The 70592-nt window shown below is 41.8% G+C and overlaps 3 protein-coding genes across 6 annotated transcripts; all 3 read left to right on the top strand.

Annotated features, from left to right (window-relative positions):
- The first annotated feature begins 347 nt into the window (after nucleotides 1-347).
- On the top strand, nucleotides 348-37165 carry LOC130863322 (zinc finger protein 431-like). 4 transcript variants are annotated; one of them, XM_057753243.1, is made up of 5 exons: nucleotides 348-476; nucleotides 13181-13307; nucleotides 13503-13563; nucleotides 14306-15531; nucleotides 37076-37103. In XM_057753243.1, exons 1-5 carry the CDS (start codon nucleotides 450-452, stop codon nucleotides 37090-37092), a joined length of 1458 nt encoding a protein of 485 aa, XP_057609226.1. In that variant the 5' UTR covers nucleotides 348-449; the 3' UTR covers nucleotides 37093-37103. The 4 variants fall into 4 exon arrangements, with proteins under 4 accessions (XP_057609226.1, XP_057609227.1, XP_057609225.1 ...); XM_057753244.1 differs by lacking the exon at nucleotides 14306-15531 and having other exon boundaries at nucleotides 37076-37165; XM_057753242.1 differs by lacking the exon at nucleotides 37076-37103 and having other exon boundaries at nucleotides 14306-16329.
- Nucleotides 37082-39717, top strand: LOC130863325 (zinc finger protein 431-like). The gene is made up of 3 exons (XM_057753248.1): nucleotides 37082-37202; nucleotides 37398-37458; nucleotides 38201-39717. The coding sequence occupies exons 1-3, from the start codon at nucleotides 37169-37171 to the stop codon at nucleotides 39492-39494; spliced, it is 1389 nt and encodes a 462-aa protein (XP_057609231.1). The 5' UTR covers nucleotides 37082-37168; the 3' UTR covers nucleotides 39495-39717.
- Nucleotides 39718-55476: 15759 nt separating this feature from the next.
- LOC130863323 (zinc finger protein 431-like) lies at nucleotides 55477-65163 on the top strand. Its single transcript, XM_057753246.1, has 4 exons — nucleotides 55477-55598; nucleotides 62017-62143; nucleotides 62338-62398; nucleotides 63167-65163. Exons 1-4 carry the CDS (start codon nucleotides 55596-55598, stop codon nucleotides 64461-64463), a joined length of 1488 nt encoding a protein of 495 aa, XP_057609229.1. The 5' UTR covers nucleotides 55477-55595; the 3' UTR covers nucleotides 64464-65163.
- The last annotated feature ends 5429 nt before the right edge of the window (nucleotides 65164-70592 follow it).

Raw genomic sequence — 70592 nt, forward strand, 5'->3', positions numbered from 1 at the left:
CCACACTGAGGGAAGGGCTGTGTAAGCTGGTCGGTGAGGAAGAAGGGGAAGTGCCTACGAATGCGGGAAGATAGCGGGGCCAGCAATTGTAGCCAGGGACAAGTGCCACTGAAATATACAGCTCTGTGAATCTGGAAAAGGGCTGGGTCTGGGGTGGAAGGCGGGGTCAAAGACCGTTGCGTGTGTTTGTAAGCACAAAGTAACGCTGAGAGGGTTGCTCTTGTCACTCAGGTCTCGCTAGCCAATCAGAGCCTCCAGACCTAACTGCCAGTCAGAACTGTACACTCTCAGGCCTCACTAGCCAATCAGGGCTTCCAGTCCTAACTGCTGGTCAGAACCGGTACGAGGTTTTCCGGTAGCCCCGTTGTTGCTTGGATTGCAAAGGAGCTGGCGCCAGTGTTTTCGCGTGCAGTGTAGCACGCGCTGATGCCCGGAGCTGTGAGAGGACCATGGGCGAGCAGGAAACCCCCGACATGGTGAGCATGGGATTGCTGTCCCCAAACGGGGAAGAACAGAATGGGGAGGTTCAGGAGCAAGTTAGTCTGGTCCTCCCCAGGGCTGTGTGGAAATCGGCATCCCGATTGCCGGCCCTGTGTCTTCCCACATGGTCCGTGCAACTCCCAGGACCCAGACACGGGCCTCTTAATAACTTTGCTCTGTGAGCTACATCTCTTCAGAGCTTTGGGAGCAGGGAATTGCATATAGGAACTTTTTGTCGTCCACAACGCCGTGATTTTGATGCATCTGTGGAAGGCAGATTGCCAAACTGGGAGAGGTTTCTCCAGTATCTTCTAGAAGGACGGCACTTTTCATTTCTTTACATGTAACGTCCATTTGTGATTAATTTTGTGGAGGTTGTAAAAGGTATCTCTCGTGCTGGGGAGCACGCCACTCCTTAGCTGTGATGTAGACGAGTTGAGTTGGTTATATAAAGGAGTTACCAATGTTTAGGAGCCAGTAAGTAAGAAAAAGTAGAATTTAGCTGAGCGAGGGCTGCCTCTAAAACACCGCAAAGATAAGTGTATGCTAACCAGACCTGGGAGAAATCAGAAATCTAGGGTATTTATTTTTTCCACCTAGATTGTTCAGGCATTTGGCTCCAAACACTTACAAAGGAGACACCTGTGACTGAAAATCTGCCCATCCCTATATCAAAGAACAGGCGTCTAACAAGCTGCTCAAGGAGGTGCTACAGGGTCTCAACCTAACTGATGACCTGGTGTGCCTTAAAGTTCCAGTTCTCTCTTTGAGAAAAGCATAGTTCTGAGAGATGGGAAGTATGACACCAGGTGACAACTATTTTGAAAAGCAAAACACTGCTGTGTTAAGAACTGGTCTGGTTGAACAAGGAGAAACATTCTTCCTACAAGGAATAACAGCCTGACTTCTAGGCCTTGGAAACTTTGCCTAAGGCCTATATATATTGAGAAAAAAAACAAAACAAAACAGTTTCTTTTTATTTTTTTTATTTTTTTATTTTTTTTGATTTTTCGAGACAGGGTTTCTCCATAGCTTTTTTTTTTTGGGGGGGGGGTTCTGTCCTGGAACTAGCTCTTGTAGACCAGGCTGGCCTCGAACTCCTGCCTCTGTCTCCCGAGTGCTGGGATTAAAAGTGTGCGCCACCACTGCCCGGCTTAAAAAAACAGAGTTTCTTTTCTAAAACTACAAATTTAGAGCTGGTACTGGTCTGGGGCCAGGGCTTTTGTGGAGGGTTCCTTTAATCCTGAGAGCCAAGGTCTTCCCAGTAAGTGGAGCTGTGGTTGTCAGCCCCAAGGCCACTGTAGGTTTAGTCAGTAATGTTCTTGAGATCCTCTATGTTTCCCTCATTCACCAATGTTTGACTGTCCTCCTCCTGAGTCTGTCTCATTTTCTGCTTTCTGCTGACTTCATGGGAATTTCCCGTCGCCGTCCATTTCCGCCCTAGCTGTCGTACACTAGACGCTGTTCTTAAGGAGCTCACTTGGCAGGAGACACAGCTTGTGCCAAACCTTCCTGCCAGCCCAGCTTTTATCCTTTCCACCTTTCTCCTTCCCTGGCACTTTACCTCAGGACCCTGTCACTGAAGAATGACCTGCTGCATCAGGTCACTGGTGTCCTTCAGAAATATTTCTGATAATGACTTCCTGTGTAAACCTCCCGTCTGCCAGGTGACTGGACCTGCAGTCTCCTGTCCCTATTTAAATTGTTCAGAGTGTAACCTGACACCTGACCCTAAAAGAAACTTAGGGATGACAGTAGATGTGGAATGCAGACTCTGTGTGTGCTGCATTAGACAGAGATAGATGCAGGCTCTCATTACAGAGATTTTTCTCTATTAATCTCTTAATTGTGTGGAGTGATTTCTCCCTGAGAAGACATAGTAATTCTAAGGCCTCTACATTTCCAGCGTTTTACACACGTGTGTCTGTGACAAGCACTGTTCCGCCTCTCAGGTCGCCTTGATTTCAGACTGCTGCACTCCAGGGCAATGATCTTATTGTCCTCTGTATTACACATCTAAAATTCTTAATTTAAATGCATGCACCACCTGAGAGATTTAATATTATCCATTGAGTCATGTAGTCAGCTGTCTGTTGTAAGTACAGGAAAAGGGTTTGCATGTGGAGCATGGCTTCTGCCTTCAGACAGAATAGGAGAGCAGTTCATTGTGTGCACCGCAGGGAAACAGGGCAGGCAGCAGCTGCTGGAGTCTCCACTATGAAAAAGGCCCTGAGTGCGGCAGGAGGAGTTACTCTGTGATTTCCCAGCATGTGCCAGTTCACGTCATGTGAGAAAAGACTGGCCACATTGGTGTTGTTCAGTTTGGGAAAGCTCCCTCGTGCAGTGAATATTGAATTTGCAATTAGGGAGCTCTCCTGTGCAGATGTGTTCAGTCCTGCATCACACATTTACGGCAGCCCAGAGGTTTGAGAAACAGGCCATTGAGTGTAACTCTGTGTGTCAGGTTACAGATCTCAGCAGCCACCATGTGCATATATATAGTCAAGAAAAATCAGCCCCTTAGTAATGGCCTGTCAGTATACCTCAGTTTTTAATGTTAAAATACACTATTTTATCCTTTAAATCAGTGAATTGACCATTTATTGTTAAGTGTATTATTGCTTTTATCTCTATTTGTTTCCATTCTCCAACGTTTTTTTCCCCCCTTGGCTTTTGGTTTTTTGAGTCAGGGTTTCTATGTGTAACAGCTCTGGCTGACCTAGATCTAGCTCTGTAGACCAGGCTAGCCTAGAACGCACAGAGATCTGTTTGCCTCTGCATCCTGAATGCTGGGATTCAAGAACACCCAGTTGTGTGGCCCAGCTAATGAGAGACTCTGACAAGGCTTAGCATTAGGAACATTAGCTTGCAGGTTTTCTCTGGGGTTCTCCTGTGCTTTGACTGTCGGGAGCTGTAAGGAGACCACATGTCATGCTGTGTGAGTGTGGGGTGCTCAGCACAGGTCTGCTGTTCTGTCGTTTCTGCTAGGGCTTGGATGGAACCTGAGTCAGCTTGTGGGTGTGTTGGTTCTTGAAGAGACCTTGGCAGTGAACCTGCTCTCTGAGCCTCCCTGTGTGGGATTTGCTGAGGAGGGGGAGACTCTGCAGTCTAGGCATGGGAGGGTCTGATGCTTGTGATATCACTGTCCAGTGTGCACACACAGACAGTGCTTGTGATGTGTGGTGAGAAAATGAATTGCAAAAGGTAAAAGCCTGCTTTCTAGAAATTCTGAATAATGAATTTCACTTTCAGGTTTGTCCTATACATGATACAAGTAGTTTAGGAATTGGTAAAGAGATGATGTGGATCAATCTTCAGCCGTACATGATTAGAATGCTCTTAACTTTCTGCTACCACCAGCCAGCATGGTGTGATTCAGTGAAACTCTGTTTCAGCAGACAAAGGGATTTCTGATCTGCAGAGATCTCTCAGGTGTCTATGGTGTTGTGTAGGTCAATGGAGCAGATTGCTCATCTTGTGCCGTAATCCATCTGGCAGGAGGCAGATTTTAAATTTTTCTTCTTTGTTGCTTTGAGATTGGGCATCAGAGGGACGGGGTTTACCTGAAACCACAACAAGCCATAAGGGGCTGCAGAGCCACAGCAGGGGATCATCTCCATTTGCAGAGAGCTTTAGAGCACAGGGCGTCTGTCTTTAGAACAAATACCAATGACTGGAGGTCAGAAACAGTGTAAGGGTCACCTTGAGTTAATGTGTAGAAGTTCTGAAGTCTGTGTTTATTTAATTTCTATACACATGGACTCACAGTGAGCTAGGTAAGATTGGTCAAGACCACACTTCCTGGCTGAGTTTCCTTTGGTCTCTGGATTAAAAATTGACTATATTTTCCTTCCTTTGTTCTTGGCTCTTTCTCTCCATCTGCTTTATTCTTTCATAAATATTAAAAACATTCTTTTTTTAAAAAAATATTCTTGATAGGTGTAGCTTTGTTGTAAGTATAGAAGTCATATTGTGTCAGTCTGTGTACTGGTGTTTCATAATCCCATTGAGCACTCTGAGTCTTTTGTAATTAGCTTTCCTGTTGTAAATTGTTGGGCGTTGTTGTTGGGTTGTCTTCTCATGAAGGTGCAAACTTATATTGATGGATCATGCTCTCAATTATCATTTGTTTCTTTTTTTATTTATTTTTTATGTTCTTCTTGTTGTTTTTAATCTGTGAAAGGCTTTTGGTTAATTGAATAAAAACTGTTATGTGTCTTTGAAGGTGACTCAGCACATATTCTCCTTGGGGATGACCTGACTTCAGATACCAACAATCACATTGGGAAGCTCATACTATCTGCCATTCAAGATCCCATTGATCTGACACCACCTCTTTTTGCAGGTCGCCAGTGTATATGTAGAAGATGGTCTATCTCATACACAAACATACACAGAAAGTAGTAGTAAACTTGTTTTCAAAAGCACTTGTGACTTCTAGAGCAATGAGAATAAAACGAGATGCTTTAAGTGCATACTAATTTTTTTTAAAAATCTGTTATCTTAAATTTTGTTTTCAAAAGTTTTCATTTCCTTACTCTGATGCAGGCTACAGGCAATCGTCTATCCTAGAACACAACATGGTGTCTAAGTGATCCTAACAGACATGCTTTTCTTTATCACAGGAGCATGAGACCCTTTTAATAGTCTGTTGCGGGGAGCTGCGGGCTGCGTTCCTGCCACCCAGCTCCCAGCCGCCTGGCTAGCTTATGCCCCGAAATAACAACACACAAACTTTATTCTTTTAAACACTGCTTGGCCCATTATATCTAGCCTCTTCTTGGCTAATTCTCGCACCTGGACTAGCCCATTTCTAATAATGTGTGTAGCACCCCAAGATGCGTTTACTGGGAAGATTCTAGCCTATGTCCATCCTGGGTCGGAGCTTCATTGCATCTGCCCTAGAGAGGAGAGCTATCGAGTCCGAGCTCACTTCCTCTTCCTCCCAGCATTCTGTTTTGTTTACTCCACCCACCTATGTTCTAACCTATGAGGGCCAAGCAGTTTATTTTTTAACCAATGACCTTCCTCCATCAGTAGTCAAAATTATTTTCTAGAAAGTTAAAGTATAGCCGGGCGGTGGTGGTGCACGCCTTTAATCCCAGCACTCGGGAGGCAGAGGCAGGCGGATCTCTGTGAGTTCGAGACCAGCCTGGTCTACAAGAGCTAGTTCCAGGACAGGCTCCAAAACCACAGAGAAACCCTGTCTCGAAAAACCAAAAAAAAAAAAAAAAAGAAAGAAAGTTAAAGTATGAGAAGGGTTCAAGCAAATCTCCAGTTTTGGTGGAACAACCTCCTTGCCCAACCAATTTTCTATGATTGGTAAAGGAGAGAACTGAGTGCACAGGATGAGTGGTGACAGTGATTAGTTAGGGTTTGACTTTGATTGGAATCTTACAGTTCTTGTTTAAGGAACCATAATATATATTTGTAGGTTTGTGTTGTTTTGTCTGTGGTGCCATATATATTGTTGATTTTAAATAGTAATATAATAATATATTGTTTTTTTCTGTAAAGTGATATACCTTTACCAATTTTATATTCATAATATTTCTTGTTTTGAGTTTTTGTTGATTTGAGGTCTTTCTGTGTATAGCCAGTTATCTCCTCTTGAACTTAGAGGCATGCATCTTCCTATTTCCTGGCATCTCAGGTTTTTCCAATTGTTGCTATCTTCATGTTTGAGTTTTTGCTGCATAAGTGATTGCTATTATTATTAACACATGGATTTTTGAGTCTTTAAAACCTCATATACTATTGTCTCTTTGTCCTAATTAGCCTCAGCTGTCAAGAGAACATCAATTGAGGTTGTGCCCAGTCAGAATATCTGATTACAGTGTCTGAGAGAGAGTGTGTTGATTCCGATTGATGCGAGAAGGCTCTTCCACTGAGTTGTCAGTATCTCTAAACAAGTGGTCCTGGGCTGGATTAGAGGGAAAGCTGAGCATGAGACGGTGACTAAGCAAGAGAGAAAGCCAGGAAACCATGTTTCCTCATGTGTTGCCTTCAGTTATTAGCTTGAGTTTCTATCCTGATCTCCCACAAGGAGGGGTTGTGACCTAGGGGTATCAACCACATAAACCTGTTCATTATCTGTGTTGCTTTTGGTTAGAGAATTTAATGATGGCAACGGAGAAGAAAGCTTGAACAAAATGTAGCTAGGGGCCAATTGTGCGATACATTGGCCCAAATCTTTCTATTTCTCTCTACATTCTGAGAAAGTGAGTAAGGCAGTATTCAAAAGTAATGGGCTGATTTTTAGGTAAAATATTACTTCTGTTAGATAGTTATTACTGATGAGTCATTCAGGTCTACAATGAAAAACACATCGGCTTAGAAAGAAATGAAAAGTCTGCATTTTGTTTTGTTTTTTTTTGTTTTGTTTTTTGGTTTTTTTTGTTTGTTTGTTTTGTTTTTGGTTTTTCGAGACAGGGTTTCATCTGTAGCTTTGGAGCCTGTCCTGGAACTAGCTCTTGTAGACCAGGCTGGCCTCGAACTCACAGAGATACGCCTGCCTCTGCCTCCCGAGTGCTGGGATTAAAGGCGTGCGCCACCACCGCCCGGCAAAAGTCTGCATTTTGAAAGACAAACATGGTATGTATTCACTCATTCGTGGGTATTAGACACAAAGCAAAAGATAGCCAGCCTACAGTCTTCAACATGAGGACAGGAAGCAAGGAGAACCGTAAGGGAAACATTCATAGATCCTGCCAGGAAGGAAAGTAGACGAGATCTCCTTTGTGAATTGGCACAGTGGGGGAGGGAGGAAGGTAGTAAAGGAGTTAGGAAGGAGGAAAGGGGAGTATGCACGATTGGGAAGTTTGAGTTGAGTGAAGGATAGAGAGGAAGAGCAAGGAGAGAGATACCTTGAAAGAGGGATCCATTCTAGGGTGAATGAGAAGTCAGGCATGAGGGACACTCCCAAGAGACCACCATTGCTCTACTTTCCAGTCACCTCCCTGTGCTCTCCACCTCTGTCCCTTTCTTACTCACCTGACCCCTTGGGTTCCCATGCGCACCTGCTTCTAATGCATCCACACGATCTGTTTCCTCTTCCTAGGGAAGCCATACATCTCCCCTACAGTCCTTTTTGTTTCATAGCCTCTCTGATTCTGTGGGTTGTACTGTTATCAGCGTGATTGAACCTTGTGGCATGAGATCTAACAGGCCTTAATAATAGTCGATTTCGGCTTAGGAATGCCCCGTTCATAACCCCTTTTGGGGTGACCTTGTTTGCTGCAATTGAAACATTGACATTTTAGGGGTTTGTTTTGTTTTGTTTTGTTTTTGCTGTAGATCTGAATGAGTCATCAGTAATACCTTCCAACAGATTCACTATTGCATTTAAGAAATTAGTCCATTATTTTTTTAAGTATGATCTTTTAATTTCTAGGGGATAGGCAGAATGAGAAAGATTTTGGACCAAAATACCACACAAAGGACCTCTAGCTCAAACTCTTATGGCGTCTATCTGGTTCTGACTGAGATCCTATGATTTCTATCTCCACTTTCTGCCATTACTCTCAGTTTCCCTACTTCCTGATCCTGAAAGAACAATCAATTAAGTTCTGCGTGCAACTTTCTATGGTTTTTGCCACCTAAACTCTTGATATCTGCTACATTTTTCCAAAAGGCAACGTTTGTGGGCTCTACCTAGCAACAAGTTCACTTTTGGTGTCTTTTTTTAACTTGCTTCTCTGATGCTGTGATTAAATCTATTAACAAAAGGATTCTAGGGGGGAAAACTGGATTATTTAGGCATATAAATTCAAGCTGGTCACTAAAAGGAGATTCCATGGCCAAAGACTGTTTCCTGGATTTCCTCTTGCCTTCTCACTGTCTCATGCTCAGATAGCTACCTTTTCCATTCCAGGCCCGTAGCACAATTAATAGAATCTCGGAGATAGATATTAGGGTTCAACCTGAAGGTCAGAAAAGCAAAAGAGTCAGCCACTGGCTTTACTTCAGCCCCAGTCTGAAAAGTCGATCCCGCCTCCAGGAGTCTCAGAATGGCACTGTCTGAGAGCTGTCTCCTCCCATTTATATTCCTCTCTAGGGCTTCTGATAGAGTTCTTTATTATCCTGAGTGAGACAACTAAAACACACATAGACAAAAATGGTGTGTACTCACTCATATGTGAATACTAGCAGTTAAGTAAAGTGCTGTAGTGAAAATCTTCCTTGTATTCTAACAAAATAAAGCTTGCCTGAAATTCAAAGAGCCAAGCTACCTTCAAGTTAACCATAGAGGTCTGGAGGTCTGTACATACAGAGAGCATATTATATGGCCGAGCAGTTATAGGTAAGCTTTGGCTGTGACTGGCTCCTTTGTCTCTCTGATCTTTTAGCATTTATCCCTACATCTCATTCCCAGGCTTTTATTCTGAACACCTGTTAGAACTTGTGCTACACTGGCACACAACTTTAAGGCATGATTCATGAAAATGTTGATTGTGGGTTGCAGCCAGGGGCACAGGATGGAGCTGCACATGGTGCTCTTTCCAGGGTCACTGTGCAGCCAGATAGGTTCTTCTCTCTTTTATGCCTAAGCCTCTAAGTGAGATTGGGGAAATTTTTTTGTTGCAACTTCTGTGCAACAAACTCCATTGGTACCTGGAATTCAAACAGCACAAGACTCAACCACACTTACGACTGGCTGGGTCTGCCTTCGGGGAGTTAATTGGCTTCTTCCACACAACCCCATGTATATTTTTTCAGAAAGCTGCTCCCTCTGCCCTGTGAGTTCAGGGTTTCCCCTAGACTCCCTCTCCTCAGGTTGCCACTCTTAGCTCATGGCTGCACGGTAGCAGCTGCAGCTCTCCTCGGCCAAGCTATGCACCTGTGTTCTTCCATCCGAGATGCTGCACAGCTGGATGCTCCACTGTCAATGGTGGCAGATTTTGTAAGAAAACTGGGAATTCTTAAAGAGAGGTATTAGTTGAGAGAGAGAGAGAGAGAGAGAGAGAGAGAGAGAGAGAGAGAGAGAGAGAGAGACTGACTCCATATTCAAAAATAGGAACACTATTACAATGGAGGAAGTTAGGTCTCTTTATAATATGCTAGATGATTTAAAAATAACAATAAAACGAGAGAATAACTAATTTAGATTGGATTTGTATATTGTCAATTATAAACTGATCGGTTTTATTATTTCTGTTTTATCACTAAAAAAGTTGGATATTAGTACTAAGATACAAGTTTTATAAAAACTTACTAAAACAGATCCTAGAAATATTTGGATTCACATAGAACCTGTGCTCTTCGGTCAGACTTATTATGCAGCCTTGTGCTCCACTGTCAGCGTAGAGCTAGAAGTATGGAAATCTCCCGAAACCAACTTCTTTCAGAGAGATGTTATGCTGATGTACAAAGGCCATCTCTATATAATGATCAGTCCTAGGAGGAAGTACAATCACCTAACAACAGAGACATCTGCCTGGAGAGGCACACAAAATTCCTCTGCTCATATGGGCATCCAGCTTCACCCTACATTTTTATAGTATCTACAGCCCTCGACATCTCTCATAGAGAGATGACTGCATATGGGGGGAGAGCCATTCAGAGAGAAGTTGCAGGGATAGGGCCGTCCAAGCCCTTTGAAACTGAAGCCCTGTGAATTTTAGTCAGAGGGAGCAGATTTGATGTTTTTCCTACTGTGCTTCATTTGGTCTTGCCCTGGGCCTGTCCTCTTTTATTGTATCTCCATTTCTCTCAGAATATGAATGGTGTGCTGTGCTGTTGTATGTAGGAAAGATGTAACTTGTTTCTTTCCTGAATTTATAAGGTGTTACTGTCAAGGATTGTCTGTGTGTCTGGAGAGACTTTGGACATTGGAGCAGTGTAAGGGTTGTTGCAGATTATGAGGATCGTTGAAGTGACTAAATGAACTTTCATCATGGATGGCCATTAGTCTAGAGTAACCTGGGTTGTATGTAGTTGATTGAATATAAAATCTCTATGAACTTGCCTCTTAACACTGCTTTCATTGTGTCCCATAAATTTGGATATGTTGTGTGATCATTTTCATTGAATTTTAGGAAGTCTTTAATTTCCCCCTTTATTTCTTCCTTGACCTATTGATGATTCAGGTGAGCATTGTTTAATTTTTATGTGTTTGTGTGTTTTCTGGAATTAGTATTGCTGTTGACTTCTAGCTTTAAACCATGGTGATCTGATAAGGTACATTGGGTTATTCCAATTTTTTTTTTTTGTATTTGTTGAGGTTTGTTTTGTTTTGTTACCGAGTATATGGTCAATTTTTGAGAAGGTTCCATGAGGTGCTGAGAAGAAGGTATATTTTTTTCTGTTTGGATGGAATATTCTATGGATGTCTGTTAGGTCCATTTGAGTCATAACATCTGTTAATTCTCTTATTTTTTGTTCATTTTTTTTCTATTTGACCTGTCTAGTGTAGAGAGGGGAGTATTGAAGTCTCCTACTATTAATGTTTGGGGTTTAGGGCATGATTTAACCTTTAAAAATGTTTCTTTCACATATGAGGGTGCCTTTGTATTTGGCATAGATGTTCAGTTTTGAAATTTCCTCTTGATGGATTTTTTCCTGTGACTAATATGAAATGACCTTCTTTGTCTCTTTTGACTGATTTTAGCTTGAAGTCTATTTTATTAGATATTAGGATAGCTATACCCACTGGTTTCTTAGGTCCAGTTGATTGGTATATTTTTTTCCCAACCCTTTACTCTGAGATGATGTCTGTCTTTGAGGTTGAGATGCATTTCTTGTATGCAGAAGAAGGATGAATTCTGTTTTCGTATCCAATCTGTTAGCCTGTGCCTTTTTGTAGGTTAGTTGAGTCCATTTACATTAAGGGATATTAATGACCAATGATTGCTATCTCCTGTTTATTTAGTTTTCATTGTTGGTGATGTTAATTTGTGCATTTTTTTTCTTCTTCAGAATTTGCTGTTATGAGGTCATCAATTGTCTGTGTTTTTGTTGGTGTAGCCATCTTCCTTGGGTTGGAGTTTTCTTTCTAGTATTTTGTGTATGGCTGCATTTATGGCTAGGTATTAGTGAGATCTAAATTTGTCACGGAATATCTTGTTTTGCCAATGTTCTGAGACTGGGTAGGCTCCCAGGGCTGGATTTGTTCCTGACTTCTGCTCCCCCAAAGGAGTCTCACTCAGTTCTACTCCTGTGAAATTTGTTACCTAAGGTGGAGTTCCTTGCCTCAGGACAACTTTGGCCTAGATTACTGGCTTTGACCTGTATCTTTAAATCGTGTTCTGGATTCCCTCTAGCAGAAGTCCCTGGGTTGGAGTTGGACCTGGAAAGGTTTCTGGTTTCTGTCTGCTGCCTAGGAAGTCCCAGGCTCTGGTGCGCTCTAACCCGCAGAGGACCTGCTTACTTCCTCAGAGGTCCCAGACTCGCGCTTGAACCCACAGAGGTTTCAGGTTCCTGCCGATTCCCTTTGATGTCCCAGACCAATGCCTGAATCCACAGAGGTCCTGACTCAGGCCTACTTTCTCTGAGATCCCAGACTCATGCCTCCCCCCCTCCCCCCATCTCTGGTTCCTGCCTATCCCCTCGGAGGATTCAGGTTCACTCATGCCCAGGCTGACAGAGGTTCTGGCTCAGACCTAGTTCCTGGGAGGTCCTAGACTCACGCCCAGATCCACCGGGGTTGGCTTAGGTCTACTCCCTTGAAGGTCCCAGATTCATGTCCCGACCCTCAGCAGGCTCTGGCTCTGGCTCACTCACTCAGTGGTTTCTCCCCTGTACCTGTTCCGGTGGAGATTGTTGACTCTGGATCTGGTCGCTGGCTCAGTCCTGATCCGCTGTGTCCCGGGACTGGGTTTGCTCCTGGCTTCTGCTCCTGATGGAGCTCGTTCTCTCTGTCCTAGGTAGCTGGTTCAGTCCCACTCCGGTTCCGGTAGAGATCGCAGACTCTGAGTCAGGTCGTCTCTCAATCCTGATCTGCCAGTGTTCCAGGACTGGGTTGGCTCTCAGGGCTGGGTTTGCTCCTGGCTTCTGCTCCCGGTGGAGCTCGTTTCCTCCGGCCTCCTCTGCCCTAGGAGTCTCCATTTCATAAGGTTTTCATCTGCCCATTTGTGTTTAAACGTGCAGTGACTTTTAGTAAAATCTTAGTGATGTTACAGTTAAAAGTAGGGCAGTTCGGGTTTTTGGAAGATGAATATAGAACTCATTGTAGTTACATCAGTAAGACCTTCTGAGTCTACTTTTTGTTTGCTTTTTGACTGATTTTTGCATGGGAGACATGGTCTTAATATGTACTTCTGGCTTTCTTAGTAGTGACTGCATAGACTAGGCTGGCATTCAACTCTAGCGCAGATTTACTTGCCTCTGACTTATGATTGGAGCATTTAAAGGCATGAGCAATATACACAGCCTGTCTATTTTATTTTTCTTTTTTGTAGTTAATAATTGTTTATATAATTTCTCTCCTATGTACTCTGTACAGTTGATCTGCTTACTTGTCTGCTTACAATTACTTGTTCAATAGGCGTTTCTCTTGCAAGGTGATACCCATTCACAAGGTACAGAAATGATACCTTTTATTCAGGTCTCTTCCAAAGTGACTTGGTAATTACATTATAATGTCTATTTAATGGAATAAGTTTAGGGAGTACCAGAATTATATGACTATACTCAAAGAGGTGTACATTTTCAGTGTTGCCATTAACATACTTTCGTTGTACACATGTATGGGTCATTTCAGATTGCAGTGACCTATGATGATGTGCATGTTGACTTCACTTGGGAAGAGTGGACATTGCTGGATCCTTCACAGAGGAATCTCTACAAAGATGTGATGCTGGACATCTACCATAGCCTCAGTATCATAGGTAAACCTAAATTTTCCATCATGTTTTTAAATAAGGGGACAACTGTTCCTTAGTTTTTGAAGTTCTTCTGTAATTTGATTGAGAAAGAAGAATGAGGTGCATAAATTAGACATGGTTCTGAGATACAGTAAAGATAGTAATTTAAATTTTGCACAAATTTCCATAATATATCATACATTTTCTACTCTATTGTAGGATACAGTTGGGAAGACCATAATATTGAAAAACATTTCCAAAGCTCTAGAAGACATAAAAGGTAATTATCATGTGCAGTCTGATAAAAAATATGCCTCAGAAGAAATTGTAATGTGTTCTGGAGTTTTTACACTAACCCATAGTGTAAATAAACTCAGCTTCATGTTGATTGATGTTTATTAAAATCTCACATAACCATAAACCTTAATTTCAAGTAGGTGAATTGCATATCCAAGGCATTCTTTTAAGAAAGAAGACCAGAAACAATGCCTTAACAGATATCACCACTTGAATCACAACTCAATGAGAGCTGTAGAACTGCCATACCATTAATTTTACACCAACCATATTACAAAAGGTATACATGTTGAAGAGGTGTTAAGTACATCCTTCAAACCTTCTAATAAACAAACAGTCCATAGTAAAGATAGTGTTACTCATAATACTGAAATGGGCATTTACAATCAAGGGTCAAGGAGCAGTTGTTAGGAGAAGCTCTACCTTCTATAACACATGTCTGTATCTGAATTTTGCCATTTTCCTACAAATATGTAAAAAAGTCTCATATAGAAAAGATTCTATAAATGGGAACTCTTTAATAAAGTATCTTTCCATCATAGACATTTTGAAAGATACAAAATAACCCAAAATTAAGGGTAACAACATGAGTGTAAACCCAGTGATAAAACCTTAAAATCTGATTCCACTTTACAAATAAATTGTAAAATTGATTTATAGAGATACAAAGATCAATGGTTTATTGAAAATGGTAAAGCTCTTACGTATCTCAAATATTCTTGCAGGCCTGAAATAAATCATACCAAAGAGAAACATTCTGTGTATAATCAGTATTTCAAAGCTTTTGCATATGACAGACATCTGCAACGGACTGAAAGCACACTTATTGGAGAGAAACCCTATGAAGATAATCAATGTGTTAAAGCCTTTGCTTTTAACAAACATCTTCAAAGGCATGAAAGCACACATACTGAAGAGAAAACCTGTGAATTTAATCAATGTGGGAAAGCCTTTGCTCATGACAGTGCTCTTCAAATACATAAAAGAGCACATCTTGGGGAGAAACCCTATCAATGTAATCAATGTGGTAAAGCCTTTGCTTATCACAGTGCTCTTCAAATACATATAAGAACACATACCGGAGAGAAACCCTATAAATGCAATCAGTGTGGCAAAGCTTTTACACAAAAATGTCATCTTCAGAAACACGAAAGAACATTTACCGGAGAGAAAACCTGTGAATTTAATCAATGTGGGAAATCCTTTGCTCATGACAATGCTCTTCAAATACATAAAAGAACGCATCCTGGGGAGAAACCCTATCAATGTAATCAATGTGGAAAATTCTTTGCTTATCACAGTGCTCTTCAAGTACATATAAGAACACATACTGGAGAGAAACCCTATAAATGCATTCAGTGTGGCAAAGCTTTTACACAAAAATGTCATCTTCAGAACCATGAAAGAACACATACTGGAGAGAAACCATATGACTGTAAACAATGTGGTAAAACTTTTACACGAAATTGGCATCTTCAAAATCATAAAAGAACACATACTGGAGAGAAACCCTATCAATGCAATCAGTGTGGCAAAGCTTTTATACAAAAATATCATTTTCAAAAGCATAAAAGAGCACATACTGGAGAGAAACCTTATGAATGTAATCAATGTGGTAAATCCTATGTTAATCCCAATGTTCTTCAAATGCATAAAAGAACACATACTGGAGAGAAACCCTATGAATGTAATCAATGTGGTAAAGCCTTTGCTTATCACAATGCTCTTCAAATGCATAAAAGAACACATACTGGAGAGAAACCATATGACTGTAATCAATGTGGTAAAGCTTTTGCACGAAAATGGCATCTTCAAAATCATAAAAGAACACATACTGGAGAGAAACCCTATCAATGCAATCAGTGTGGTAAGTCCTATGCTTATCACACTGCTCTTCAAATTCATAAAAGAACACATACTGGAGAGAAACCATATGAATGTAATCAATGTGGTAAGTGCTATGCTTATTACAATGCTCTTCAAATGCATAAAATAACAACACATACTGGAGGGAAACTCTATGAATGTTATCAGTGTGGTAAAAACTTGGCTCATCAAAATGCTCTTCAAATGCATAAAAGTACATATACTGGAGAGAAACCCTATCCATGTAATCAATGTGCTAAAGCCTTTACATGTTGCAAGTATCTTCAAATACATAAAAGAATACATACTGGAGAGAAACCCTATGAATGTAATCAGTGTGGTAGAGCCTTTACATATCACAAGTATCTTCAAATACATAAAAGAACACATACTGGAGAGAAACCCTATGAATGCAACCAATGTGGTAAAGCCTTTACACAACAAGGTAATCTTCAAATACATAAAAGAACACATACTGGAGAGAAGCCCTATGTATGTAATCATTGTGGTAAAGCCTTTGCTTATTACAGTGCTTTTCAAATGCATAGAAGAACACATACTGCAGAGAAACCCTATCAATGTAATCAATGTGATAAAGCCTTTGTACAACACAGTAATCTTCATACACAGAGAAGATATACTGAAGAGATACCATATTAATATAGTCCAGTGGTGAAGCCTTTGCATGGCACAGTTAACTTCAAATGCTTACAAGAACATACTGTACTGAAACCCTATGACTATAATCAATGTGGTCAGGCATTTCCTCCCACAGTGGTCTTCAAGTGCATGAAAGAGCACATACTGGAGAGCCATTGCATTGATGAGTAATCTTCAAAATCATCAGAAAAAAAGTTGTACCTCAGGGGAACCCTAAAAATATAGTGAGTGTAACAATGTGTTTCACTTTATAAAGCATTAAACCTTTTTGTGTACAATCAATCTGTTCAAGCCTTTGCTTATTATAATAGTCTTTGAGTGCCTATAAAATATCATGAGCATATTATTGTAAAGTATTTGGTAAGCTCTTTACCCAGCACACTTACACTCTTACACAAAAGCGCATTAATTTTTTGGAAATAGTTGACAGTGTCAGTAATTGTTCAAGTTTCATGATGTCATTTTTTATATTTTTATATATTTTTATAGTTTGCCTCTGAAAACTCATGGAAAAAAGTCAATTTATTAATTTATGAGGCTCTGTGTAGGATAAAAGGTTCAACGAAAGAAACACGCCCTGATCTTGAAACTAGAACCAGTGAAAGATACACATATTGGCTCTAAAATCAAAGCCAAGAAACCACACTCTACCCCTGAGCTTGAAAACATGCAAATCCTGTGCAGAGAAACCAACCAGGCCCTGAACACAAAACCACAGTATGAAATCCAGCCTATTTCTGAGCTTGTTTTTTTCCCTGTAAAAACTCTGCTCTTAAAAGTCCCTGTAGAAGCCCAGAGCGTATACTGTTGGCTTCTGGCATTTTCTCATCTACCAGAGCAACCACTCTCCTGCATTCATACCTCCAAAATAAATCCCTTGAGCCAGTTTTGGGTAAAGAACTTTTTCCTGACCAGAACAGAATCCTTGTGTGGTATCTCCCTTGTAGAGCCGAGCAAAGAAACAAGGGACATCTCTGATGGAAAAGCCCTTGTGGAGCAGTGCAGAGAAGCCAAGGATACCCCTGCTGGGAAACTCCGTTAGGGGAGCACAGCAGATGGCAACGTTACCCTGGATCCAGAGCAAACTACTACAGAAATAACATTTGGCACAGAACTGAGTACAAATGAACATCTCTGCCGGGAAACTCCCTAGTGGAGCCTAGCAGAGAAGTCATGGGCATCTCTGCTGGGGTGCTTGCCAGGGGAGCAGATTAGAAAAGTGATGGACAAGTTTTCTGGGAAACTCCCTGAGGGGAGTGGAGTAGCACAGCAATGGAATCTCTACTGGGAAGTTCTCTTAGCAGAATGGAGTGGAGCCCAGCCCTAATGACTCTCTCTCAGGAAGGAGCAAGATTCCCACATAATGCAGGGGAAAGTCCCCAAGCAGAACACAACTTCAGGTATGGCCTGACTTTCTGACAGTCAATATTCCTTTCTCCTCACAGCTTTTAGTATTCAGGATACCTCCCCTTTACAGTTTTATGTACAGCCTGACTTCTCCCAGCCAGCATAACTTATTTTGGATACTTTCCCTCCATAGCTTCAGTTAGTCTGACTTCCCAATATTCAGGATTCCTTTATCCTCACAGCTGTAGGTACCCTTGACATCTTCCCTTCACAGCTGGAGGTATTGCCTGACTTCTGACAGTTAGACTATCTTTCTCTTCAGAGATGTAGATACCCAGCCTACTTCCCTCCACAACTTCAGATATAGCCTGGCTTCCCAACAGTCAGGACACCTTTCTCCTTGCTGCTGTAGATACCCAGGGTAACTTCCTTTCACAGCTGTGGGTATAGCCTTCTTTGACAGTCATGGTACAATTTCATGCAGATCAACACTTGCAGTATGAATATAAATGTTATTGTAACCCTTTTTGATTTAGTATTTCTTTTTAATTACATTAACTAATTCAGGCATAGCAATCTATGGATTTGTATTAGTTCCTTTTCTGTTATTGTGATATAATGTCTATGTCGACTTACAAACGAGTTTGATTTGGCCCTTGGTTCCATATGGATACAGGATCACCATGAAATTTGCATGACAACATGCTAGGCATGGCAGCTAAAGCAGTAGGCTAAGAACTTACATCCTTTTTTTAAATACATATTTTTTTAGATTTATTTTTTTATGTATACAGTATTCGGTGTACAGTATGCCTACAGTCCGGAAGATGGTGGCATATCTCTTTAGAGATAGCTGTGAGCCATTGATGCTGAACGATTCCAATGACCATGATTGTTAATTTCTGTTATATTCTTGGTGAAGGCTGTAGTGTTTGTGTGTTTCCCTTCTTAGTTTTCCTGGTGTGAGATCATCTATTGCCTGTATTTTTATGGCGGTAAGTAACTTCCTGGAGATGGAGTTTTACTTCTAGCATGTTATATAGGGCTTGAGTTTTGGTTAGATACTCTTTAAATTTGACTTTTTAAAAAATCAAGTATCTTACTCTGTCCGTCTATTGTTGACATCTTTGCTGGGTGTATTTTCTTCCTGATGTCCATGGTCTGTTCTAGTCTATGAGTTATCAGTCCAGGTACCTCTGAATTTTAGTCTCTTTTGAGAGGTCAGGTGATTCTAATGAGTCTGCCTTTGTTAGTTGGACTTTTCCTCTTGCTGCTTTTAATATTCTTTCTTTGTTCTGTAAGCTTAGTGTTTATTATGTGTTGAGGTGATTTTTTTTCCCGCTGGCCCAATCTATATGACGTTCTGTAATCTTGTACCTTTGTAGGCATATGCTTATTTATGTTGGGAAAATTTTCTAGAATTTCATTTATAAAAATTCTCTGCATTTTTATCCTTCCTATGATTGTACTATACTTATGTTTGGTCTTTTCATAGTGTCCATGATTTCCTGGATATTTTGTGGTAGGAATTTTTTATACTTAGCAGTATTTTGACTAAAGCATCCATTGCCTCTAATGTGCCTTGCACATCTGAAGTTCTTTCTTCCATCTCTTGTACTCTCTTGGTGAAGTGTGATGCTCTACTTCCTGTTCACTTACCCAGATTTTCCATTTCCAGGTTTCCTTCCACTTGTTTTCTTTTTTTTTCTTTTTTTTTTCCACTTGTTTTCTTTATTGTTTCTATATTTATTTACAGATCTTGAATGCCTGATTTACTTGGCTTTGGATTTATTGATTTTTTTCAAATTCTCTTTGTCTGTTCCTCAATTTCTGTATGTGATTTGTTTATATCCTCTTAGGGATCTTTATCATCTTCATAATGTAATATTTAAGGTCATTTTCTTGTGCTTCAGCTGTGTTGGATTGTTCAGGTCTTGTTGCTGTAGCATAGGTAGGCTTTGCTGATGCCATATTGCATTTTTCTATTATTGATTGTGTTCTTAACACTAGCATTTAGCCATCTGGATTTGAGGTGACTTTAGGTTCAGGTGTCAATTTCTGAAATTGTCTTTATTATATGGGTGTTTTGTTTCTTGGTTTCTCTTTCCTCTCTGGTCTTTTGCCCTAAATGACCAAGAGTTCTGGTGAGAAATGTGTCTTTGGGTACAGAGGCAGGGCGGCTTGGCCACCAGCCTAGGGGAGGAAACAGAATGTTTATCATCTCTAAATAACTCTGCATTTATTTCTGCTCTGCACCAGCTCCTCTAGTTATCATATTACACCCAAGTAAATGACCCATATCCACAGTTATATAGAATTTAACTCCTGATAAATCATCTTCCATCTTTCTTCCTTTAATATATATTATTATCTTTTATTGAGTGCTCAATTCTCACCTCTACACCAGCAGTATAAAATGCCTACAAATGGGGTCCTACAAGTTTACTCCAATAGCTCTGCCCACACATCCATGAAATCACATGTTGTGGCGTCATCTGTCGAGGGTGTCACATCGGCTGACATCTGGCAAAGACCAGCTTCAGTGGGATTTGTATGTTTCATGGTAGTGGTGTGAGGACTAGAATTATTAAGCTAAAGTAACAGAGATGTAGGAGAAATTAGACAGAGACACAGAACAGTTGTAGAAAGGCCACTTGTTTATTTCTAGCTGCCCAGACTCCCAAAATAACCACACGGAAACTGTATTAATTAAATCACTGCTTGGCCATTAGCTTAAGTGTATTTCTGGCTAACTCATTTCTTAAATTAACGTCTCTATTAATCTGTGTATCACCATGAGTCTGTGGTTTACAGGGTAAAGTTCCAGTGTTTCTCTCCACCTGGGCTACATGGCTTCTCCTGACTCCGCCTTCTTTCTTCCAGCATTCAGTTTAGTTTTCCCCACCTACCTCTGTTCTTCCCTGCTATAGGTCCAAAGCAGTTTCTTTATTAATCAATGGCAATAACAGCACACAGAGGGGAATTCCACATCCCAGAACAGCATCGAGAGTGACATTCTGTGAATACTGGACCCAGAATCCTTTATTTTTCACACGTTTATATACTTTACTCCAAAGGGAGGGAGGAGGCAACAGACCTCATTGACATGATATAAGGAACAGTCTCGAAGTTCAGGGGGAGTGCATCTACTTCCACACCCAGAATACTAATTAACCACATCCTAGACCAGGATCTCCTGTTTGTTGCCACATTTGTTGTCAACAGCACTGAAAGAGTAAAAATCAGTTCAAACTCTGACCTCCAGTCAAAGTAGATCTGGTTCCCAACTGTGGCCCCTTACACATATCTTCCTGAGAGCTGCCACGCTTCCTGCCACACAATAATGGACCAAACCTCTGAATCTTTCAGCCAGCTCTATTAATTATTATGTTTATAGAAGTTACCGTGAGTATGTTGTCTCATCACATCAAGAAAACACCTACGAAGGCCGTATGTGATCAAATTCAGTAACTTCTCATCAAAGGAGGAAGTAGCAGAGCAGAGGATCTCAGCATACCCCTCCATTTCTTTTGTGTCTTAACATTTTTATTTTTTATTAACCAGGCCTCTTTGACATCTTTGATAGTTTTATTCCTAGATATATTGTTGAAGTAATTTTGAATACAATATTACCATGATTTCTTTCACAGCGTGCTTGTTATTGGTATAAAAATGCTACTCTTTTTAAGATCATTATTTATTGTATTAGTATTATTATATCTCTGAAGTTTTATTTTTATATATCTTTTCCTGTTTTTAAAATTTTAGTAATATTGGCTTTACAGAAGGAATTTGAAAGGGCTTCTGTAGTTTCTAGTGTTTTTTTTTTTTTTTTTTTTTTTTTTTGGTTTTTCGAGACAGGGTTTCTCTGTAGCTTTGGAGCCTGTCCTGGAACTCCCTTTGTAGACCAGGCTGGCCTCGAACTCACAGAGATCCGCCTGCCTCTGCCTCCCGAGTGCTGGGATTAAAGGCGTGTGCCACCACCGCCCGGCTCACCTCATAGATTCTTGACTATGGTCCTAAGCCTGTCTCCCCAAGGTTACTCACCTGTGCAACATATCCTAGAAGAATATCAGGTCCAGTCAGTAACAGAAAAATAAGATTATAGGGTTAGGGTCCTGGGAGGGATGCTCTAGACACAGGGCATTATCAAGGTGGTATCTCTCCAGATGGACATAGCAGAGCATCTCTCTTGGTCTGTGCTTCTACCCTGTCCAGTGTGCATTGTGGTATCTGTTTGACTTGAGTAAGGAACATTACTGGATTCTGGCTATCAGGCACAGCCTTGTGTCTAGTGGGTCTTTTGACTAAGCTATTTTTGTATATGTAAATGTCATTTTTACTTTGTTCATTACAGTAACATTCTGATTCAGTTGCCTTTCTGTCCAGTTGGAGCACAAGGGGCAACCATGTCATTATTCCCACACTGGGTTAAATGTATGCTAAACACTACATATAATCTATCATGGAGCCCACCAACTATCATGATCTATTAAATTATGTTGTGAAGAGAAATTTATAGCATGCATTCACTATTACCTCACCTAGCTTTCAAAAGAGAGCATATCTTACTTCCTTGTGACCAGTAATACTTAGTACCTGATTCATTTCCTTCAGAGAGGAAATCTCATGAGAACACTTCTAATTTTACTTTTGACACAATGAACAATGAATCCTACTATGCACAGGCTTATATAGTTGGTCCTCCTGTGTGGTTAGTAGAAAACCTAGGAATCCAGTACATTCATTCTCTACATCATGTAACATATAATTGTTACTATTTAACTCAATTTGTTTTTAGCCCAAGAAATACTACAATAGTTATGTTACAACAACTTCCTATTCTCTTTTGGATCCTAGTAAAAATAAGATTAAGAGTAATTGCCGGGTGGTGGTGGCGCACGCCTTTAATCCCAGCACTTGGGAGGCAGAGGCAGGTGAATCTCTGTGAGTTCGAGACCAGCCTGGTCTACAAGAGCTAGTTCCAGGACAGGCTCCAAAGCCACAGAGAAACCCTGTCTTGAAAAACCAAAAAAAAAAAAAAAAGATTAAGAGTAATTTTCCAGAGTCTTCAATGCAATGGTTGGAAAATTTCTAATAATATTTTAAAAACTTCTTTTTGTTTCTTTTTTTCATTACTTAAATTTTTTTTCATTCATTTTACTTTCCAAGTGATGTTTCCCCTCACTCCTCTCCTGTTCCGTTACCCCACCTCCTCTCACCCCCATCCACTATTTCCTCTCCATTCAGAAAGTGGTAGGCCTCCCATGGGTGCCAACAGAACCGTGGCACGTCAATCCTGAGGCGGGATCAAGTTCCTCCTCCTGAATCAAGACTGTGATAGGGAACCCGGCATGGTGACTAGGTTCCCAAAAAGCAAAGAAGCCAGTCACTGGCTCTTACCTCAACCTCAGTCCAAAATGGTGATCCTGCCTCCATAAATCTCACAATGAGACCAAGTTGAGAGTTGTTTCTTCCCTTTGTATAATCGTCTTTATGACTGGGCTTAAAAGCATGCACCACCATGATTAAAGTCATGCACCACCTGGTTTCAATGGCAACTAGTGTGGCTCCTGGTATTGAAGATGCATCTCATTGTGTTTACTGGGATTAAAGGTGTATGTTCCCATTACCTGGTCTGTAAGGCTAACTAGTGAGGCTGTTTTACTTTCAAATCTTCGGTCAAGCTTTATTTATTAAAATACAATTGAAATGCCACTTCGGTAGTCATAAAGACAGTGTCACTTGCTTAATTATTCTCTCAATATTCCATTTGCACTCAGACTACATTTTTTAGCCCCATTCATTTGTTAGAGTTTGTCCTGAATTCTGGAAGTAAACTTTACAAGCAATGGAGCCGTCATCCAGCCATCATTCTGGTGGGAGACAGATGTATCATTTTGTTTTCTTATCTGGTCCCTACATTTCTCTCCTGTTCTCTGAAGAGCCTGTGACTAACAGGTAGAAAGTTCCTTCAGTTCACTTGATCTCAGCGTGATGCCACAGAACAATCCTTAATCTCTCTTTAAAATTGTTCATACTCTGGGTACCCTTCCACTCAAGGGACAGGGAATCACTCCACCCCACACTGAGGGAAGGACTATGTAAGCTAATGACATTGTGTCCACGAGAAAAAAGGGGAAGTGCCCATGGACTCCAGGAAGATAGCAGGAAGGGTCAACAGTTATAGCCAGGGATAAGTGCCATTGAAATACTTATCTCTGTAGATTTGGAAAGGGTCTGAGTCTGGAGTGGAAGGCGGGGTCAGCGACCATTAAGCTGTGTGCGTAAGCACAATGTAACCGGTCGAGAGTTGCTCTTGTCACTCAGGCCTCACTAGCCAATCAGGGCTTCAGGTCTAACTGCCAGTCAGAACTGGCGCAAGGCCCCTTCCGGAAGCCATGTTGCTACTTGGATTGCGAAAGGAGCTGGCCAGCGTTTTAGCGTGCTGGGCTTCACGTGCTGCTGCCCGGAGCTCTGAGAGGACCATGGGCGAGCAGGGAAGCCACAACTCGGTGAGCAAGGGATTGCTGTCCCCAGATGGGGACGAACAGAAGGGGAGGTTCAGGAGCAAGTTAGTCTGGTCCTTCCCAGGGCTGTGTTGGAAATCTCCAGCCCGAATCCTGGCCCTGTGGGTTCCCACATGGTCCCTGGAACTCCCAGGCACGGACCTCTTAATAACTTTGCTCTGTAGGCTACAACTGTTCAAAGAATTGGGAGCAGGGAACTACCTGTAGAAACATTTGTAGTCAACAACACTGTGATTTTGATGCATCTGTGGAAAGCAGATCGCCGAACTGGGAGAGGCCTGGTTTCTCCAGTATCTTCTAGAAGGGCGGCACTTTTCATTTAACCGTTCTGTGTATCGTTCATTTGCGGTTAATTTGGTGGAGGTTGTAAAAGGCGTCTCGTGTGTTGGGGCGCACTCGACTTCTTAGTTGTGATGTAGAAGAGTTGAGTTGGTCATATAAAGGATTTACCAGTGTTTAGGAGCAGGTAAGTTACAAAACGTAGAATTTAGCTGAGGGAGGGCTTTCTCTAAGACACCGCAAAGATAAGTGTATGCTAGCCAGACCCGGGAGAGAGAAGAAATCTGCAGACACATTTTTTTTTTTTTTTTTGGTTTTTCGAGACAGGGTTTCTCTGTAGTTTTAGTGCCCGTCCAGGAACTAGCTCTTGTAGACCAGGCTGGCCTCGAACTCACAGAGATCCGCCTGCCTCTGCCTCCCGAGTGCTGAGATTAAAGGCGTGCGCCACCACCGCCCGGCTGACTCCAAACTCTTACAAAAAAGAAACCTGTGACTGAAAACCGGCCACTAGGCCCATCCTTATGTCAAACAAGGAGCATCTAACAAGCTGCTTAAAGAGGCATTTCAGGGTCACAACCTACCCCGAACACTGGTGTGCTTAAAAGTTCCAGTTTTCTTCTTGAGAAAGGCATACTTCTGAGAGATGGGCGTATGACACCAGTGACAAGTATTTGAAAGTAAAGCACTGCTGTGTGAGGACTGGTCTGACCGAGCAACATTTTCATTTAGGCCCTGAGGCAGGGAGGAGGCATGTTCTTGGGGAAAGAGTAACAACCTGGGGACCAGGCCTTGGGAACTTTGCAGAAAGCTTGATGTATTGAGAAAAAAAAAATACAGCTATTTTTTCTAAAACCAGTAATATAGACGAGGTAATGGTCGGGGCCAGGGCCTTTGTGGAGAGTTCCTTTAATCCTGAGAGCCACGGTCATCCCAGCACGTGGAGCTGTGGTTTCCAGTCCGAGGCCACTGTGAACTTAGTAATGTTTTTGAGGCCCCTGTGTCCCCTTGTGCATCATTGCTGGATTAGTCTCCTCCTGAGTCTGTCTCATTTTCTGCTTTCTGCTGACTTCATAGCGGTCCCCATCGCCGTCCATTTCCGCCCTAGCTGTCGTAAACTAGACGCTGTTCTTAAGGAGCTCACTTGGCAGGAGACACAGCTTGTGCCAAACCTTCCTGCCAGCCCAGCTTTTATCCTTTCCACCTTTCTCCTTCCCTGGCACTTTACCTCAGGACCCTGTCACTGAAGAATGACCTGCTGCATCGGGTCACTGGTGTCCTTCAGAAATATTTCTGATAATGACTTCCTGTGTAAACCTCCCATCTGCCCAGGTGACTGGACCTGCAGTCTCCTGTCCCTATTTAAATTGTTCAGAGTGTAACCTGACACCTGACCCTAAAAGAAACTTAGGGATGACAGTAGATGTGGAATGCAGACTCTGTCAATGCTGCTCCTCTGAGCATTAGACAGAGATAGATGCAGGCTCTCATTACAGAGATTTTTCTCTATTAATCTCTTAATTGTGTGGAGTGATTTCTCCCTGAGAAGACATAGTAATTCTAAGGCCTCTACATTTCCAGCCTTTTACACACGTGTGTCTGTGACAAGCACTGTTCCGCCTCTCAGGTCGCCTTGATTTCAGACTGCTGCACTCCAGGGCAATCATCTTATTGTCCTCTGTATTACACATCTTAAATTCTTAATTTAAATGCATGCACCACCTGAGAGATTTAATATTATCCATTGAGTCATGTAGTCAGCTGTCTGTTGTAAGTACAGGAAAAGGGTTTGCATGTGGAGCATGGCTTCTGCCTTCAGACAGAATAGGAGAGCAGTTCATTGTGTGCACCGCAGGGAAACAGGGCAGGCCGCAGCTGCTGGAGTCTCCACTGTGAAAAAGGCCCTGAGTGCGGCAGGAGGAGTTACTCTGTGATTTCCCAGCTTGTGCCAGTTCATGTCATGTGAGAAAAGACTGGCCACATTGGTGTTGTTCAATTTGGGAAAGCTCCCTTGTGCAGTGAATATTGAATTTGCAATTAGGGAGCTCTCCTGTGCAGATGTGTTCAGTCCTGCTTCACACATTTACGGCAGCCCAGAGGTTTGAGAAACAGGCCATTGAGTGTAACTCTGTGTGTCAGGTTACAGATCTCAGCAGCCACCATGTGCATATATATAGTCAAGAACAATCAGCCCCTTAGTAATGGCCTGTCAGTATACCTCAGTTTTTAATGTTAAAATACACTATTTTATCCTTTAAATCAGTGAATTGACCATTTATTGTTAAGTGTATTATTGCTTTTATCTCTATTTGTTTCCATTCTCCAACGTTTTTTTCCCCCCTTGGCTTTTGGTTTTTTGAGTCAGGGTTTCTATGTGTAACAGCTCTGGCTGACCTAGATCTAGCTCTGTAGACCAGGCTAGCCTAGAACGCACAGAGATCTGTTTGCCTCTGCATCCTGAATGCTGGGATTCAAGAACACCCAGTTGTGTGGCCCAGCTAATGAGAGACTCTGGCAAGGCTTAGCATTAGGAACATTAGCTTGCAGGTTTTCTCTGGGGTTCTCCTGTGCTTTGACTGTCGGGAGCTGTAAGGAGACCACACGTCATGCTGTGTGAGTGTGGGGTGCGGTGAGTGTGGGGTGCTCAGCACAGGTCTGCTGTTCTGTCGTTTCTGCTAGGGCTTGGATGGAACCTGAGTCAGCTTGTGGGTGTGTTGGTTCTTGAAGAGACCTTGGCAGTGAACCTGCTCTCTGAGCCTCCCTGTGTGGGATTTGCTGAGGAGGGGGAGACTCTGCAGTCTAGGCATGGGAGGGTCTGATGCTTGTGATATCACTGTCCAGTGTGCACACACAGACAGTGCTTGTGATGTGTGGTGAGAAAATGAATTGCAAAAGGTAAAAGCCTGCTTTCTAGAAATTCTGAATAATGAATTTCACTTTCAGGTTTGTCCTATACATGATACAAGTAGTTTAGGAATTGGTAAAGAGATGATGTGGATCAATCTTCAGCCGTACATGATTAGAATGCTCTTAACTTTCTGCTACCACCAGCCAGCATGGTGTGATTCAGTGAAACTCTGTTTCAGCAGACAAAGGGATTTCTGATCTGCAGAGATCTCTCAGGTGTCTATGGTGTTGTGTAGGTCAATGGAGCAGATTGCTCATCTTGTGCCGTAATCCATCTGGCAGGAGGCAGATTTTAAATTTTTCTTCTTTGTTGCTTTGAGATTGGGCATCAGAGGGACGGGGTTTACCTGAAACCACAACAAGCCATAAGGGGCTGCAGAGCCACAGCAGGGGATCATCTCCATTTGCAGAGAGCTTTAGAGCACAGGGCGTCTGTCTTTAGAACAAATACCAATGACTGGAGGTCAGAAACATAACAGTGTAAGGGTCACCTTGAGTTAATGTGTAGAAGTTCTGAAGTCTGTGTTTATTTAATTTCTATACACATGGACTCACAGTGAGCTAGGTAAGATTGGTCAAGACCACACTTCCTGGCTGAGTTTCCTTTGGTCTCTGGATTAAAAATTGACTATATTTTCCTTCCTTTGTTCTTGGCTCTTTCTCTCCATCTGCTTTATTCTTTCATAAATATTAAAAACATTCTTTTTTTAAAAAAATATTCTTGATAGGTGTAGCTTTGTTGTAAGTATAGAAGTCATATTGTGTCAGTCTGTGTACTGGTGTTTCATAATCCCATTGAGCACTCTGAGTCTTTTGTAATTAGCTTTCCTGTTGTAAATTGTTGGGCGTTGTTGTTGGGTTGTCTTCTCATGAAGGTGCAAACTTATATTGATGGATCATGCTCTCAATTATCATTTGTTTCTTTTTTTATTTATTTTTTATGTTCTTCTTGTTGTTTTTAATCTGTGAAAGGCTTTTGGTTAATTGAATAAAAACTGTTATGTGTCTTTGAAGGTGACTCAGCACATATTCTCCTTGGGGATGACCTGACTTCAGATACCAACAATCACATTGGGAAGCTCATACTATCTGCCATTCAAGATCCCATTGATCTGACACCACCTCTTTTTGCAGGTCGCCAGTGTATATGTAGAAGATGGTCTATCTCATACACAAACATACACAGAAAGTAGTAGTAAACTTGTTTTCAAAAGCACTTGTGACTTCTAGAGCAATGAGAATAAAACGAGATGCTTTAAGTGCATACTAATTTTTTTAAAAAATCTGTTATCTTAAATTTTGTTTTCAAAAGTTTTCATTTCCTTACTCTGATGCAGGCTACAGGCAATCGTCTATCCTAGAACACAACATGGTGTCTAAGTGATCCTAACAGACATGCTTTTCTTTATCACAGGAGCATGAGACCCTTTTAATAGTCTGTTGTGGGGAGCTGCGGGCTGCGTTCCTGCCACCCAGCTCCCAGCCGCCTGGCTAGCTTATGCCCCGAAATAACAACACACAAACTTTATTCTTTTAAACACTGCTTGGCCCATTATATCTAGCCTCTTCTTGGCTAATTCTCGCACCTGGACTAGCCCATTTCTAATAATGTGTGTAGCACCCCAAGATGCGTTTACTGGGAAGATTCTAGCCTATGTCCATCCTGGGTCGGAGCTTCATTGCATCTGCCCCAGAGAGGAGAGCTATCGAGTCCAAGCTCACTTCCTCTTCCTCCCAGCATTCTGTTTTGTTTACTCCACCCACCTATGTTCTAACCTATGAGGGCCAAGCAGTTTCTTTATTTTTTAACCAATGACCTTCCTCCATCAGTAGTCAAAATTATTTTCTAGAAAGTTAAAGTATAGCCGGGCGGTGGTGGTGCACGCCTTTAATCCCAGCACTCGGGAGGCAGAGGCAGGCGGATCTCTGTGAGTTCGAGGCCAGCCTGGTCTACAAGAGCTAGTTCCAGGACAGGCTCCAAAACCACAGAGAAACCCTGTCTCGAAAAACCAAAAAAAAAAAAAAAAGAAAGTTAAAGTATGAGAAGGGTTCAAGCAAATCTCCAGTTTTGGTGGAACAACCTCCTTGCCCAACCAATTTTCTATGATTGGTAAAGGAGAGAACTGAGTGCACAGGATGAGTGGTGACAGTGATTAGTTAGGGTTTGACTTTGATTGGAATCTTACAGTTCTTGTTTAAGGAACCATAATATATATTTGTAGGTCTGTGTTGTTTTGTCTGTGGTGCCATATATGTTGTTGATTTTAAATAGTAATATAATAATATATTGTTTTTTTCTGTAAAGTGATATACCTTTACCAATTTTATATTCATAATATTTCTTGTTTTAAGTTTTTGTTGATTTGAGGTCTTTCTGTGTATAGCCAGTTATCTCCTCTTGAACTTAGAGGCATGCATCTTCCTATTTCCTGGCATCTCAGGTTTTTCCAATTGTTGCTATCTTCATGTTTGAGTTTTTGCTGCATAAGTGATTGCTATTATTATTAACACATGGATTTTTGAGTCTTTAAAACCTCATATACTATTGTCTCTTTGTCCTAATTAGCCTTAGCTGTCAAGAGAACATCAATTGAGGTTGTGCCCAGTCAGAATATCTGATTACAGTGTCTGAGAGAGAGTGTGTTGATTCCGATTGATGCGAGAAGGCTCTTCCACTGAGTTGTCAGTATCTCTAAACAAGTGGTCCTGGGCTGGATTAGAGGGAAAGCTGAGCATGAGACGGTGACTAAGCAAGAGAGAAAGCCAGGAAACCATGTTTCCTCATGTGTTGCCTTCAGTTATTAGCTTGAGTTTCTATCCTGATCTCCCACAAGGAGGGGTTGTGACCTAGGGGTATCAACCACATAAACCTGTTCATTATCTGTGTTGCTTTTGGTTAGAGAATTTAATGATGGCAACGGAGAAGAAAGCTTGAACAAAATGTAGCTAGGGGCCAATTGTGCGATACATTGGCCCAAATCTTTCTATTTCTCTCTACATTCTGAGAAAGTGAGTAAGGCAGTATTCAAAAGTAATGGGCTGATTTTTAGGTAAAATATTACTTCTGTTAGATAGTTATTACTGATGAGTCATTCAGGTCTACAATGAAAAACACATCGGCTTAGAAAGAAATGAAAAGTCTGCATTTTGTTTTTTTTTGTTTTGTTTTGTTTTTTGGTTTTTTTTTTTGTTTGTTTTGTTTTTGGTTTTTCGAGACAGGGTTTCTCTGTAGCTTTGGAGCCTCTCCTGGAACTAGCTCTTGTAGACCAGGCTGGCCTCGAACTCACAGAGATACGCCTGCCTCTGCTTCCTGAGTGCTGGGATTAAAGGCGTGCGCCACCACCGCCCGGCAAAAGTCTGCATTTTGAAAGACAAACATGGTATGTATTCACTCATTCGTGGGTATTAGACACAAAGCAAAAGATAGCCAGCCTACAGTCTTCAACATGAGGACAGGAAGCAAGGAGAACCGTAAGGGAAACATTCATAGATCCTGCCAGGAAGGGAAGTAGACGAGATCTCCTTTGTGAATTGGCACAGTGGGGGAGGGAGGAAGGTAGTAAAGGAGTTAGGAAGGAGGAAAGGGGAATATGCACGATTGGGAAGTTTGAGTTGAGTGAAGGATAGAGAGGAAGAGCAAGGAGAGAGATACCTTGAAAGAGGGATCCATTCTAGGGTGAATGAGAAGTCAGGCACGAGGGACACTCCCAAGAGACCACCATTGCTCTACTTTCCAGTCACCTCCCTGTGCTCTCCACCTCTGTCCCTTTCTTACTCACCTGACCCCTTGGGTTCCCATGCGCACCTGCTTCTAATGCATCCACACGATCTGTTTCCTCTTCCTAGGGAAGCCATACATCTCCCCTACAGTCCTTTTTGTTTCTTAGCCTCTCTGATTCTGTGGGTTGTACTGTTATCAGCGTGATTGAACCTTGTGGCATGAGATCTAACAGGCCTTAATAATAGTCGATTTCGGCTTAGGAATGCCCCGTTCATAACCCCTTTTGGGGTGACCTTGTTTGCTGCAATTGAAACATTGACATTTTAGGGGTTTGTTTTGTTTTGTTTTGTTTTTGCTGTAGATCTGAATGAGTCATCAGTAATACCTTCCAACAGATTCACTGTTGCATTTAAGAAATTAGTCCATTATTTTTTTAAGTATGATCTTTTAATTTCTAGGGGATAGGCAGAATGAGAAAGATTTTGGACCAAAATACCACACAAAGGACCTCTAGCTCAAACTCTTATGGCGTCTATCTGGTTCTGACTGAGATCCTATGATTTCTATCTCCACTTTCTGCCATTACTCTCAGTTTCCCTACTTCCTGATCCTGAAAGAACAATCAATTAAGTTCTGCGTGCAACTTTCTATAGTTTTTGCCACCTAAACTCTTGATATCTGCTACATTTTTCCAAAAGGCAACGTTTGTGGGCTCTACCTAGCAACAAGTTCACTTTTGGTGTCTTTTTTTAACTTGCTTCTCTGATGCTGTGATTAAATCTATTAACAAAAGGATTCTAGGGGGGAAAACTGGATTATTTAGCTGATTCTATCAGGTTATAGTCTTCCATGTTGGGAGTTTAGGCATATAAATTCAAGCTGGTCACTAAAAGGAGATTCCATGGCCAAAGACTGTTTCCTGGATTTCCTCTTGCCTTCTCACTGTCTCATGCTCAGATAGCTACCTTTTCCATTCCAGGCCCGTAGCACAATTAATAGAATCTCGGAGATAGATATTAGGGTTCAACCTGAAGATCAGAAAAGCAAAAGAGTCAGCCACTGGCTTTACTTCAGCCCCAGTCTGAAAAGTCAATCCCGCCTCCAGGAGTCTCGGAATGGCACTGTCTGAGAGCTGTCTCCTCCCATTTATATTCCTCTCTAGGGCTTCTGATAGAGTTCTTTATTATCCTGAGTGAGACAACTAAAACACACATAGACAAAAATGGTGTGTACTCACTCATATGTGAATACTAGCAGTTAAGTAAAGTGCTGTAGTGAAAATCTTCCTTGTATTCTAACAAAATAAAGCTTGCCTGAAATTCAAAGAGCCAAGCTACCTTCAAGTTAACCATAGAGGTCTGGAGGTCTGTACATACAGAGAGCATATTATATGGCCGAGCAGTTATAGGTAAGCTTTGGCTGTGACTGGCTCCTTTGTCTCTCTGATCTTTTAGCATTTATCCCTACATATCATTCCCAGGCTTTTATTCTGAACACCTGTTAGAACTTGTGCTACATTGGCACACAACTTTAAGGCATGATTCATGAAAATGTTGATTGTGGGTTGCAGCCAGGGGCACAGGATGGAGCTGCACATGGTGCTCTTTCCAGGGTCACTGTGCAGCCAGATAGGTTCTTCTCTCTTTTATGCCTAAGCCTCTAAGTGAGATTGGGGAAATTTTTTTGTTGCAACTTCTGTGCAACAAACTCCATTGGTACCTGGAATTCAAACAGCACAAGACTCAACCACACTTACGACTGGCTGGGTCTGCCTTCGGGGAGTTAATTGGCTTCTTCCACACAACCCCATGTATATTTTTTCAGAAAGCTGCTCCCTCTGCCCTGTGAGTTCAGGGTTTCCCCTAGACTCCCTCTCCTCAGGTTGCCACTCTTAGCTCATGGCTGCATGGTAGCAGCTGCAGCTCTCCTCGGCCAAGCTATGCACCTGTGTTCTTCCATCCGAGATGCTGCACAGCTGGATGCTCCACTGTCAATGGTGGCAGATTTTGTAAGAAAACTGGGAATTCTTTTTTTTTTTTTTTTTTTTGGTTTTTCGAGACAGGGTTTCTCTGTGGTTTTGGAGCCTGTCCTGGAACTAGCTCTGTAGACCAGGCTGGTCTCGAACTCACAGAGATCCGCCTGCCTCTGTCTCCCAAGTGCTGGGATTAAAGGCGAGTGCCACCACCGCCCGGCCTGGGAATTCTTAAAGAGAGGTATTAGTTGAGAGAGAGAGAGAGAGGGAGAGAGAGAGAGAGAGAGAGAGAGACAGAGACAGAGAGAGAGACAGAGAGAGAGACAGAGAGAGAGAGAGAGAGAGAGAGAGAGAGAGACTGACTCCATATTCAAAAATAGGAACACTATTACAATGGAGGAAGTTAGGTCTCTTTATGATATGCTAGATGATTTAAAAATAACAATAAAACGAGAGAATAACTAATTTAGATTGGATTTATATATTGTCAATTATAAACTGATCGGTTTTATTATTTCTGTTTTATCACTAAAAAAGTTGGATAATATTAGTACTAAGATACAAGTTTTATAAAAACTTACTAAAACAGATCCTAGAAATATTTGGATTCACATAGAACCTGTGCTCTTCGGTCAGACTTATTATGCAGCCTTGTGTTCCACTGTCAGCGTAGAGCTAGAAGTATGGAAATCTCCCGAAACCAACTTCTTTCAGAGAGATGTTATGCTGATGTACAAAGGCCATCTCTATATAATGATCAGTCCTAGGAGGAATTACAATCACCTAACAACAGAGACATCTGCCTGGAGAGGCACACAAAATTCCTCTGCTCATATGGGCATCCCCCTTCACCCTACATTTTTATAGTATCTACAGCCCTCGACATCTCTCATGGAGAGATGACTGCATATGGGGGGAGAGCCATTCAGAGAGAAGTTGCAGGGATAGGGCCATCCAAGCCCTTTGAAACTGAAGCCCCTTGAATTTTAGTCAGAGGGAGCAGATTTGATGTTTTTCTACTGTGCTTCATTTGGTCTTGCCCTGGGCCCGTCCTCTTTTATTGTATCTCCATTTCTCTCAGAATATGAATGGTGTGCTGTGCTGTTGTATGTAGGAAAGATGTAACTTGTTTCTTTCCTGAATTTACAAGGTGTTACTGTCAAGGATTGTCTTGTGTGTCTGGAGAGACTTTGGACATTGGAGCGGTGTAAGGGTTGTTGCAGATTATGAGGATTGTTGAAGTGACTAAATGAATTTTCATCATGGATGGCCATTAGTCTAGAGTAACCTGGGTTGTATGTAGTTGATTGAATATAAAATCTCTATGAACTTGCCTCTTAACACTGCTTTCATTGTGTCCCATAAATTTGTGTATGTTGTGTGATCATTTTCATTGAATTTTAGGAAGTCTTTAATTTCCCCCTTTATTTCTTCCTTGACCTATTGATGATTCAGGTGAGCATTGTTTAATTTCTGTGTGTTTGTGTGTTTTCTGGAATTAGTATTGCTGTTGACTTCTAGCTTTAAACCATGGTGATCTGATAAGGTACATTGGGTTATTCCAATTTCTTTTTTATATTTGTTGAGGTTTGTTTTGTTCTGTTACTGAGTATATGGCCAATTTTTGAGAAGGTTCCATGAGGTGCTGAGAAGAAGGTATATTCTTTTCTGTTTGGATGGAATATTCTATAGATGTCTGTTAGGTCCATTTGAGTCATAACATCTGTTAATTCTCTTATTTTTTTTTTGTTCATTTTTTTTCTATTTGACCTGTCCAGTGTAGGGAGGGGAGTATTGAAGTCTCCCACTATTAATATTTGGGGTTTAGTGCATGATTTAAGCTTTAAAAATGTTTCTTTCACATATGAGGGTGCCTTTGTATTTGGCATAGATGTTCAGTTTTGAAATTTCCTCTTGATGGATTTTTCCTGTGACTAATATGAAATGACCTTCTTTGTCTCTTTTGACTGATTTTAGCTTGAAGTCTATTTTATTAGATATTAGGATAGCTATACCCACTTGTTTCTTAGGTCCAGTTGATTGGTATATTTTTTTCCCAACCCTTTACTCTGAGATGATGTCTGTCTTTGAGGTTGATATGCATTTCTTGTATGTAGAAGAAGGATGAATTCTGTTTTCGTATCCAATCTGTTAGCCTGTGCCTTTTTGTAGGTTAGTTGAGTCCATTTACATTAAGGGATATTAATGACCAGTGATTGCTATCTCCTGTTTATTTAGTTTTCATTGTTGGTGATGTTAATTTGTGCATTTTTTTCTTCTTCAGAATTTGCTGTTATGAGGTCATCAAGTGTCTGTTTTTGCTGGTGTAGCCATCTTCCTTGGGTTGGAGTTTTCTTTCTAGTATTTTGTGTATGGCTGCGTTTATGGCTAGGTATTAGTGAGATCTAAATTTGTCACGGAATATCTTGTTTTGCCAATGTTCTGAGACTGGGTAGGCTCCCAGGGCTGGATTTGTTCCTGACTTCTGCTCCCCCAAAGGAGTCTCACTCAGTTCTACTCCTGTGAAATTTGTTACCTAAGGTGGAGTTCCTTGCCTCAGGACAACTTTGGCCTAGATTACTGGCTTTGACCTGTATCTTTAAATCGTGTTCTGGATTCCCTCTAGCAGAAGTCCCTGGGTTGGAGTTGGACCTGGAAAGGTTTCTGGTTTCTGTCTGCTGCCTAGGAAGTCCCAGGCTCTGGCGCGCTCTAACCCGCAGAGGACCTGCTTACTTCCTCAGAGGTCCCAGACTCGCGCTTGAACCCACAGAGGTTTCAGGTTCCTGCCGATTCCCTTAGATGTCCCAGACCAATGCCTGAATCCACAGAGGTCCTGACTCGGGCCTACTTTCTCTGAGATCCCAGACTCATGCCTGCCCCCCCCCCCCCCCATCTCTGGTTCCTGCCTATCCCCTCGGAGGATTCAGGTTCACTCATGCCCAGGCTGACAGAGGTTCTGGCTCAGACCTAGTTCCTGGGAGGTCCTAGACTCACGCCCAGATCCACCGGGGTTGGCTTAGGTCTACTCCCTTGAAGGTCCCAGATTCATGTCCCGACCCTCAGCAGTCTCTGGCTCTGGCTCACTCACTCAGCGGTTACTCCCCTGTACTGTTCCGGTGGAGATTGTTGACTCTGGATCTGGTCGCTGGCTCACTCCTGATCCGCTGTGTCCCGGGACTGGGTTTGCTCCTGGCTTCTGCTCCTGATGGAGCTCGTTCTCTCTGTCCTAGGTAGCTGGTTCAGTCCCACTCCGGTTCCGGTAGAGATCGCAGACTCTGAGTCAGGTCGTCTCTCAATCCTGATCTGCCAGTGTTCCAGGACTGGGTTGGCTCTCAGGGCTGGGTTTGCTCCTGGCTTCTGCTCCCGGTGGAGCTCGTTCTCTCTGTCCTAGGTAGCTGGTTCAGTCCCACTCCGGTTCCGGTAGAGATCGCAGACTCTGAGTCAGGTCGTCTCTCAGTCCTGATCCGCTGTGTCCCGGGACTGGGTTTGCTCCTGGCTTCTGCTCCCGGTGGAGCTCGTTTCCTCCGGCCTCCTCTGCCCTAGGAGTCTCTGTTTCATAAGGTCTTCATCTGCCCATTTGTACGTGTTTAAACGTGCAGTGACTTTTAGTAAAATCTTAGTGATGTTACAGTTAAAAGTAGGGCAGTTCGGGTTTTTGGAAGATGAATATAGAACTCATTGTAGTCACATCAGTAAGACCTTCTGAGTCTTTCTACTTTTTGTTTGCTTTTTGACTGATTTTTGCATGGGAGACATGGTCTTAATATGTACTTCTGGCTTTCTTAGTAGTGACTGCATAGACTAGGCTGGCATTCAACTCTAGCGCAGATTTACTTGCCTCTGACTTATGATTGGAGCATTTAAAGGCATGAGCAATATACACAGCCTGTCTATTTTATTTTTCTTTTTTGTAGTTAATAATTGTTTATATAATTTCTCTCCTATGTACTCTGTACAGTTGATCTGCTTACTTGTCTGCTTACAATTACTTGTTCAATAGGCGTTTCTCTTGCAAGGTGATACCCATTCACAAGGTACAGAAATGATACCTTTTATTCAGGTCTCTTCCAAAGTGACTTGGTAATTACATTATAATGTCTATTTAATGGAATAAGTTTAGGGAGTACCAGAATTATATGACTATACTCAAAGAGGTGTACATTTTCAGTGTTGCCATTAACATACTTTCGTTGTACACATGTATGGGTCATTTCAGATTGCAGTGACCTATGATGATGTGCATGTTGACTTCACTTGGGAAGAGTGGACATTGCTGGATCCTTCACAGAGGAATCTCTACAAAGATGTGATGCTGGACATCTACCATAGCCTCAGTATCATAGGTAAACCTAAATTTTCCATCATGTTTTTAAATAAGGGGACAACTGTTCCTTAGTTTTTGAAGTTCTTCTGTAATTTGATTGAGAAAGAAGAATGAGGTGCATAAATTAGACATGGTTCTGAGATACAGTAAAGATAGTAATTTAAATTTTGCACAAATTTCCATAATATATCATACATTTTCTACTCTATTGTAGGATACAGTTGGGAAGACCATAATATTGAAGAACATTTCCAAAGCTCTAGAAGACATAAAAGGTAATTATCATGTGCAATCTGATAAAAAATATGCCTCAGAAGAAATTGTAATATGTTCTGGAGTTTTTACACTAACCCATAGTGTAAATAAACTCAGCTTCATGTTGATTGATGTTTATTAAAATCTCACATAACCATAAACCTTAATTTCAAGTAGGTGAATTGCATATCCAAGGCATTCTTTTAAGAAAGAAGACCAGAAACAATGCCTTAACAGATATCACCACTTGAATCACAACTCAGTGAGAGCTGTAGAACTGCCATACCATCAATTTTACACCAACCATATTACAAAAGGTATACATGTTGAAGAGGTGATAAGTACATCCTTCAAACCTTCTAATAAACAAACAGTCCATAGTAAAGATAGTGTTACTCATAATACCGAGATGGGCATTTACAATCAAGAGTCAAGGAGCAGTTGTTAGGAGAAGCTCTACCTTCTATAACACATGTCTGTATCTGAATTTTGCCATTTTCCTACAAATATGTAAAAAAGTCTCATATAGAAAAGATTCTATAAATGGGAACTCTTTAATAAAGTATCTTTCCATCATAGACATTTTGAAAGATACAAAATAACCCAAAATTAAGGGTAACAACATGAGTGTAAACCCAGTGATAAAACCTTAAGATCTGATTCCACTTTACAAATAAATTGTAAAATTTATTTATAGAGATACAAAGATCAATGGTTTATTGAAAATAGTAAAGCTCTTACGTGTCTCAAATATTCTTGCAGGCCTGAAATAAATCATACCAAAGAGAAACATTCTGTGTATAATCAGTATTTTAAAGCTTTTGCATATGACAGACATCTGCAATGGACTGAAAGCACACTTATTGGAGAGAAACCCTATGAAGATAACCAATGTGTTAAAGCCTTTGCTTTTAACAAACATCTTCAAAGGCATGAAAGCACACATACTGAAGAGAAAACCTGTGAATTTAATCAATGTGGGAACTCCTTTGCTCATGACAATGCTCTTCAAATACATAAAAGAGCACATCTTGGGGAGAAACCCTATCAATGTAATCAATGTGGTAAAGCCTTTGCTTATCACAGTGCTCTTCAAATACATATAAGAACACACACCGGAGAGAAACCCTATAAATGCAATCAGTGTGGCAAAGCTTTTACACAAAAATGTCATCTTCAGAAACACGAAAGAACATTTACCGGAGAGAAAACCTGTGAATTTAATCAATGTGGGAAATCCTTTGCTCATGACAATGCTCTTCAAATACATAAAAGAACGCATCCTGGGGAGAAACCCTATCAATGTAATCAATGTGGAAAATTCTTTGCTTATCACAGTGCTCTTCAAGTACATATAAGAACACATACCGGAGAGAAACCCTATAAATGCAATCAGTGTGGCAAAGCTTTTACACAAAAATGTCATCTTCAGAACCATGAAAGAACACATACTGGAGAAAAACCATATGACTGTAAACAATGTGGTAAAACTTTTACACGAAATTGGCATCTTCAAAATCATAAAAGAACACATACTGGAGAGAAACCCTATCAATGCAATCAGTGTGGCAAAGCTTTTATACAAAAATATCATTTTCAAAAGCATAAAAGAGCACATACTGGAGAGAAACCTTATGAATGTAATCAATGTGGTAAATCCTATGTTAATCCCAATGTTCTTCAAATGCATAAAAGAACACATACTGGAGAGAAACCCTATGAATGTAATCAATGTGGTAAAGCCTTTACATATCACAAGTATCTTCAAATACATAAAAGAACACATACTGGAGAGAAACCCTATGAATGCAATCAATGTGGTAAAGCCTTTACACAACAAGGTAATCTTCAAATACATAAAAGAACACATACTGGAGAGAAGCCCTATGTATGTAATCATTGTGGTAAAGCCTTTGCTTATTACAGTGCTTTTCAAATGCATAGAAGAACACATACTGCAGAGAAACCCTATCAATGTAATCAATGTGATAAAGCCTTTGTACAACACAGTAATCTTCATACACAGAGAAGATATACTGAAGAGATACCATATTAATATAGTCCAGTGGTGAAGCCTTTGCATGGCACAGTTAAGTTCAAATGCTTACAAGAACATACTGTACTGAAACCCTATGACTATAATCAATGTGGTCAGGCATTTCCTCCCACAGTGGTCTTCAAGTGCATGAAAGAGCACATACTGGAGAGCCATTGCATTGATGAGTAATCTTCAAAATCATCAGAAAAAAAGTTGTACCTCAGGGGAACCCTAAAAATATAGTGAGTGTAACAATGTGTTTCACTTTATAAAGCATTAAACCTTTTTGTGTACAATCAATCTGTTCAAGCCTTTGCTTATTATAATAGTCTTTGAGTGCCTATAAAATATCATGAGCATATTATTGTAAAGTATTTGGTAAGCTCTTTACCCAGCACACTTACACTCTTACACAAAAGCGCATTAATTTTTTGGAAATAGTTGACAGTGTCAGTAATTGTTCAAGTTTCATGATGTCATTTTTTATATTTTTATATATTTTTATAGTTTGCCTCTGAAAACTCATGGGAAAAAAATTTATTAATTTATGAAGCTCTGTGTAGAATAAAAGGTTCAACGAAAGAAACACGCCCTGATCTTGAAACTAGAACCAGTGAAAGATACACATACTGGCCCTAAAATCAAAGCCAAGAAACCACACTCTACCCCTGAGCTTGAAAACATGCAAATCCTGTGCAGAGAAACCAACCAGGCCCTGAACACAAAACCACAGTATGAAATCCAGCCTCTGAGCTTGTTTTTTTCCCTGTAAAAACTCTGCTCTTAAAAGTCCCTGTAGAAGCCCAGAGCATATACTGTTGGCTTCTGGCATTTTCTCATCTACCAGAGCAACCACTCTCCTGCATTCATACCTCCAAAATAAATCCCTTGAGCCAGTTTTGGGTAAAGAACTTTTTCCTGACCAGAACAGAATCCTTGTGTGGTATCTCCCTTGTAGAGCCGAGCAAAGAAACAAGGGACATCTCTGATGAGAAAGCCCTTGTGGAGCAGTGCAGAGAAGCCAAGGATACCCCTGCTGGGAAACTCCGTTAGGGGAGCACAGCAGACGGCAACGTTACCCTGGATCCAGAGCAAACTACTACAGAAATAACATTTGGCACAGAACTGAGTACAAATGAACATCTCTGCCAGGAAACTCCCTAGTGGAGCCTAGCAGAGAAGTCATGGGCATCTCTGCTGGGGTGCTTGCCGGGGGAGCAGATTAGAAAAGTGATGGACAAGTTTTCTGGGAAACTCCCTGAGGGGAGTGGAGTAGCACAGCAATGGAATCTCTACTGGGAAGTTCTCTTAGCAGAATGGAGTGGAGCCCAGCCCTAATGACTCTCTCTCAGAAAGGAGCAAGATTCCCACATAATGCAGGGGAAAGTCCCCAAGCAGAACACAACTTCAGGTATGGCCTGACTTTCTGACAGTCAATATTCCTTTCTCCTCACAGCTTTTAGTATTCAGGATACCTCCCCTTTACAGTTTTATGTACAGCCTGACTTCTCCCAGCCAGCATAACTTATTTTGGATACTTTCCCTCCATAGCTTCAGTTAGTCTGACTTCCCAATATTCAGGATTCCTTTATCCTCACAGCTGTAGATACCCTTGACATCTTCCCTTCACAGCTGGAGGTATTGCCTGACTTCTGACAGTTAGACTATCTTTCTCTTCAGAGATGTAGATACCCAGCCTACTTCCCTCCACAACTTCAGATATAGCCTGGCTTCCCAACAGTCAGGACACCTTTCTCCTTGCTGCTGTAGATACCCAGGGTAACTTCCTTTCACAGCTGTGGGTATAGCCTTCTTTGACAGTCATGGTACAATTTCATGCAGATCAACACTTGCAGTATGAATATAAATGTTATTGTAACCCTTTTTGATTTAGTATTTCTTTTTAATTACATTAACTAATTCAGGCATAGCAATCTATGGATTTGTATTAGTTCCTTTTCTGTTATTGTGATATAATGTCTATGTCGACTTACAAACGAGTTTGATTTGGCCCTTGGTTCCATATGGATACAGGATCACCATGAAATTTGCATGACAACATGCTAGGCATGGCAGCTAAAGCAGTAGGCTAAGAACTTACATCCTTTTTTTAAATACATATTTTTTTAGATTTATTTTTTTATGTATACAGTATTCGGTGTACAGTATGCCTACAGTCCGGAAGATGGTGGCATATCTCTTTAGAGATAGCTGTGAGCCATTGATGCTGAACGATTCCAATGACCATGATTGTTAATTTCTGTTATATTCTTGGTGAAGGCTGTAGTGTTTGTGTGTTTCCCTTCTTAGTTTTCCTGGTGTGAGATCATCTATTGCCTGTATTTTTATGGCGGTAAGTAACTTCCTGGAGATGGAGTTTTACTTCTAGCATGTTATATAGGGCTTGAGTTTTGGTTAGATACTCTTTAAATTTGACTTTTTAAAAAATCAAGTATCTTACTCTGTCCGTCTATTGTTGACATCTTTGCTGGGTGTATTTTCTTCCTGATGTCCATGGTCTGTTCTAGTCTATGAGTTATCAGTCCAGGTACCTCTGAATTTTAGTCTCTTTTGAGAGGTCAGGTGATTCTAATGAGTCTGCCTTTGTTAGTTGGACTTTTCCTCTTGCTGCTTTTAATATTCTTTCTTTGTTCTGTAAGCTTAGTGTTTATTATGTGTTGAGGTGATTTTTTTTCCCGCTGGCCCAATCTATATGACGTTCTGTAATCTTGTACCTTTGTAGGCATATGCTTATTTATGTTGGGAAAATTTTCTAGAATTTCATTTATAAAAATTCTCTGCATTTTTATCCTTCCTATGATTGTACTATACTTATGTTTGGTCTTTTCATAGTGTCCATGATTTCCTGGATATTTTGTGGTAGGAATTTTTTATACTTAGCAGTATTTTGACTAAAGCATCCATTGCCTCTAATGTGCCTTGCACATCTGAAGTTCTTTCTTCCATCTCTTGTACTCTCTTGGTGAAGTGTGATGCTCTACTTCCTGTTCACTTACCCAGATTTTCCATTTCCAGGTTTCCTTCCACTTGTTTTCTTTTTTTTTCTTTTTTTTTTTTCCACTTGTTTTCTTTATTGTTTCTATATTTATTTACAGATCTTGAATGCCTGATTTACTTGGCTTTGGATTTATTGATTTTTTTCAAATTCTCTTTGTCTGTTCCTCAATTTCTGTATGTGATTTGTTTATATCCTCTTAGGGATCTTTATCATCTTCATAATGTAATATTTAAGGTCATTTTCTTGTGCTTCAGCTGTGTTGGATTGTTCAGGTCTTGTTGCTGTAGCATAGGTAGGCTTTGCTGATGCCATATTGCATTTTTCTATTATTGATTGTGTTCTTAACACTGGCATTTAGCCATCTGGATTTGAGGTGACTTTAGGTTCAGGTGTCAATTTCTGAAATTGTCTTTATTATATGGGTGTTTTGTTTCTTGGTTTCTCTTTCCTCTCTGGTCTTTTGCCCTAAATGACCAAGAGTTCTGGTGAGAAATGTGTCTTTGGGTACAGAGGCAGGGCGGCTTGGCCACCAGCCTAGGGGAGGAAACAGAATGTTTATCATCTCTAAATAACTCTGCATTTATTTCTGCTCTGCACCAGCTCCTCTAGTTATCATATTACACCCAAGTAAATGACCCATATCCACAGTTATATAGAATTTAACTCCTGATAAATCATCTTCCATCTTTCTTCCTTTAATATATATTATTATCTTTTATTGAGTGCTCAATTCTCACCTCTACACCAGCAGTATAAAATGCCTACAAATGGGGTCCTACAAGTTTTCTCCAATAGCTCTGCCCACACATCCATGAAACCACATGTTGTGGCGTCATCTGTCGAGGGTGTCACATCGGCTGACATCTGGCAAAGACCAGCTTCAGTGGGATTTGTATGTTTCATGGTAGTGGTGTGAGGACTAGAATTATTAAGCTAAAGTAACAGAGATGTAGGAGAAATTAGACAGAGACACAGAACAGTTGTAGAAAGGCCACTTGTTTATTTCTAGCTGCCCAGACTCCCAAAATAACCACACGGAAACTGTATTAATTAAATCACTGCTTGGCCATTAGCTTAAGTGTATTTCTGGGTAACTCATTTCTTAAATTAACGTCTCTATTATCTGTGTATCACCATGAGTCTGTGGTTTACAGGGTAAAGTTCCAGTGTTTCTCTCCACCTGGGCTACATGGCTTCTCCTGACTCTGCCTTCTTTCTTCCAGCATTCAGTTTAGTTTTCCCCACCTACCTCTGTTCTTCCCTGCTATAGGTCCAAAGCAGTTTCTTTATTAATCAATGGCAATAACAGCACACAGAGGGGAATTCCACATCCCAGAACAGCATCGAGAGTGACATTCTGTGAATACTGGACCCAGAATCCTTTATTTTCCACACGTTTATATACTTTACTCCAAAGGGAGGGAGGAGGCAACAGACCTCATTGACATGATATAAGGAACAGTCTCGAAGTTCAGGGGGAGTGCATCTACTTCCACACCCAGAATACTAATTAACCACATCCTAGACCAGGATCTCCTGTTTGTTGCCACATTTGTTGTCAACAGCATTGAAAGAGTAAAAATCATTTCAAACTCTGACCTCCAGTCAAAGTAGATCTGGTTCCCAACTGTGGCCCTTACACATATCTTCCTGAGAGCTGCCACGCTTCCTGCCACACAATAATGGACCAAACCTCTGAATCTTTCAGCCAGCTCTATTAATTGTTATGTTTATAGAAGTTACCGTGAGTATGTTGTCTCATCACATCAAGAAAACACCTACGAAGGCCGTATGTGATCAAATTCAGTAACTTCTCATCAAAGGAGGAAGTAGCAGAGCAGAGGATCTCAGCATACCCCTCCATTTCTTTTGTGTCTTAACATTTTTATTTTTTATTAACCAGGCCTCTTTGACATCTTTGATAGTTTTATTCCTAGATATATTGTTGAAGTAATTTTGAATACAATATTACCATGATTTCTTTCACAGCGTGCTTGTTATTGGTATAAAAATGCTACTCTTTTTAAGATCATTATTTATTGTATTAGTATTATTATATCTCTGAAGTTTTATTTTTATATATCTTTTCCTGTTTTTAAAATTTTAGTAATATTGGCTTTACAGAAGGAATTTGAAAGGGCTTCTGTAGTTTCTAGTGTTTTTTTTTTTTTTTTTTTTTTTTTTTTGGTTTTTCGAGACAGGGTTTCTCTGTAGCTTTGGAGCCTGTCCTGGAACTCCCTTTGTAGACCAGGCTGGCCTCGAACTCACAGAGATCCGCCTGCCTCTGCCTCCAGAGTGCTGGGATTAAAGGCGTGTGCCACCACCGCCCGGCTCACCTCATAGATTCTTGACTATGGTCCTAAGCCTGTCTCCCCAAGGTTACTCACCTGTGCAACATATCCTAGAAGAATATCAGGTCCAGTCAGTAACAGAAAAATAAGATTATAGGGTTAGGGTCCTGGGAGGGATGCTCTAGACACAGGGCATTATCAAGGTGGTATCTCTCCAGATGGACATAGCAGAGCATCTCTCTTGGTCTGTGCTTCTACCCTGTCCAGTGTGCATTGTGGTATCTGTTTGACTTGAGTAAGGAACATTACTGGATTCTGGCTATCAGGCACAGCCTTGTGTCTAGTGGGTCTTTTGACTAAGCTATTTTTGTATATGTAAATGTCATTTTTACTTTGTTCATTACAGTAACATTCTGATTCAGTTGCCTTTCTGTCCAGTTGGAGCACAAGGGGCAACCATGTCATTATTCCCACACTGGGTTAAATGTATGCTAAACACTACATATAATCTATCATGGAGCCCACCAACTATCATGATCTATTAAATTATGTTGTGAAGAGAAATTTATAGCATGCATTCACTATTTCCTCACCTAGCTTTCAAAAGAGAGCATATCTTACTTCCTTGTGACCAGTAATACCTGATTCATTTCCTTCAGAGAGGAAATCTCATGAGAACACTTCTAATTTTACTTTTGACACAATGAACAATGAATCCTACTATGCACAGGCTTATATAGTTGGTCCTCCTGTGTGGTTAGTAGAAAACCTAGGAATCCAGTACATTCATTCTGTACATCATGTAACATATAATTGTTACTATTTAACTCAATTTGTTTTTAGCCCAAGAAATACTACAATAGTTATGTTACAACAACTTCCTATTCTCTTTTGGATCCTAGTAAAAATAAGATTAAGAGTAATTGCCGGGTGGTGGTGGCGCACGCCTTTAATCCCAGCACTTGGGAGGCAGAGGCAGGTGAATCTCTGTGAGTTCGAGACCAGCCTGGTCTACAAGAGCTAGTTCCAGGACAGGCTCCAAAGCCACAGAGAAACCCTGTCTTGAAAAACCAAAAAAAAAAAAAAAAAAGATTAAGAGTAATTTTCCAGAGTCTTCAATGCAATGGTTGGAAAATTTCTAATAATATTTTAAAAACTTCTTTTTGTTTCTTTTTTTCATTACTTAAATTTTTTTTCATTCATTTTACTTTCCAAGTGATGTTTCCCCTCACTCCTCTCCTGTTCCGTTACCCCACCTCCTCTCACCCCCATCCACTATTTCCTCTCCATTCAGAAAGTGGTAGGCCTCCCATGGGTGCCAACAGAACCGTGGCACGTCAATCCTGAGGCGGGATCAAGTTCCTCCTCCTGAATCAAGACTGTGATAGGGAACCCGGCATGGTGACTAGGTTCCCAAAAAGCAAAGAAGCCAGTCACTGGCTCTTACCTCAACCTCAGTCCAAAATGGTGATCCTGCCTCCATAAATCTCACAATGAGACCAAGTTGAGAGTTGTTTCTTCCCTTTGTATAATCGTCTTTATGACTGGGCTTAAAAGCATGCACCACCATGATTAAAGTCATGCACCACCTGGTTTCAATGGCAACTAGTGTGGCTCCTGGTATTGAAGATGCATCTCATTGTGTTTACTGGGATTAAAGGTGTATGTTCCCATTACCTGGTCTGTAAGGCTAACTAGTGAGGCTGTTTTACTTTCAAATCTTCGGTCAAGCTTTATTTATTAAAATACAATTGAAATGCCACTTCGGTAGTCATAAAGACAGTGTCACTTGCTTAATTATTCTCTCAATATTCCATTTGCACTCAGACTACATTTTTTAGCCCCATTCATTTGTTAGAGTTTGTCCTGAATTCTGGAAGTAAACTTTACAAGCAATGGAGCCGTCATCCAGCCATCATTCTGGTGGGAGACAGATGTATCATTTTGTTTTCTTATCTGGTCCCTACATTTCTCTCCTGTTCTCTGAAGAGCCTGTGACTAACAGGTAGAAAGTTCCTTCAGTTCACTTGATCTCAGCGTGATGCCACAGAACAATCCTTAATCTCTCTTTAAAATTGTTCATACTCTGGGTACCCTTCCACTCAAGGGACAGGGAATCACTCCACCCCACACTGAGGGAAGGACTATGTAAGCTAATGACATTGTGTCCACGAGAAAAAAGGGGAAGTGCCCATGGACTCCAGGAAGATAGCAGGAAGGGTCAACAGTTATAGCCAGGGATAAGTGCCATTGAAATACTTATCTCTGTAGATTTGGAAAGGGTCTGAGTCTGGAGTGGAAGGCGGGGTCAGCGACCATTAAGCTGTGTGCGTAAGCACAATGTAACCGGTCGAGAGTTGCTCTTGTCACTCAGGCCTCACTAGCCAATCAGGGCTTCAGGTCTAACTGCCAGTCAGAACTGGCGCAAGGCCCCTTCCGGAAGCCATGTTGCTACTTGGATTGCGAAAGGAGCTGGCCAGCGTTTTAGCGTGCTGGGCTTCACGTGCTGCTGCCCGGAGCTCTGAGAGGACCATGGGCGAGCAGGGAAGCCACAACTCGGTGAGCAAGGGATTGCTGTCCCCAGATGGGGACGAACAGAAGGGGAGGTTCAGGAGCAAGTTAGTCTGGTCCTTCCCAGGGCTGTGTTGGAAATCTCCAGCCCGAATCCTGGCCCTGTGGGTTCCCACATGGTCCCTGGAACTCCCAGGCACGGACCTCTTAATAACTTTGCTCTGTAGGCTACAACTGTTCAAAGAATTGGGAGCAGGGAACTACCTGTAGAAACATTTGTAGTCAACAACACTGTGATTTTGATGCATCTGTGGAAAGCAGATCGCCGAACTGGGAGAGGCCTGGTTTCTCCAGTATCTTCTAGAAGGGCGGCACTTTTCATTTAACCGTTCTGTGTATCGTTCATTTGCGGTTAATTTGGTGGAGGTTGTAAAAGGCGTCTCGTGTGTTGGGGCGCACTCGACTTCTTAGTTGTGATGTAGAAGAGTTGAGTTGGTCATATAAAGGATTTACCAGTGTTTAGGAGCAGGTAAGTTACAAAACGTAGAATTTAGCTGAGGGAGGGCTTTCTCTAAGACACCGCAAAGATAAGTGTATGCTAGCCAGACCCGGGAGAGAGAAGAAATCTGCAGACACATTTTTTTTTTTTTTTGGTTTTTCGAGACAGGGTTTCTCTGTAGTTTTAGTGCCCGTCCAGGAACTAGCTCTTGTAGACCAGGCTGGCCTCGAACTCACAGAGATCCGCCTGCCTCTGCCTCCCGAGTGCTGAGATTAAAGGCGTGCGCCACCACCGCCCGGCTGACTCCAAACTCTTACAAAAAAGAAACCTGTGACTGAAAACCGGCCACTAGGCCCATCCTTATGTCAAACAAGGAGCATCTAACAAGCTGCTTAAAGAGGCATTTCAGGGTCACAACCTACCCCGAACACTGGTGTGCTTAAAAGTTCCAGTTTTCTTCTTGAGAAAGGCATACTTCTGAGAGATGGGCGTATGACACCAGTGACAAGTATTTGAAAGTAAAGCACTGCTGTGTGAGGACTGGTCTGACCGAGCAACATTTTCATTTAGGCCCTGAGGCAGGGAGGAGGCATGTTCTTGGGGAAAGAGTAACAACCTGGGGACCAGGCCTTGGGAACTTTGCAGAAAGCTTGATGTATTGAGAAAAAAAAAATACAGCTATTTTTTCTAAAACCAGTAATATAGACGAGGTAATGGTCGGGGCCAGGGCCTTTGTGGAGAGTTCCTTTAATCCTGAGAGCCACGGTCATCCCAGCACGTGGAGCTGTGGTTTCCAGTCCGAGGCCACTGTGAACTTAGTAATGTTTTTGAGGCCCCTGTGTCCCCTTGTGCATCATTGCTGGATTAGTCTCCTCCTGAGTCTGTCTCATTTTCTGCTTTCTGCTGACTTCATGGGAATTTCCCATCGCCGTCCATTTCCGCCCTAGCTGTCGTACACTAGACGCTGTTCTTAAGGAGCTCACTTGGCAGGAGACACAGCTTGTGCCAAACCTTCCTGCCAGCCCAGCTTTTATCCTTTCCACCTTTCTCCTTCCCTGGCACTTTACCTCAGGACCCTGTCACTGAAGAATGACCTGCTGCATCGGGTCACTGGTGTCCTTCAGAAATATTTCTGATAATGACTTCCTGTGTAAACCTCCCGTCTGCCCAGGTGACTGGACCTGCAGTCTCCTGTCCCTATTTAAATTGTTCAGAGTGTAACCTGACACCTGACCCTAAGAGAAACTTAGGGATGACAGTAGATGTGGAATGCAGACTCTGTCAATGCTGCTCCTCTGAGCATTAGACAGAGATAGATGCAGGCTCTCGTTACAGAGATTTTTCTCTATTAATCTCTTAATTGTGTGGAGTGATTTCTCCCTGAGAAGACATAGTAATTCTAAGGCCTCTACATTTCCAGCCTTTTACACACTTGTGTCTGTGACAAGCACTGTTCCGCCTCTCAGGTCGCCTTGATTTCAGACTGCTGCACTCCAGGGCAATCATCTTATTGTCCTCTGTATTACACATCTTAAATTCTTAATTTAAATGCATGCACCACCTGAGAGATTTAATATTATCCATTGAGTCATGTAGTCAGCTGTCTGTTGTAAGTACAGGAAAAGGGTTTGCATGTGGAGCATGGCTTCTGCCTTCAGACAGAATAGGAGAGCAGTTCATTGTGTGCACCGCAGGGAAACAGGGCAGGCCGCAGCTGCTGGAGTCTCCACTGTGAAAAAGGCCCTGAGTGCGGCAGGAGGAGTTACTCTGTGATTTCCCAGCTTGTGCCAGTTCATGTCATGTGAGAAAAGACCAGCCGCATTTGTGGGTGTACAGTTTGGGAAAATCACCTTGGGGAAAGAGTATCGAACTCGCAGTTGGAGAACTCTCCTGTGCAGATCTTTGCAGTCCTGTTTTACACATTTTTGGCAGCCCAGAGGTCGGAGAAACAGACCATTGACTGCCTGTAACTCTGTGTGTGAGGTTACAGATCGCAGCAGCCACCATGTGCATATAGTCAAGATCAATCACTCTCTTAGTAATGGCCTCTCTACTATGAAAGGTCCTACTATTTTTCAAAGTCGGCATGCCTAAGTTTTTAATCCTAAAAATACACTATTTTTAAAATTTAAAAAGTGAATTAAACACTTTTTATGTGCATTATTGCTCTAATCTCTTTGTTTCTTTTTTTTTCTTTTTTTTTTTTTTTTTGGTTTTTTGAGACAGGGTTTCTCTGTGGTTTTGGAGCCTGTCCTGGAACTAGCTCTTGTAGACCAGGCTGGTCTCGAACTCACAGAGATCCACCTGCCTCTGCCTCCCGAGTGCTGGGATAATCTCTTTGTTTCTGTTCACAAATTTTTCTTCTTTTTTTGTTTTTGGGGTTTTGGAATCAGGCTTTCTCTATGTCACAGCTCTGGCTGACCTGGATCTAGCTCTGTATCCCAGACTGGCCTTGAACTCACAGAGATCAGTGCCTCTGCCTCCTTGGGATTCAAGGCCTTCCCTACCACTGCCCAGCACCAAATTTTCTTGATCACTAACAATTTCGTTCCCTGTTTCTTCAGTGCTGTTGGTTTATCTCCTCCTGTTGAGAACAGTATCTCCTGTAGCCCAGGCTTCCCTGAAGCTGTGAAGTTGAGAATTACTTTGAACACTCAGTCCTGCCTCTCCTGCCCAGGGCTGGGTATACATTTCTGCAACTCCTTCCAGGCTGGGCCTTAGCTGATCAGTGAGTAGGGTAGGAGACCAGGGAATGAGTGTCTCCCAATGTCTCTGACTTTTCCTGGGGAGTTACAGATGAAGAAGGACCTGTGCAGGAATTGACTTCTCTCATCTAGTTTGCAGCTGGTGCAGGCACAGCACAGAAAGGGAGTGGCAGAAGGGCGAGGGAGAGCTTCCCTGCTTTGGCAGTAGTTGATATCATCAATGTGGCGTCAGGTATTCAACTTTAGATGCTCCATGAATGTGCTGAGTGTTTGTTTTTTGAGATATACAGACTAGGGCAATCAGAAATCTGGGTAAAGGACTTCCTTATCATGTAACCAAATTACTGCAGTTACATTAATTCAACTAAAATAAAGGATCTTGGTAAAAGGTTGTGCCCTGCCTGATAGGAGTGTTATTTTCTCTGCTTAAGACGCACAGGCTGAGATCAAGGGTGCAAGTAATCCTTGGTTTGCTCTCAAACAATTTGCTAGTCTCTGGAGCGTATGGTCCTAAACTTTTGAAATAATTATTTGAGATTAAGTTGCATCACATCCAGAGTTTCTTTCTTGCCTCCAAGCTGTACAAAGACCCCTCACTTTTCTAATCCATGGCCTCTCTTTTGTTTTGACAATAGTCACTGTTTGAATGGGACCTATGTTTGGCTGCAGGACTTCCCAGCTAAAAAGCAAAGGGTTGGCTGCACTGGACACTGGGTGTGTAATATAATATGCACACAAAGGACCCTGTGCCCTGGACAAGGAAAGGGAAATACTCTGGGAGTGTAGAAGAATATCTACTTGTGGGGCTGGAGAGATGGCTCAGTGGTTAAGAGCATTGCCTGCTCTTCCAAAGGTCCTGATTTCAATTCCCAGCAATCACGTGGTGGCTCACAACCATCTGTAATAGGCTCTGGTGCCCTATTCTGGCCTGACACAGAAATTCCTAACCATTGTCTATAGAATCACCTGCCAGCACACACCCAACTCTTTCCACCAGGATACCCTAGACAAATGACAGCCAATCAGAGGTCCTGGACCTTAGAAATCCCTCAAGCCTACCTTTGCTACTATAAAAACCCAACACCAATTGAGCTCATGGCTCTCTGATCTCCAATACCTTAGACACAGGGAGAGGCCAAGATTGTAAACTTGAATAAAAGAAAGGATCTTTGCTTTTACATACAGGCCTCAGTCTCCTAGTTGGTTTTGAGAGGACTCCATGAACTGGGCATGACATTGTAAAATACAAACTTTCCAGACTAGTTTGAATTTGAGACCACAGGATGTTGAGATACCAATGTACATCTGACACTGCATGCTGTATACAGGGATTCGAAGTTGCGAAAGACAGAGATTTTTTGAGAAGTTGCAGGCATAAAACTATCGATGCCCTTTGAAAATGAGGGCCCCTTGTCTGAGACAGAGGCAAAGCATTTGGCATCTTCATAAAAAATTTTAAGGTAATTTTCTTGTGTTTCATCTGTGCTGAATTGTCCAAGTCTTGCTGCTGTAGAATAGGCAGGGTCTGGTAATACCATATTACATTTCCTATTTTTGATTGTGCTCTTAACACTGGCATTTAGCCATCTGGATTTGAGGTGATTCTACGTCCAGGTGTCGATTCCTGAAATTGTCTTTGTTACATGGGTGTTTTGTTCCTTAGTTTCTCTTTCCTCTCTGATCTTCTGCCATTAATGATCAAGAGTTCTGGTGACAAGTGTGTCTTTGGGTTCATTGGAGCATCCACTCTAGGTTCCATGGGGATTGCTAGATGTGGCCTGACCTTTCCTAAGATTGAAGTCCTCTTCAAAAGTTGTAGACCAAGATATGAAGCCCAGGAATGGGAGTGCAGACTGGGGTCCCTAGATCTGATCTGCCCCCTGGGGTCCCTAGGACCAGAAAGCAAGATCTGGGCTCTGCTCCATTACGGCTGAATTCTTCTGATATTTTCAACATGGATTCCTGGGTCTTGCCTGTCATTTGGGAAAGTAAAAATCTTCCAAAGTGTAACCCAGAGGAAGGTGTGCTGTCTGGTGTTACTGGGCAGGATTTAAGGAGTTTCAACTGGGTGTGGGCAGTGTCTTTTCTGAGATTTCTTTTTTTTTTTTTTTTTTTTTTTTTTTTTTTTTGTTTTTCGAGACAGGGTTTCTCTGTGGTTTTGGAGCCTGTCCTGGAACTAGCTCTTGTAGACCAGGCTGGTCTCGAACTCACAGAGATCCGCCTGCCTCTGCCTCCCAAGTGCTGGGATTAAAGACGTGTGCCACCACCGCCGGGCCTTTTCTGAGATTTCTTGAGCCTGACTGGTCTCTGGTAAAGCCAAAGGCATCTTCTAAAGTAGTGGAACCCACGGGCAGGGGTAAAGTCTAGAGTTGTTGGACATGCATAAAGGGGTTTATAGGGTAGAGAGCAGTGTCTTCCCTGGTGTCATGTGGACTGCTATCACCTCCTGTAGAGCTGCGGGGTACTGGGCCCTAGTGTGGAGCCCAGAGTAGGGAGTACAATCTGGAGTTGCTGGCCAGGCTTTAAAAGTGTTAGTGGGAAGTGAGTGGTACCTTAACTGGGTTCCCTAGATTAGTCCTGGCATCTGGTATAGCAGAAGTTTTCTTCCAAATCTGGAGACAAGAATATGGATCCACGGGGCTGGAGAGATGGCTCAGAGGTTAAGAGCATTGCCTGCTCTTCCAAAGGTCCTGAGTTCAATTCCCAGCAACCACATGGTGGCTCACAACCATCTGTAGAGGGGTCTGGTGCCCTCTTCTGGCCTGCAGGCATACACACAGACAGAATATTGTATACATAATAAATAAATAAAAAAAAAAAAAAAAGAATATGGATCCAGAAGCGGGATTACGATAGTCTCCTCCAAAGTTGTAAACTAGTTTATGGAGCTAGGGGTGAGGTGTGTGGTGTGTGCAGTCCGGAATATTTTGGTAGGTTTAAAGGGGATCAGTGAGCAAAAGCCACAGCTTAATACTAATGTTTCAATTTCCTAGGGATCATGTATTCAGTCTTCTGGATTTATTTGGATTGATTTGTTGTTGTCACAGTTAGTCTGTAAAAGACGTAGTTTATAGGATAAAAAGCACTGTGATGACTGGGCAGGTCACATAGCAAATGGGGAATGACTGGACTTCAGCTAACAAAAGCAAATCAGGAGGCTCCTTACCACCTCCTACTTCAGACCCAAAGGAATCTGTGCTTCTCTGGTGTGGCATCTGCATGTTCCTGGAAGGCATTCTCTCACACACCCCAACAGACACATAAAACTGGGATACACTTGTTTTCAAAAGTTCTTGTGAGTCATAAAGTAATTGAAGCAAAACAAGCCACACCCACTTCTTCCCTAAGGCAAGCTGATCTTTACTTTCTACCCTGAGTCTTGTCTTTTTTTCTTCTCCATCTCCAAGAGGCAGCTTCTGCCTCTCCCTTCTCCCTATTATCCTCTCTCTCTCTCTCTCTCTCTCTCTCTCTCTCTCTCTCTCTCTCTCTCTCTCTCTCTCTCTGCTCTTCCCCCTTCTCCCATTCCCTTCCATAACCCACTAAATAAATATCCAACCTCACTCTGCATGGCATGCCTGTCCACGCCTCAATCTCTCACCCACCACATGGCTGCCCAGGACCGGCTGCCTTCTGACAGACCACACATACCCATACACATTATTGGTAAAAAAAAATCAGTCTTAAAAGCTCAAGTGAATTTGAAGATTTTTTTTGTTTAATTTTCACATTTAAAACAAAAATTTACATTTATCTTGAATTTGTAATAAGGAGTTAAATTACAGATGTTTTATTTTATGTTAAAAAACCAATTGCATAGAAACATTTGATAAAAATAGATTGTTATAATTAATGTTTATATCAACATAAATTATATTTTGAACCATCTTTAGACTCAAGGGGAATTTCTTCTCCTGAGTAGACTTTCTGCATTCATGTGTATAATTCCCTGATAAGATGAAGGTATGGTTCATTTTGAAACATGATTTCGGGGGTTGAAGTGATGAGCAGTGTAACACTGGTGGCCAGTGGGTTAGAATGTAGAAAGAGGAGTTCTTCCCCGACACCTTAAACCTGTAGTATCCTGAAGTGAGGGACTCCTACTAAGGTCATAGAGCTAATGCCCGTGCTGGTGTCTGTTTACGGTCTGACAAATAAACCTTGCCTGGAGACCAGAGTGCAAAGCTAGCCACACTAGTCAGCCATAGAGGCCAAGCAGTGGTGGCACACACCTTTGATCTTAGCAGCCACATTAGTTAGCCATAGAGGCCGGGTGGTGATGGTGCATGACTCTAATCCCAGACCTTGGCAGGCAGAGTCAGACAGATCTCTATGAGTTCAAGCCTACCCTGGGGTACATGAGGTTGATCCAGTCTGAAAGAGAAACAGAGCTCACACCTCTGATCCCAGCACTTGTGATCACATGATTTTAATCCCTGGACTCGGGAGGTGGAGACAGGAGTGCAGTGCAGTCTTTCTGCCCAAGACAGTCAGTCTGGCAGTCAGTCATTTTGTTTTCTTATCTGCTTCTTGTGGGTCTCTCCTTGATCTCTGAAGTGCCTGACCACAGAACAAACATCTCCTTTTGTGTTCTTACATCTCTTTAACATTGCTAATATTCTGCGCACCCTCCACCTGTGGGACAGGGAATCCCTCCACTCCACCTTGAGGAAAGGGCAGTGAAGCTGTTCACACCGAGTGGCGTGCAGGAGGAAGAAGAGGACGGGCCAGTGGAGTGCAGGAAGATAGCAGGATTAGCTGTTGGAGCCAAGAGCAACAGTTATTGAAATGCAAATCTCTGCCTGTCTGGAAAAGTCTGGGTCTGGGGTGGAAGGTTGGCTGAGGAATCGACTTGTGCTGTGTCTTTAAGCACAGGGTAACCTTAAGGGCGGGGCTCTTGTCACTCAAGCATCACCAACCAATCATTGCCTCTAGGCCGAACTGCCAGTCAGAAGTCTTGCAGGGCTCTTCCCAGGCCGCCACTGCTCCTTTTGGGCTGCAGATAAGCTGGGGCCAGTGTTTTCTTTCGCCTTTTGTGCTGCCAGTTCCACTGCAGGCAGCTGTGAGAGGGCCGCGGGCGAGCCAGGAAGCCACGACATGGTGAGCGAGGGGCTGCTGTCCCAGATGGGGAAGATCAGATGCGGAGATCCAGGATCCAGCGTGGCGGGTCCTCAGGGCCGGGTGGGAATCTGCAGTCATATTCCGTGTCCTGTGAGCTCCCATGCGGTCCCTGCTGCTCCCTGGACCCAGGCACAGTCCTGTGTATAACTTTGCTCTGTGGGCTGCAGCCGTGCAGAGCGATGAGCGCAGGGAGCTGTGTGTGGAACCGTGTTTGGAGTCAACAACAATGCGCTTTTTGTGCAGCCATGGAAGGCGGGTTGAATAACTTGGAGAGGCCTGGTTTCCCCAGTATCTTCTAGATATTCAATACTTTGATCTGACCTGTACGTGTAAGGTTCATTTACAGTTTATTTTATGGAGGTTGTAAAAGGCATCTCCTGTGTTGGGTAGCGCTGCACAGTTAGCTGTGATGAAGAAGAGTAGATTCATGACATAAAGGATTTACCCATGATTAGAGCTAGTAAGCCTCATAAAGCAGGAAATAACTGAGGAAGGCTGCATCTAAAACACCCCAAAGATAAGTTTATGCCAACCAGGCCTGCTAGAGATGAGCATTCTAGGGTACACAGTTGTTTTAACAGGATTGTTCAGACATTTGGCTCCAAACCTTTACAAAGGAGACACCCCTGGCTGTCAATCAGCCTCTAGGCCCAGTCCCATATGAAAGAACAGGCTTCTAACAAGCTGACCAAGGAGGCATTACAGGGTCAAAACCTACCTTATGGCCTCCCGTGCCTTAAAGTTCCAGTTTTCTAGTTGAGAAAGGCATAGCTCTGAGAGAGGGGCAGTATGACGTCAACCAGGTGACTATTTGAAAAGTAAAACATTGTTGTGTTGTGTGGAGTGATTTCTCCCTGGGAGAACATAGTATTTCTAGATTAGCTGCATTTGCAGGCTTTTAGAAAACTGTTTCTGAGACTGTTCTCTGCTGGTGACCCAGGTGGCCCTGATTTCAGACTGTTGCACTCCAGGGCGATAACTTTGTTGTCCTCCATAGTACATCTCCAAAATTCTTAAATTAAATGATTGCACCACCTCAGAATTTTAAAATTATCCATTTGAGTCATAGAGTTGGAGTTGACTGTTCATTGCAGTAACAGGAGAAGGATTTCCACGTGGAGCCTTTGGACCGGAATAGGAGGAATCGTTTGTGTACACTGCAGGGGGAAACAGGGCAGGCGGTCAGCTGCTGGGGTCACCGTTATGGAAAAGGCCCTGAGCACTTAGGAGGAGTTAATCTGTAATTTCCCAGCAAGTGTTAACGCGAGTCACGTGAATAAATACATTTCAGATTGGTGGGTGTACAATTTGAGAAAGTTACCTTGGGAATGAATATTGAATGTACTCATAAAGACATTCCTCCTAGCTCCATTATTCTCTAATTTCAATTTTCTGCAAGACTACTTTTTTATCATTTTTATTATTATTACTACTTTTTCATGAGTTCTCCCTGAACTTCGAAAGCAATGAAGCCATCACCCAGCCTTCTGGCAAAGGGAGGTCTATCATTATGTGTTTTATCTTTGCCCTGCATTTCTCTCCTGTCCTCTGAAGAAACTGTGGCTCACAGGTAGAAAGTTCCTTCAGTTCTCCTGAGCTCAGCGTGAAGCCGCAGAAGAAACATCTTCTGTGTCCTTACATCTCTACTTGAAATTGTTAATATTGTGGGCACCCTTCCACTCACGGGACAGGGAATCACTCCACTCCAACAGTGAGGAAAGGACTGTGCAAGCTGGTCCTGTTGTGCCCAGGAGGAAGGGGAAGCGCCTCCTGAGTGCAGAAAGACAGCAGGGTTACCTTGAGGCAAAGAATCCTGAACTTGCCATGGGGGAACTTTCCTGTGCAGATATATTCCTTCACACATGTGAGTCAGCCCAGAGGACCAAGAAACAGGCCATTGGCTGTAACTGTGTCAGGTTAGAGTTGTCAGCAGCCAACATGTTTATATAGTCAAGATCAATCAGTCCCTTATTAATGGCCTTTCCTCTCCTAGGGAAGGACCTACTCCTTTTCAAAGTCAATATAACTAATTTTTTAAATCTTTAAAATACACTTTTTATTTTAATAGTCACTTAAATCGGTGTCATTTTAAACACTTTCTGTATGTCCTTTAGTGCGCTTATCTTTTTTTCTGTTCTCCAGTGTTTCTTGATCTTTAATAATTTCATTTCTCTTGCTCAGGTGCTATTGATTTGTTCATTTCTGTTTTTCTTTTTTCTCTGACACAGTGTGTGTGTGTGTGTGTGTGTGTGTGTGTGTGTGTGTGTGTAACAGTCCTAGCTGTCCTGGAACTAGCTCTTGTAGACCAGGCCGACCTTGAACTCTCAGAGATCTGCCCACTTCTACTCCCAAGTGCTTGGATTGCAGGTGCTTGCCATCCTGCCTGCCTAGCTTTGTTTATTTCTGTTTAGAGCAATATCTCCTGTTGCCCAGGCTTGCCTGGTGCTATGAAGTCGAGAATTGCTTGGAACATCTCATCCTTCCACTGCTGCTCAGTCCTAGGAAGACTGCCACTCATCCAGTCTGGCCCTTGATTGGTCAATGAGAAGGATAACAGACCAGTGTATGAGAGTCCTCCCATCTCTCTGATTTTTTATTGGTGAGTTACAAATGATAAGGGCTTATATAAGAATTGAGTTTATTGATCACCTTTTTTTTTTTTTTTTTTTTGGTTTTTTGAGACAGGGTTTCTCTGTGGTTTTGGAACTATTGATCACCTTTGAATATGATGTTGCCACAGCACAGAAAGGGAATGGCAGCAAAGAGGGTGAGAACTTTCCTGCTTTGGCAGTAGTTGATATTAGCAATGTAGAATCGGGTAATCAATTTTAGATGCTTCTAAAATGTCCTGTGTGTCCATTTCTTGATTCAAAATTTAGGGGCCTGGAGAAGTGGCTCAGGGGTTAAGAACACTGACTGTTCTTCCAGAGGTCCTGAGTTCAATTCCCAGCAACCACATGGTGGCCCAAAGCCATCTATAATTAGATCTGGTGCCCTCTTCTGGCATGCAAGCATACACAGAAGGAATGTTGTATACATAATAAATAAATAAATCTTTAAAAAAAATTTAAAGGTCCTAAATTCTCTTTCTGTGGTCAGTTCATCACTATTGTACCCATCTGTGTTTGACAGAGTTGGACCCTCAGTGAGGAGAGTGTGAGAGTTCATTGTATGCAGTGGTGAAGATGAAGGCGGGTTGAATTTGAGACCACAGGATGTGGAGATCCCATGCTATGAGACTTCTGCCATTGAGAGCTGCGTATAGGGATTGGATGTAGCAAAGGACAGAGATTTGTGAGAAGTTGCAGACACAGAGCTATCGATGCCCTTTGAACATGAAGCAGCATTGTCTGAGACAGGCACTGCATTTGGCATTTGCCCTGTATTGGTTCAGTCTTTCCTTGGTTCAATCTTCCCTTACTTGTGCATTTTCCTCTCCTTTATTTATGTCTTATTTGTTCCTTTCTCATCTCAGCTGCAATGTCTACTCACTGCACTCTTCTCAGTCCTCCACCTTTTCCCCAAAACTTCTCTTTTTTCATTTCCCTTTAGAAACGAGGAGATCTTTCCCAGATACCCACCAAATATGGTGTCTTAGTTAGGGATTCTATTGTGATGGACACCACAACCAAAAAACAAGATGGGGAGAAAAGGATTTTTTTTTTAAATATTTATTTATTTATTATGTATGCAATGTTCTGTATGTGTGCAGGCCAGAAGAGGGCACCAGACCTCATTACAGATGGTTGTGAGCCACCATGTGGTTGCTGGGAATTGAACTCAGGACCTTTGGAAGAGCAGGCAGTGCTCTTAACTACTGAGCCATCTCTCCAGCCCCAGAAAAGGGTTTTTTTAGATCGCACTTTCAGACTGATGTTCACTATTAAAGGATGCCAGAACGAAATTCAAACAGGGCAGAATCCTGGAGACAGGGGGTGATGCAAATGCCATGGGGGAGTACTGCTTACTGGCTTGCTCCAAATGACTTGCTCAGCTTCCTTTCTTATTGAACCCAGGGCTACCAGCACAGGGATAGCTCCTCTCTCAATGAGTTGGACCATCCTCCATTGATTAATAATTGAAAATATGCCTCACTGATGGATCTCATGGACACATTTCATCAGTTGAGGCTCCCTCCTTTCTGATGCCTCTATCTTGGTGTCAAGTAGATACACAAAACCAGATCATACACATGGTATAACAAAGTATAATAAGACTGCTCAAATCATCATATCAAGGCTGGATAAGGCAGCCCAGTTTGAAGACAAGGGTCCCAAGAGCAAGTAAATAAGACGCCTCCCCTGTACACACTCTCACTTTTAGCAGGCCTACAAAACCACCAAGGTACGTAATCATAACATGTATGCAAAGGAAGTGGCCCAGACTCTTCCAGGCTCCGTGTTGTGTTCTCCTGGTGTCCTCAGTCCCTCTGGCTGCTGCAGTTCTTCCTCCCCTTATCTGCAGGGCTTCCTGAGCTCCTCCTAACGTTTCACTCTGGGTCTCTATCTGTTCCCATCATTTTCTGGATTAAGCTTGTCTAAACAAAATTGGGCTAGGTACCATTCTATGAGTATAGCAGAATTTCACTGCTTTTTGTGTGTGTGTGTGTGTGTGTGTGTGTGTGTGTGTGTGTGTAGTCTTGTTTCATTATATCTTAGATCTCTGGGCTGTTGAGCTTCAGGTTTTTAGGGCATCCAAGCCAACCGTGTTTGGCATGCGCTGTCATGCATGGAATGGCCCTAAAGTTAGCCCAGTTATTGGTTGTCCACTCCCCAAAGTTCTAAGCCTTCAATAACCCAGTATCTTTTTTTATAATTAATTAATTTATTTATTAAAAATTTCCACCTCCTCCCTTCCTCCCATTTCCCTCCCACTCCCCCGCTCCTTCTCCCCCTTCCTCTCCAGTCCTAAGAGCAGTCAGGGTTTCCTGCCCTGTGGGAAGTCCATGGTCCTCCCCCCTCCATCCAGGTCTAGGAAGGTGAGCATCCAAACAGACTAGTCTCCCACAAGGCCAGTCCATGCAGTAGAATCAAAACTCAGTGTCACTGTCCTTGGCTTCTCAGTCAGCTCTCATTGTCAGCCACGTTCAGAGAGTCCAGTTTGATCACATACTCCATCAGTCCCAGTCCAGCTGGCCCAGTATCTTTCAATTAGGACTAATTGTAGGTCAAAGGTTTTGTGACTGGGTTGGTGTTCAGTCCCAATACTGAAAACTTTGCCTGGTTATACTAAAGTGTTTGACTACTCATCCCCCATTCCCAGTAATCCTCTGAGGAGTCAGTTTCATCGAATTCAAGATGTATGTAAAGAGCTAGTTTTACTGCCTCTTTTAGACTAGGAAAGGAAAGTGGTGTACTCAACAGAGACTGTACTAGGTTTTCATGTCGACTCCTAAATGTCCCCCAGTTCCAGTAGTCTCTCCTCATATTCTCTCTCCATTCCTTCACACAGCCTGCTCTTTCCTGGTCCCGTCCATCCCACCCCCATTGTATCCAGCAAATCTATTCTCTTTCCTCCTTCCAGGGAGATCCTTGTGCCCCTCCGTGAGCCTAACTTGTTATTTATCCTGTCTGGGTCTGAGGATTGTAGCATGAATATCTTTACAGCTAATATCCACTTAGAAGTGAGTTCATACCATGTTTGTTTGTCTTTTTGGTCTCTGTTGCTTCAATCACGATGATTGTTTTTCTAGTTCCATACATTAGTCTGCATGTTTTATTATGCCCTTTTAATAACTGAGTAATACTCCACTGTATCAATGTACCATATTTTCTTTATCCATTCTTTGATTGAGGAACTTCTAGGTTGTTTCCAGTTTCCGTCTATTAGAAATAAAGTTGCTATGAACATAGCTGAACAGGTGTCCTTTTGGTATGATGGAGCATCCTTTGGGTATATGCCAAAGAGTACTATAGCAGCATCTTGGGGTAGATCTATTCCCAATTTTCTGAGGAACTGCTGCTTTAATTTCCATAGCACCCATACAAGTTTGTAAAATTATTTCCCAAGGAGGAACCTGCCTCTAATTTTTGATTGCAGTGCTTAAACGTGTGAGTCAATATACCCAGCCTATCCATTTTTTCTTCTGTAGTTAATAATTCTTCATGCAATTTCTCTCCTGTGTACTCTGTGCTGTTGATCTTTTTTACTTGTCTCTATGTTTTTAATAAGCCTTTCTGCTGCAAGGTGATATCTTACTTACAGGGTACAGAAATGAGAGAGGCTAAGCTCCTGTTCATTTTCCTTCTAGTGTGACTTGGTGATTACATTGTAATGTCTATATAATGGAATGGTGCAGGGAGTACCAGAATTATATGACTATGTTGTCAAGGAAGTGTACATTTACAGTGTTGTCACTCTCATGCTCTCTGCTGTACACATGTCTGGGTCATTTCAGAATGCAGTGACCTATGATGATGTGCATGTTGACTTCACTTGGGAAGAGTGGACATTGCTGGATCCTTCCCAGAGGAATCTCTACAAAGATGTGATGCTGGACACCTACCATAACCTCAGTATCATAGGTAAACCTGAATTTTCCATCATGTTTTTAAATAAGGAGACAGCTGTTCCTTAATTTTTGATGTTCTTCTGTAATTTGATTGAGAAAGGAAAATTAGGTGAATAAATCAGACATGGTTGTAAGGTATACTTAAGATAGTAATTTAAATTTTGAACACTTTCAGTAATAAATCTTATAATTTCTACTGTATTGTAGAATACAGTTGGGAAGACCATAATATTGAAGAACGTTTTCAAAATTCCAGAAGACAAGAAAGGTAATTACCATTTGCAAACTGATACAAATGTGCCTCTGGAGAAATTGTAATGTGTCCTGGAATTTTTATGCAAAAGCAACAGTGTTAATAAGCCCAGCTTCATGAACATTGATGATTGTTAAATTCCCATTAAATCATATACCTCAGTTTCAAGTAGGTGAATTACATCTGTAAGCCATTCTTTTAATAAGCAAGGAAACAAGGCCTTAAAGATACCATCATTTGAATCAGCTGAATGAGAGCTCTGCTGTAGAACTGCGGATCTATTTCGTCTCCTATCACTTATATTAGAAAATGTACACATGTTGAAGAGGTGATAAGTGCAGCTCTAGAACCTTCTAATAAGCTCACAGTCCATAGTAAACTAGTGTTCCTAATTGTCTTGCGGTGCCTGTGCTAAGTTTAGTGAGACGGGCGTCTAGAGTCAAGGGTCAGGGGGCAGTTGTTATGGAGAAACCTTACTCTATACCGCATGTCTATATCTGAAGTTTTCTATTTTTCTGCAAATATGTGAAAAATCTCATACACAAGAAAGAGTCTGTAAATGTGAACTCTTTAATAAAGTATCTTAGCATCACAGATATCTTCAGAGGTGAAAACAACCTGAAACGAAGGGGAACAACATAAGTGTAAACCCAGTAATCAAACCTTGAGATCTTATTCCTCTTTATAGTTGGACTAAAGAGGAAAATTTATTCATATAGATATGAAGATTCAACTGTGGTTTGAACATGATAAATGTTTTACACGTGTCAATTATCCTTGCAGGCCTGAACGAAATCATACTGGAGAGAAACCTTCTGTATGTAGTCAGTATGTTAAAGTCTTTGCTTATGACAGACATCTTCAAAGGCATGAAAGCACACATTTTGGAGAGAAACTGTATGAAGTTAGTCTATGTGGTAGAGCCTGTGAACGTGATAGAGATCTTCAAATGAAGGAAAGAGCACAGACTGAAGAGAAACCTTATGCATATAATCCATGCGGTGGAGCCTTTACTCCCCACAGTCATCTCCGAAGGCATGAAAGAACAAAAACTGAAGAGAAGCCCTATGGATGTGATCAATGTGGTAAAGCCTTTGCACATCCTAGAAATCTTCAAATGCATAAAAAAACACATAGTGGAGAGAAACCCTATAGATGTGATCAGTGTAGTAAAGCCTTTCCATATCATACAAAACTTCAGATACATAAAAGAACACATACAGGGGAGAAACCCTATGGATGTGATCAGTGTGGTAAAGCCTTTGCATATCATAGTAATCTTCACGTACATAAAAGAATACATACTGGAGAGAAGCCCTATAGATGTGATCAATGTGGTAAAGCCTTTGCACATCGTAGAAATCTTGAAGTACATAAAAGAACACATACTGGAGAGAAACCATATGAATGTAATCAATGTGGTAAATCTTTTGCTTATCACAATACTTTTCATATGCATAAAAGAACACATACCGGAGAGAAACCATATGACTGTAATCAATGTGGTAAAGCCTTTACAAGTTACGGTAGTCTTCAAAGACATACAAGAATACATACTGGAGAGAAACCCTATGAATGTAACCAATGTGAAAAAGCATTTGCTGATTTCAAATCTTTTCAAATTCATAAAAGAAGCCATACTGGAGAGAAACCATATGAATGCAATCAGTGTGGTAAAGCCTTTACACAACACACTAATCTTCAAACGCATAGAAGAAGACATACTGGAGAGAAACCCTATGAATGTAGTCAATGTGGTAAAGCTTTTGCATGTCACAGTAGTCTTCAGATACATAAAAGAACACATACTGGGGAAAAACCCTATGAATGCAATCAGTGTGCTAAAACCTTTGCACAAATTAGTCACCTCCAAACACACAAAAGAACACATACTGGAGAGAAACCCTATGAATGTAATCAGTGTGGTAAAGCCTTCACTTCTCACAATGCTCTTCAAATGCATAAAAGAACACATACTGGAGAGAAACCCTATGAATGTAATCAATGTGGTAAAGCCTTTACACAACACACTAATCTTCAAATACACAGAAGAAGACATACAGGAGAGAAACCCTATTAATATAATCAATATCATAAAGCCTTTGAATGTCACAGTAATCTTCAAATGTGTACAAGAACACATACTGGAGAGAAACCCTATGAGTGTAAACAAGTGGTAAGGCATTTCCTCACCATAATGGTCTTCAGCTACATGAGGGAACACATACTGAAGAGAAACCCTATGAATCAGTGTTGTAAAGCCTTTGCATTGATCAACAGTCTTTGAACTTATCAGAAAAAGATGTACTGCGGATAAACCCTAAATATATAGTCAGTGTGGCAAAATTTTGCAGTTTATACAGGAGTAAACCTGTTTGTGTGCCTTTTTTTATTAAAGCCTTTTTTATTGCAATAGTATTTGAGTGCCTATAAAATATTCTGAGAGCATATTATCTGTAAAGAATTTGGTAAGCTCTCTATCCAACACACATTCTTACATGAAAGAGCATTTACTCTGGAAAAATTTGACAGTGTCACCCATCTGTTCAAGATTTATGATGTCCGTTTTTATATTGTTTGCCTCTGCAAATGATGGGGGAAAAATCAGTTTAAGAATTTATGAAGCCCTATGTGTAGGGAAAATGTTTGAACCAAAAAACATACCCTCAGGGGCTGGAGAGATGGCTCAATGGTAAGAGCACTGACTGCTCTTCCAGAGGTCGTGAGTTCAGTTCCCAGCAACCACATGATGGCTCACAACCATCTGTAATGAGATCTGGTGCCCTCTTCTGGTGTGTAGGTATACATGGAAGCAGAATGTTGTATACATAATAAATAAATAAATCTAAAAAAAAAATGTGCATTCAGCAGAGAAGTGGGTCTCGAGTCTGGCATGTCTGGAAGGTGAAATGAGTAAATGAACACAATGTTCTGATGCAAGCTGACAGGCTATCAGCTGCAGGGCAAGTTCTTCCTCTTCCTCTGCTTCTTCTTGCCCCGAGCTTCAAACCTGTCTTTTATTGTAAGTTTTTTTTTTTTTTTTTTTTTTTTTTTTTTTTTTTTGGTTTTTCGAGACAGGGTTTCTCTGTGGTTTTGGAGCCTGTCCTGGAACTAGCTCTTGTAGACCAGGCTGGTCTCAAACTCACAGAGATCCGCCTGCCTCTGCCTCCCGAGTGCTGGGATTAAAGGCATGCGCCACCACCGCCCGGCTTTTATTGTAAATTTTACACAAGGAAAATGATTCTTTTTTCTTGCCCCAGGTTAATCATTACCTGGACAAAGCAGTTCACAAGAAGTATAAAGATTATTTGATATAAGAACACAGTTCTACATGACATTTTCCCAATTCCCAACCCCCATGCCAGTCACTATATTCTTAATTCCTAGTAATTCATAGAACAACTTCTGAGGGTTTTACCTCAGAGGCTAACTGCTTGCAGTTTACAGAATCATAGTTCAGTGGCTTTCACTCCATTGTCATAACTTCTTCATTGTTCCTCACAATCCCAAAATATAACAATTTGATTTATAAGGCCATAGGCAGTCAGCCCTAAAGCCCTGGGTTCTTCAGGAACTTTGTTGATCATAACTGAGCTCTTTTCTATTTTAGTATAATTCTTTTGCCAAGTTTTATAATCAGGTAAACAAAACAATTTCTGCATTTTCCCAAATTTCTGCAATTCTTTCATCAGTCAGGTTTTTTTCTCGTAACGTGCTTTATAGATTTAATGCCTGCCCACTCTGTCTCATCAGAAAGACTCATATTGTACAGCACATCCATATTTTCAGAAGCTACTGGTGAGGAAAGAGAAAAAGAACACAAAGAACAAGTGCACTAGCAGAATTGCCAGAATCAGAATCATCTGCAACATTGCCGAATGCGTAAGCAGATTCCATAATAGTGGTCCTTGGGGCACGTAGATGTTTTCTCCTTGGTACTCAAGTAGCATGCTCATTTGGCTGCCATTAGGTTACCTGGATGGAACTGCTTCCCGCATCTCAGGAACCCGCTATGCTTTTCAGTCTCTCAGCACAGGTCTGACAGCAGAACCAGTGAAAGGCACCTTTGGCCTAAAATCAAAGTAAAAACTCACACTCTACCCCTAACCTACTACTGAGCTTGAAACCATCCAATCCCTGTGCAAGAAAACCAACCAGTCCCTGAGCACACAACCAACCAATCACAGCATGAAAGTCAACATATCCTGAGCTTGTTTAAGCTCAGGAATTGAAATCCAACCAATTCTTACCCTCGAAATACTCTTCCTGGAAATCTCTGCCTCTAAGGGGCCCCATATAATCTCTGTGCCTAACAGAAGGCAGCTGCCATTTTCTCCTCTGCCAAAGCAACCACTCTCCTGGACTCATACCTCCTAAATAAATCCTTTGAGCCAGATTTTGGTGGAGAACCTTCACTCAAGCAGAGCGGAAACCTTGCATGCAATCTCCCTAGCGGAGCAGAGCAGAGAAGCAAAGGGTACCTCTGCTCAGATACTCCATCACAGGAGCACAGCAAAGGTGGCAACATTTCTAGGGGAGAGAAGCAGAGACGTAACAGTTTGGTCCAGAGATAAGTAGAAATGAACATCCCTTCTGGGAAATTCCCTAGTGGAGCGGAGCAGAGAAGTGATGGGCATTTCTGCTGGGATAGTCACTAGTGGAGCAGATTAGAAAAGTGATGGACAAGTTTTCGGAAACTCCCTTAGGCGGTAGAGCAGTGTGGTGATGGACATCTCTGTTGGGAAGTTCTCTTAGCAGAGTGGAGTGGAGCCCAGCCCTAATGACTCAGAGAGGAGCAACATTGCCACATCATGCTGGGGACAGTACCCCCACCAGAACACACCTGCAGGTAAGGCCTGACTTCCTGGCAGCCAGTATTGGTTTCTCCTCACAGCGTTAGGTTCCCAGGATACCTTCCCTTTACTGTTGCATATATAGCCTGACTCCCACCAGCTAGGGTAACTTTTTTGACAGTGCTGCAGGTATTTTGGATACTTTCCCTCCATCGCTTCAGTTGTAGCCTGACTTCCCAATATTCAGGATTCTTTATCCTCACGGCTGTAGATACCCTTGACATTTTCCCCGAAGCACAACAGTTAGGAGATGGAGACTAGAGAATGGAATTTTAAAGAAAACTGGTTTCATGTAGGTGTTCATAATTCAGAACTGTAAAGAGTTTCACAGGATGAAGATCTATCAACTTGGCATTGTGTGGAATCTTCATGTGAGGAATTATTTGCTAGTACAGGTATTTGTGGAGGCTCAAAATGTGGGTCCATTTCCAGTTGCCTGTCAGTCAGAGAGTTGGAGGTTGGTCCAATGGTTGACAAGCATATTTGCATGTTCCAACTCAGGGTGTGGTTGCTTGGTTCTTTTAACATTAAAATAACTCATACAGGTAGGTCCATGCCATCAGGACAGGTTGTCAGGACAGGTGAATATACTTCCACTCCTTTTTTAGCTATGAGATCACCTGGGGAGCGGCTGCCTTCAGGGTAGGAGGTCTAGGGCAACTTCACTGCCTAAACAACAGTGTGCTAATGATTTAATGCCTCAGAGTATTGGAGTGATTGAGTGTTTTAATTGTCCTGTTAGTAAAGTCTTCTATTACATTCTCACCTGCCGTTTACATTGGATATGAAAGGTATAGAAAAATATACATGGGAAATTTCAGTAATCACGGAATGCCCTCCTGGTGTTATTCTATGGTTTCTGTTATTTTTTTCCATGTCTCTGTATTGTTTAGTTATATTTCTAAAGTCCCGTGTCCTTACCCCAGGAAGAGGTTTTTTTTTCAAGGCCAATCCTCCACAGGTATTGTATATATTTTACCTTTCTTTTTATTTATTTATTTATATATTATATTATATTATATTATATTATATTATATTATATTATGTGTATAACATTCCTTCCATGTGTGCCTGCAAGCCAGAAGGGGACGCCAGGCCTCATAGATGGCTGTAAGCCACCATGTGGTTGCTGGGAATTGAACTCAGAATCTCTGGAAGAGCAGTCAGTGCTCTTAACCTCTGAGCCATCTCTCCAGCCCCTATTGTGTATATTTTAAAATTTAAGAACTTCCCTGTCACCTGCCTATACCAATGGATGGTATTATAATTTATGTGCATCTTAATTGCCAAGTGTGTCAAAGACATCTAGCTAAGGTTTAGCAATTAACAAGTTTCAAACTGGTGTAAGTAGCTCCATAGACCAGTGGATATTGTGTATTTGAGAAATTGTAACCACTGTTTCTTTAGATAAAATTAAGCAGTAAAATCCCTTAATACATGAAGTTGATCTAGGATAGTTTGGCAGTAAACTTGAGTTTCTTCTTGTATGTTTGAAAAAAAATCACATAAGACAGTTTATTTACACTGGTTTTAGGTGCCAGAAATTAAGTTTATTTACATGTACTTGTGAGATGTTGAGATGACTCATCAGCTCCAATCATGTTGCCATACAAGCACAGTAAGTTTAATCCTGGTAACACATGGTACAAAGAAAGAAGTCTTGAAAGTTTTCCATTGTCTAGTACACAAGGTATAGCACGTACCTGCATTCACACATCAAAAATGACACATCACACACCTCTCTCTCTCTCACACACACACACACATATATATGCACACATATCACACACATGAAAACACACCACACACACAAATACACACATGAAAACACAAATACACAAGACATAAATACAAATAGATATAAAGAATCATGAACATACAAATACACAACATCACACATACCCATACATGTACAGCACAATCACAAAGACACATACATACAAACCCATACACCCACAAAAAACTCTCAAAAACAGTATTATTCTTTTGAGAACCCTTAAGAAATGATACGTGTGGTGAATAAATTAACACGGCACTGAAATTTTTATTAAATTTGTTAATCTTCATTTCTATGACGTAACACTCTCCCCACACTCCCCACTCTCCCTGGAAGCAGTTCAGGAAGAACAGCCTCTCACCTGCCAGCCCTCCTCACCCCAGGAGACAGAGATGTATGCCATGGGGCTGTTTGCTGTCTTGCTTGTCTGTGTGTCTGCCTCCCCACTTGCGCTTGTGTGTGTGTGTGTGTGTGTGGCCTGAGGTGCATTTGCATTTCACACACCCTTGACTGCTTTAAGCTGCTTCTCTGAGCACTTGGCTGTTAGGCTGCAAAGCGGGATCTCTGTTCACAGCTGAAGCTATTGGGAGCATGTCCCACGGAGGACTTGGGATCAAGAGGCATCAGTCCCTTATTTTCTGCTGTGCCTGGGTTCAGGCCATGCTTTTTATACTCAGAAGTCCCACCAGATGCCAGAGTTAGAGGTGGCTGACAAATTTAGAGGCTCCCACGTGCCCACCATTGGACCGGCTCTGAGCACGCTGCATCCCCAGCTTAGGAGAATACAGCTATGCCATTTTTCTATTTCTCTTGCTTGCTTCTTTTAAATCTTTTTTTTTTTAATATTTATTTATTCATTATGTATACAATATTCTGTTTGTGTGTCTGCCTGCAGGGCAGAAGAGGGCACCAGACCCCATTACAGATGGTTGTGAGCCACCATGTGGTTGCTGGGAATTGAACTCAGGACCTTTGGAGGAGCAGGCAATACTCTTAACCTCTGAGCCATCTCTCCAGCCCTCTTTTAAATCTTGTAATCACAAAATTAGGAAAATTCCTGCATCCTCTCCTCTACAAAAGTTACTGATCTATCCCGGTCTACAGGCGCCTCGTTTCTCGGGTCGTTTAACCTCTAGCCGTTCCCTTCCAGCCAACTCCGGCCTGTCCGTGGGCATCATAGCCCTCCATCCTTTCCTGTCTCCTGCCTTTTATGATTCCACAGCACAATGCTGGCCAGGCTCAGCTGGTTACAGCATGTGTGAACATGCCGCTTCATCGCAATGGCCTGCAACTATTGCCCAGTCTTGTGTCCCATGCCCCCTTCACTCTTCCAACCCCTCAGCAGCGACAGCTAGGATTGACCATAGCCTGGCTCTGCAGAGCGGGCTGGCTACAGCAGGTGGGCGAAGTCAGTTTAGTGTTCCCCGGCCATTGCTGGGCTGTACACCCTATGCTCCCTTTGTTTCTCCTTCTGCTCAGCAGCAACAGTAGCTATGCCGTAGGCGAGGCTGCACCTTGACCTCTCCGTGTCCTGGAGCTTCTATCCCCACGAACTCTGAGTTTGCTAGTGGGGCAGTAC

Source organism: Chionomys nivalis, chromosome 21 (assembly GCF_950005125.1).
Source record: "Chionomys nivalis chromosome 21, mChiNiv1.1, whole genome shotgun sequence".
Lineage (NCBI taxonomy): Eukaryota > Metazoa > Chordata > Mammalia > Rodentia > Cricetidae > Chionomys > Chionomys nivalis.

Excerpts from the sequence above, each read along its gene's own strand:
- LOC130863322 (XM_057753242.1), top strand. The coding sequence starts at position 450 with ATGGGCGAGCAGGAAACCCCCGACATG. Across the intron at positions 477-13,180 it reads AGCAGGAAACCCCCGACATG|ATTGCAGTGACCTATGATGA; the intron begins GTGAGCATGGGA and ends GGGTCATTTCAG. Across the intron at positions 13,564-14,305 it reads AGCTCTAGAAGACATAAAAG|GCCTGAAATAAATCATACCA; the intron begins GTAATTATCATG and ends ATATTCTTGCAG.
- LOC130863325 (XM_057753248.1), top strand. The coding sequence starts at position 37,169 with ATGCTGGACATCTACCATAGCCTCAGTATCATAG. Across the intron at positions 37,203-37,397 it reads CCATAGCCTCAGTATCATAG|GATACAGTTGGGAAGACCAT; the intron begins GTAAACCTAAAT and ends ACTCTATTGTAG. Across the intron at positions 37,459-38,200 it reads AGCTCTAGAAGACATAAAAG|GCCTGAAATAAATCATACCA; the intron begins GTAATTATCATG and ends ATATTCTTGCAG.
- LOC130863323 (XM_057753246.1), top strand. Across the intron at positions 62,144-62,337 it reads CCATAACCTCAGTATCATAG|AATACAGTTGGGAAGACCAT; the intron begins GTAAACCTGAAT and ends ACTGTATTGTAG. Across the intron at positions 62,399-63,166 it reads AATTCCAGAAGACAAGAAAG|GCCTGAACGAAATCATACTG; the intron begins GTAATTACCATT and ends TTATCCTTGCAG.